Consider the following 61,757-nt stretch of genomic DNA (forward strand, 5'->3'; position numbering starts at 1 on the left):
TGGAGAGGGACATCATGCTTGGGAGGGTGGAGGGACAGCGCAGGAGGGGAAGGCCCTCTATGAGGTGGATTGATTCAGTGACTCAGATAATCGGGATAACAGTGTCAGAGACAGTGCGATTGGCACAGGACAGAGCAGAGTTTAGGGTTGTTGTACATCGGGTCGCTATGACGGCACATAACAACAACAACAGTAGTTGCTTGATGTGACCTTGCTTGTATTTTAAATATGAGTGGCATAACTTCCAACCTCACAGCCTCACACACAATCAACACAATGAAACAGACAGTCATGTAGCAGTAAATGGAAATTAAATACAAAATCTTCTTTCAACTCCAGAGAACTCTCCAGAAAGATAGAAGAAGGAGGAAACTATTTTATTAAGGAATAAACATTAAGCCAGAATATGATGCACTTCTCGGGCAACCTGCTAGAGATTGTAGAAAAGAAACAAATATCCTTTATATAGACAAGCAGATGCAACCCATTTCATGTGCATTTTCAAGATAAACAACTTGTCCTCAAGTAGGAGGATTTGACAGTACCATTTGTGACATGCTGATTATCCTCAATTCACCTGGTAATGGGAGTGACCATCTGTATTAGCTAATTAGCTTTATTCAAAAGAAAAATAATCTTCTCATATTACTTTTACTGTATGAGGTAGGTTTGCAATGGAGTCCACGAGTAGTGCAAATGGTTTTCACATTCCATTGCTAAGCAAAGACTGGAGGTTTTGGGTCTACCCAGAGGTACCTTGTAAGAAAATCTGTAAGTTTACTTTAAAAAAAAATAACAAGATTAAAAACAACAACTGTACAGTAAATTCTCAAAGCACTTTTTCAAAACAAAACAAAAAAAATAACAAGATTAAATCACAGGGAAAAATGTATTACATTTTAACATAAAACTTTTGGAAATGGTTGATGGTGATGATAGCCCAGCAAGATGAATAAAAGGGGGTCAGCCATTAAAAAGCCTGTAGTGCACAGTTGTGCTCTGACATACATTGTGTTACAATTGGTTGGGGTCCACTCTGTAGTAATTGGTTTAGGTTTGCAATTTGGAGTCCAGTTCTCACCATCCCTCAAAGAAAGCTCTTAAACTTTGGGGAAACAGAAATAGATGTGCTATCTTCCTGATTACATGTCTAAGAGATGATAACTGGCTCTACTTTGTGACAAGTCTATCTTGGAGAAAGTGCAACCAGGACTTCACTTAGAGGCGAAGGTGGTGAAACTGCATCTCATATTCTTTGGGCATCTTGTGAGGAAGGGCCAGTCCTTGGGGGGGGGGGGAAGACCCTATGAAAGGTGAAGGACAAAAGATATAAAGAAAGAACCCCAAGAAGATAGACTGACACAGTGACTGTCACAATGGGTGTATCAGAGACCATGTGGATGGTGAGGATAGGTCAAGGTTCAGATCTGTTGTTCATACTGTCACTAGGAGGTAGGTGACTCAGTGACACCTAATAACTACAAATATATAGGGAAATATTATACATAAAAGAGGCAGAAAAAGAACTTAAAATTACAAGTTTTCAAAAGAAAATAGTCTTTTAAATAGAAGGGTGTCTCTTTCCCATTTTGCACCAGGGAAAGTTTTGTGGTGGTTTTTTTTTTTGTTTTTTGGGTTTTTTTCATTTATATTTACCCTTACAGAGCAGAGAATTTCAGTGATCACATTTTCTGGACCACACACTTGGGAGAGCAAGATGGTTCTAAGGATGCGTCAAAGTCCAAGGATGCCCAGGCAGTCAACTGGAATTTACTTCAGTACCTCGAACTTGATTCTGCATCACATAAGCACTTGTAAGCCACCAAGGCAGTGTCAAAGAGAGCAGTCTGAGCACAGCCTGCTGTATTTCCCCCAAATAAACCTAGAAGCCAGATGTCTGACTTCTTGGATGGGATGTGAGCATGGTTATCAGCACAAATTACTCCTATCTTGCCTTTACTGTATGTTAACATTCTTGGGATCTGCTAAGTTAGACTTGTGTGTTACAGCACTCCTGGGCAACCCAATCAAACAGATATCTGCTCTATCTGCTTCCAGCAGAGAGTTAACAAGTCCTTCTCCAGCACAGAGATTGATGCATGCAGACTATCTCCTTGCATCAGTTGTGGAGAGAGATCTGTTGACCATCAGAGACTAACACCTACTGTCAAAGCTGATCTCGCTCTTTTGGGTTTTTTTTTCCCTCTGTAGGAGTGAGGTGTTATTTCACTCAAAGTCCATGCATGAGTTAACATCTTTCTTGGAAATCCTGACACCTGCAACTATAGATTGAGTTTATATAAGACCCAAATAATGAGTGTCACTTATTTGACACTCAGAAAAAGTATGCTATATGACCCAGGGTTATTATTTCAAGAATAAGAAATTCAGATGTTAAACATCTAAAAGTTAGTTCACTTAAGAATATCAAGTCATCTTTCTTTTCATCCACCATCATGTTTGATGCAGCCCTTTTGTCTTCAGTATGTCTTTTCATAAGACTTTAAGGATCAAGAGGTTCCTGGCCAAGAAACAAAATCAGAACTGCCCCATTCCTCAATGGATTCGAATGAAAACTGGCAATAAAGTCAAGTACCACTCCAAAGGAGACATGGGAGAAGAACCAAGCTGGGTCACTAAGGAGTTGCACACATGATGGTGGCACGCACGCTAAACCTAGGTCATTGCACCAGGTCAAGCTAACTGACATGCTACTACATCAAGTTTCAAATTCTTTCACCATCTCATCACTTCCCATGGAAACCAGGTGTTTTTATGCACTCATGTTTTCAGATAAATTAATAAATATGTGAGACTTGTGGTGTAAAGAATGAATTTTTTTAAAAAAATAAAGTCATTGCTTTCCAAGGATGGTCATGCTTCCATCTAATTTTCATCATCTGCAACTTACAGTCCCTGTCTTCTCACCAGTGTTGCAAAGAGCTGATGCAATGGTGCTGAGGTCTACTTACTTACCTGCCTTGCATGTGTCTACTTGAATAAGAGAGGAGAAATGAAGAGCTTTAGCTGGGTGGAAAGGGGCCAGTGTGAGAGGCTCACACTCCCCATTTGGCAATACAAATATGGGCTTGTTACTCAGAGACCAAGTGATCCCATAAAAATAACTTGACCTAAGCCATCTTACTAGAGAAAAGACAATGTAAAATTTCAGAGAATCTATTCTCAGAGAAAAGTCATGGAAAAGTTAGCTACAATATGCATGCCAAAATATAAAACAACATGTTTAAGATGCATTTAATAGTTTTTATTTCTTGTTTTAAGTGATTAGTTACCACTTTTTTTTTAATCACTACTCATCAGGAGGAGCTCTGGTGGTCTAGTGGTAAGGAACTGTGCTGCAATCCCAAAGGCATGCTGTTCAAATCCACCAGCTATTCCATGGGAGAAGATGGGCAATCTCCTCCTGTACAATTAAATTGTGTCTGAAAACCTACTAGAGTGTCAGCTATGAATTGATTCCAACTCAGTGACAAACAACAACATCTCTCAGTATATAGTGGCTTCCATGTTGTCGTGAGGCTATAGGCTAAACCACCAGAATGTCTTATTTCAGCAGAGTTTCCCATGTTGGGCACATTTCAAAGGTAACTAACTATGGACTATGGTGACTAACATGGACTAGGAAGAAATATCTGCCAATTTATTTCAAAAATCTATGAATAGACTAAAACTCAAACCCACTACTGTTAGGTTGATTCTGACCCAGAACCCTATGGAATACTATCAGAAACTTTAAATACCTTTATTCTAGAAATTATAATGTGTATTTTCTCACTTTGGACCCAGCATAAGGAGGAACCTGTCAGGCAAAGGACATCGTGTGTGATAAATAGAGGCCAGAGAAAACTAGAAGAGCCCTCAGTGAGATGCACAGATGCAATGGCTGCAACAATGGACGCAAATAAACCAATGGTCAGGAAGATGCCTCTGGATCAAAGATTCTGGTATACACTGAGTGTACACGTGGCCAAGCTGACTGTGGAAACTAACAGCATCACTCTGAATGACAAATGAAAACTTTAACACGTCTCTATCTCTTCATAACAGAACAAGCAATGTATGTACAAAAAAGTGCCAAACGCACAGACTACACAACTTTGTTAACAAATTTGGCCCAATTATATGGAATACTGCACATGGCGGTGGGAAAATAATCTTTTTAAATATACATGAAACGTTTATTAAAATTATTAATTCACTTCTGCAGGAAGTGTTTCAGGTCATCCTCAGTTTCAGCAAGCAGGGCTATGTCATGGGCCTAACGCAGATTGTTGATGAGTCTACCTCCAATCCTGATATCACACTTCCCCTCATAGAGCCCAGCTTCCTGGATAATCTGTTCTGCATATAGATTGAAAAGATAGGGAGATAGGACACATCCTTGATGCATACCCTTCCCAATTTTGAACCATGCAGTGTTTCCTTGTTCTGTTCTAACAACTGCCTCCTGGTCCAAGTACAGGTTTCACATAAGCACAATCAAGTGTTCTGGGATTCCAATTCTTCTCAATGTCAGCCACTGTTTGTTGTGATCCATACAATCAAATGCCTTTGCATAATCAATGAAACACAGATAGACATTCCTCTGGTACTCTCTGCTTTTAGCCAAGCTCCATCTGACATGGATGCAGAGCAGGTTACCTGAGAGGCTGGGCTCTATGAGGAGAAGTGTGGCATCAGGATTGGTGGAAGATCTATTAATAATTTGCATTATGCAGATGACACAACCCTGCTTGCTGAAACTGAGGAGGACCTCATGCACTTGCTGCAGAGGGTCAAGGACTGCAGCCTTCAGTATGGACTGAGGCTCAATGTCAAGAAAACAAAGATTCTCACCACTGGACCAATTCGTAGCATCAGGATGGATGGCGAAGAGATTGAGATTGTTCACAGCTTCAGTTTGCTTGGCTCCATGCTCAACACTCTTGGCACCAGCAGCCAGGAAATAAAAAAAACGTATCGTGATGGGAAAGTCTGCTGTTAGGGACCTCTCTAAAGTAATCAAGAGCAATGGTGTCTCTCTGGAGACTAAGATGCGCCTGATACAAGTCATGGTCTTTGCAATCACTTGTTATGAATCAGAGAGTTGGGCAATGACTAGGGAGGATAGAAGGAGAATTGACACCTTTGAGCTGTGGTGCTGGAGAAGAGTATTGAATGTACCCTGGGCTGCCAAGAAAACAAACAGATTCATCCTGGAGAGGGTTAAACCAGGCTACTCCTTGGAGGCAAGGATTCTGGGGCTTCGTCTGACATACTTTAGACATGTTGTAAGGAGAGACAGGTCCTTGGAGAGGGACATTATGCCTGGGAGGGTGGAGGGACAGCGCAGGAGGGGAAGACCTTCTATAAGGTGGACTGATTCAGTGACTGGGGTGATCAGGATGGGTGTGTCAGAGGCAATGCAATTGGCATAGGATAGAGCAGGGTTTAGGGCTGTTGTACATAGGGTCACTATGAGTTGCAAACCACTCAACGGCACATAACAACAACAACTATCTGACATTAGCTATATTATCCCTAGTGCCACAGCCTCTTCTAAATCCAGCCTGCTGTGAACTTTCATTATGAGACCCTTGTCTGAGATGTCATTGCCAAACGGTTTTTTCCAATCTGCAGTTTTCTTTACACTCTGCTGAGAAATGTTGAAGCACACAGGGACTTGACTCTTTTTTTTCCTTTTTTTTTACCAGGGGGCTGAGGGCTTGATTTTTAGAAGACCTCATTCGTCAATTTTATCATCTTCAGATTTTACATTTCTGACTATATTCACAAGCTTACTTATACCATATGCTAGGGCTTTTAAGTTTGGTTTAATTTTGTCTCTATAGTTTTGGATTTTCTCCCTAAGTCTCTTATCCACCCTGAGGAGGTGTGTGTGTGTGTGTGTGTGTGTGTGTGTGTGTGTGTGATGTGTGATGTGTGAGATGTGGATCCCATTTCAGTTTTCTGTAGGTAGATGTACAGTTTTGCCAGCATAATTTTTTTAAAGATTGTCATTTCCCTATTTGGCAGGTTTTGATTATTGTAGATGGGTTAATTTCTGACTTCTTGATTCTATTCCATTGGTCTACGTCTCTGTCATTGTACCAATACCATACTGTTTTGGTTACTATGGCTATATGGTAGGTTTTGATGCAAAAGGAATACTATGCCTCCTGCTTCGTTTTTATTTTTCAGAAGAGCTTTGCTTATTCAAGATTTCTTACCATTCAAAATAAACCTGGCAATTACCTTTCTATCTCTTTGAAAAATGTGTTTGGTATCTGTCTTGAGATTGCATTGAACTTATACATTGTGTTTGGTAGGATGGTCATTTTCACTATGTTGAGTCTTCCTATCCATGAACAAAGAATATTTTTCCATGTAGTAAAGTCTTAGGTCTCTTATTCTTTCTTGTAGTTGTGTTTTGTAGTCTTCCTCATAAAGGTTTTTGTATATCTAGTTAAAATTATTCCAAAATATTTCAGCTTACGGTTGACTATTGTAAATGGTATTGGTTTTTTTACTTTCCTTTTCTGTTTTCTTTGTTACTGTAGAGAAACATCACTGATTTATTAAATATTGATTTTGTATACTGCCACTTCACTAAATTGGTCTACTAGCTCTAATAGGTTTTTGTTGGTGTTATTGTGTCTTTGGAGTTTTCTGTGTACACTATCACATCATGTGCATAAAGTGACAGTTTTACCATCTCTTTGCCAATTTGGAGACCTCTTACTTCCTTCTCTTGTCATATTGCCCTGGCAAGTACTTCCAGTGCAATATTGAATAGAAGTGGTAACAGTGGACATCCCTGTTTGGTCCCTGTTCACAAAGGGAATGCCTTTAGTCTTCCTTCACTGAGAATGATGTGGGCTTTTGCTTTGTGTATATACATTTCACTGTATTGAGGAAATTCCTTTCTATTCCTATTTTGTTGAGCATTTCAATCAGGAAGAAGTGTTAGATTTTGTCAAAGGCCTTTTCTACATCAATTGCTAGAATACTGTGGTTCTTGTTCTTTGCTTTGTTAATGTGATGATTTATATTCATTGTTTTTCTTATATTGAGCCATCCTTACATACCTGTTATAAATCCCACTTGGTCATGATGAATTATTTATTTGATTCTATTGTTCAGGATTTTGTTAGGGATTATTGCATCTATGTTCATAAGAAATATTAATCTATAGTTTTCTTTGTTGGAAATGTTTTTGCCTGGTTTTTAGTATTAGGATTATATTTGCTTTGTTAAATAACTATTGGAGTGTTCTTTTTTCTTTTTTTAATAATTCAAGTAGAAATAATGATAATCCTTCTCTGAATATTTGGTAAATTTTATCCATGCAGCTAAGTGAGCTAGGATTTGTGGGGGATGGGACAAGGCAAAGAGGTTTTTTTTATAACCTGCTCAATTTCTGATGGGTCCGTTTGTGTGTTCTAAATCTGTCTGTGTCAATCTGAGTAGGGTTCTAAGAATTTGTTCAATTCCTTTAGGTTTTCAAATTTATCAGAGGGTGGAAGACCCTCGATTGGATGTATTGACTCAGTGACTAGGGTATTGGAAGTAGGTGTGTCAGAGACAATAAGATTGGCATAGGGGAGAGTAGGATTTAGGGCTGTTGTACATAGAGTTGCTATGAGTCACAAGCAACTTGACAGCACATAACAACAACAACAATCTAAAGAATGTAATCAGGGCAAAAAGAACACTCTGTCCTGGAATGTGCAAAATCTTTATTCTCCTGCAAATGCTGCCTTCTGATAAATATGTGATTGTGAAAACAGGGAAAGTCAACAAATAAAAAAAACAATAAAAATCATCTTAGAATTTAGTTAACATATTTTACTGATTATATAACGAGAAACTTCTCAAATAAAAGCTATTAGGATATACAGGCTAGGAGGACATTCAACTATGAGTTCTTCTCCTCTTATTTCTTGAATAACTAAAGTCTTGAGTATTTCATTCCATCATCTGACACTTTCCTGCTGGACAGAGAAGTGTGATAGTCCAACTTCCAGATATATAGAAAATAACTAAAAAGACCATGCTTGGATCAGATGCCTTTAGTCTTTAAATTGAAGTCCTTGCTTTTTAGCACTTTGGAGAGGTCCTTGACAGCAGATTTTTCCAATGCAATATTTTTATTTCTTGACTCCTGTTATCATAAATGTTGACTGTGGATACAAGTAAAATGAAATCATTGGCAGCCTTAATCTTTTCTCCACCTGTCATGATGTTGCCTATCCAGCAGTAGAACTTACGTTTTCTTGATTCTGAGATGTAATCCATATTAAAGACTGTAGTCTTCGGTCTTCTGCAGTAAATGTTTCGTTTTCTCTTCACTTTCATCAAACAAGGCTGTATCATCTGCATAACACAGGTTATTAATGAGCCTTCTCCAATCCTATTGCCACATTGTTCTTCATATGGTCTAGCTTCTTCAATGATTTGTTGAGAATACAAAGTGAATATCTATAGAGAAAAGATACAACCCTGAAGCACAACCTCTTTTTATTTTAATCCTTCCTGTGTTCCCTTGCTCTGTTCAGACAACAGTTTCTTGGTCTAGGTATAAGTTTCCAATGAGCATGATAAATGTTTTGAGATACCATTTTTCTCAATGTTAGCCACAATCTGTTATGATCCACATAGTCAAAAGGCCTTTGTATAGTCAATATAATACAAATAAGTATCTTCTTATTTTCCCTGTTTCCATCCAAGATCTGACATCAGCAATGATATTTCCAGTGGTATTAGAAACACCGCTATACAACTAATAAATAAGGAAGACATTAGCTTCTACATGACAAAGAGCAGTAAAAAGAGTAGCTATGCTTGAAACAGATTAGAAAAAGAAGAAAGGTATCCTTTTCTTAAAGAGGCAAAATAAAGGGGAAACCCATTGACTTCCAGTATGGTATATGAGCCTGCAGAGTCTCATCTTGGTTTCACCCCATCCCTCTGCTTGGGGAGGAATCAGTAAAGTTTGTGGGAGAAACTCAATTGATTCTTCAAAACTGTCCGTTGTCTTGAAAAGTGAAGAGATAAGAGATACAGTTCTGAGTTTGTACAACAGTAAACTTAACATTGGACAAGACTATAAGGAAAAAATGTCTAGGAAAATGGCTTTGACCACAGACCAAGAAAGAACAGAGTGAACCTGAAGTGGATAAAGCACAAAGCATCTCAAGGCTTGTGTGTTGAGGAAAGAGTTGGCCCAGATGTTGTAACAGCCCTTTTCAATCATCCTATTTTCCTGATTAATGCGAGATTACAATGTAGAATTTAGGGTTTTTTAACCTGGTATCACCCCTTTTATTGAGATCAGCTGTTTTGAGCCTACAAGTTTGTCTCTGACCTTCAGCTATATCTGCTTTGTAAAAAATTTTTAACTGGTTTTCATTGTCTCATGTACACTTTGTTTTACATTAATTGCAATTGTACAACACCAATAAATAAATAAATACTGCAAGTGCATTGCTTTAGGGACAGACATTTATTGTCTAATCATTTAGGAGGCTAAGAGTCCATACCCAGACCAACTTGTCTTAGGGAAGGCATCTTTCTTTCTTGGCCCTAGGGGATAATCTCTTTCAGCCTCTGTAGCCTAAGTGTTCCTTGGTTATTTGATAATCATTTCTCTCACCATGTGTTCTCTCTAATCTATATAATATGTGGTTTTAAAAAATATTGTTGAAATAGTGATCATGTTGAAGCTAAACTTTCATCAACATAATAAAGCAAATCTTCTCCCCAAACAGAATTTCAAATACAGTATGGAGATTAGGAACACAGCACACAGTTGGGAGGAAAAATTGAATCTACAATATTTAATGAGATATGATTAAGGTACAGCCTGTGGAGGGACATTCAAATTACTTTACTTTGAGTGGAAGAAGAGGAGGGAGAATAGAGTACTTCTCTCACATTGCCTGCAAGCCCTCGTTCTACACAAGATAAGCAGCCCAGCGGGACCTGCAGCTGCTGAGAGCAGTGTCCTACATTAGTACAGAGCTGTATGGTATAGCAGCATGTCCTTCTAAGAAGACATCCCTCTTCCCAGGTGACCTGTGAATTGCCCATAAAGTCCTTACAGTAATTGGACAGCAGAAAATCAGACCAGAGTCAGCTGAGAGTGGAAAATGACTTCTACAGAGAAAGCATTTTATAGTGTTTTTTGGTAAAGACTAAATTGATTCTGTGACTCATCTAGTGTGCATGGCATATTTTTTTTATTTTCCATGTTAATGCGCACATACACACACATGCATACATTCAAGAGGAAATAAAAATGACAAGTGGAGAATCAACCAATAGATTAGGTCATTTGCCATTTCTTTCTTTGTATTCATTGTGCTCTGGTATTATTTCTAAGATAGAGATCATAAACAAATGATAAGTACTAACACTCATTTGAGCACTTGTTGTGTACCAGGCATTTTGTCAAACATTTCATGCTCATTAATCTCATTGAAGAATATCCAAGTGGGGCAAAATCATGAGCAGAAAGATGAGCATTGCAAAGTAACCCAGAAAATAGGCTGGGTGACCTGCTTCCAATAGGTCATAGCCTTGAAAAAGCCCAACAGAACAATTCTTTTCTGCACACAGAAGACCACCATTAGTCAAAACCACTATGATGACAACCAAAAATTAATCTTACTGAATCCCAAAACAAAATTCTGTTACAAATATATTTCTGTTGTTAGGTGCCATCTGGTCACTGATAACTCACAGCGACCCCATGAACAACAGATCTGAACCTTATTCTATCCTGCGAGATGAATCAGTTCTGTCCTGCTCAAGTCTATTGCATTAGTTACTGTTATTGATCTTCTCAGAATCTTCTTCTCTTTTGTTGACCCTCTGGCATAGATAGGTAGATAGATAGATAGATAGATAGATAGATAGATAGATAGATAATAGATAGATAATAGATAGATAGATAGATAGATAGATATCTCTAAAGGCTGGTGCTTGTTAAAAATATAGCAAAAAATAGTGAGATGAAATTTCACCATCTATGCCTCTAAGGTGCACTCTGGTTCTATTTCCTTCAAGACATATTTGGTTGTTCCTTGGCACTCCATGATATATTCAATACTCATCCCCACCATCACAATTGAAAGTCATCAATTCTTCTTTTGTCATCTTCATTTATGTCCAACTTGTAGATGTGTACAAGGTGATAATCTATCTTGAATTACAATGGTGTGATCAACCAAATACTAGTTATAAAAATACAAGGAAATTCTGTTAATCTAATTATTATTCAATTACAGCATTAGCTGCAAAAGCCAAAGATGAAGAAATTGAGGATTTCTACCAACTTTTGCGGTCCAAAATTGATGGAAGATGCAATCAGGATACATTCATAATTGGTTGTTTGAATGTAAAAGTTGGAAACAAAGAAGAAGGATTGAGTGCTGGAAAATAAAACCTTGGTGACAGAAAAGAGGTTGGAGAAAAAAATGATAAAATGTGGTACAATGTATAATTTATTTATTATAAATACTTTTTTAGGGTTTATATTCATTCATTGTTTCATTTTTCTTCCTGTCCACCCTTCCCCCTCCATTCACTCTTCTCATTGAAAAGTAAAAGAAAAAATCTTTCATTGTTATACAATCCCTCCCCAAGTCCACTCAACTGTGCAGCCTTCATTCTGGATTCCTATCATGACAATAATAATTAATCATATATCCCTTTTAAACAATTTACTCCCTCATCTGTTTCCATGCACTATACATTATTTATCCCATCTTTCTCAGTCATCCCTCATCCCCATATCAGTCCCGTTTTACAACAGTGGCCCTATGCAATATTTGTCCTTTTGTGACTGAGATAGTTCGCTCAGCATAATGTCCTTCAGGTCACCCATCTTGTATAATATTTTATGAGTTCCTTGTTTTTCAAGGCAGCATAGTATTCCATTGTGTGAATATACCACAGCTTCTCTATCCATTTGTTTGTTGATTGGCACTTGTGTTGTTTCCAACTCTTTGCTACTGTGAACAAAGCCACAATAAACATGGGTGTGCATATATCTGCTTGGGTGGTGGTTATGGTCTCTTTGGGGTATATTCCCAGGAGTGGAATTGCTGGGTCAAATGCTATTTCTATCTGCAACTTTTTGAGAAAGCGCCATACAGCCTTCCATAGTGGTTGCACCATTTTACACTTCCAGCAACAGTGAATAAGGGTTCTTCTAGTTTCTCCACAACCTCATTAGCATTTGATGCTTTCTGTTCTGTTAAATTTTGCTATTCTGACCGGGAAGAGATGATATCTCATAGTTGTTTTGTATTTATTATAAAGACTTTAAAATAAATAACTGGCAACTGTATACATGTATTTCCACCTAACGGACTTCACAGAAATCAGATTGACTACATCCATAGAAAGAAATGTTGTTGTTGTTGTTGTTGTTGTTGTTGTTGTTGTGTGCCATCGAGTCAACTCCAACTCATAGCAACCCTATGTACATCTCTGAACCTGCTCTACCATCAGCCAATTTCATCATCTCTGATGCACCCCCTCCCATTACCCCAGTCACTGAGTCTATACACCTCATCCAGGCTATTTTTCTCTTGTGCTGTCCCTCCATGCTTCTAACAATGATATCCTTCTCCAAGGGTTCTATGGGTTCATATCCATTGTTATATAAGTTCACTATGAGTCGTACATGATTGCACCTAACAGCACAACAACATAGACAAAATCTCGAATGATTCAGAAAGCATCAAAATTAAACATAAGTACACAAAGTTGTTATACCAAAAATGATTTGGAAAATTCAGAACCAATTCAGCTAGTGACTACTTCCTGCTCAAGAACCAATAGTACTGAAGGAAGAAGTTCAACCTGCACCAAAGGCATTGGGAAAAGATGTGTGTTAGTATTCCAACTTTAGAATTAAATACTCCACGTTTCAAAGAAGTAAAAGTTTTTGCCTGAAATGACTCAAGCAGTAAGTGTCTGAGCTGAGACTCAAACCAGATCTCCCTGATCATTCCTTCAAAAATAGAGATTATCCCTTAAGTAAAGAGCAAGGATGTCGATTCAAAGACCAAGGTATGCCTGATCCAAGCCACGGTCTTTTCATTTGCTTCATATGCTTCTGAAAAGCAATATATAAGGACGACTAAAGAATCTATACCTTGAATTGTTTGGGCGAAGAGCGTTGAGTATCTCACTGACTGTCAAAGGAACGGAGATGTCTGTCCTGGAGGAAGGGCAACCCGAGTGCTTCTTACAGGCAAAGAGGGTGACAGCTTTGCTTACATAGTTTGGACCTGTTTTCAGAATGGACCAATCTTTGCAAAAAAACATCATTCTAAGAAAGACAGAAGGTCAGTGAAAAAAAGGAAGATCCTCAACAAGATGGATTAACATAGTGAAAACCACAATGGGCTTAAGAACGACAGAGATCTGAGGCAGGTGAAGGACTAGGAAAGGTTCAGATCTGTTGATTTTAGGATTACTATGAGTTGTAGTTGACTTCATGACACCTACCAACAATTACAGCCCTTAAATTTACCCCAGCTCTTCGGACATACCATAATATAATGTTATCTTGTTGAATCTAAAACGTCACACCTCAACAAGAAAAAGACAACTTAAAATATGGGCAGAAGATATTAAAAGACTCTTCAAAAATGAAGATGTTCCTATAAACACATAAAGAAATGCTCAGTCACTAGCTATTGTTGTTGTTAAGTGTCATCCAGTCGATGATGATTCATAGTGACCCTATAAACAGCCGTTCTGAATCCCATCCTATCGTGTCATTCTTATCATTTCTGACATATTGGGCCCTTTGCTGTAGTCACTGTGTCAGTCCATCTCATTTAGAGTCTCCATCATTTTCATTGAGCCTCAACCTTTCCCAGCATGATGGCTCTTTCTAAAGATTAGCCCCTCCAAACAACAAGCTCAAAGTATGTGAGGTGAGCCTTCACTATCTTCACCTCTAAGGAGCCCTTGTTTTACATCCTCTAAGACAGACTTCATTGTTCTTTTGTCAGTCCATGGAATAATTCTCTCCTTCAACACCACAACTCCTCAAATGCAACAATTCTTCTGTCATTGTCATTCATTGTCCAGCTCTCAGGTGCATAGTAAGTGATTGAAAAAATCATGTCCTTAATCAAGCACACCTTAATCTTCAAACTAACATTATTATTCCTTAGCACTTCAGAGAGGTCCCTGTGCATTTTCCAGTGAACTATATCTTTTGATTTTTTTACTGCAGTGCAAAGGGTGTTAATTATGAATCCAAATAAAATGAAACTGTAGACAATTTCAATTTTTTCTTCATATATAATGATGGAGATCATCTTTCTCTCTCTCTCTCCTTCTCTCTCTCTCCATCTATCATGACAGTGGGAGACCTGGCGGTCAGGTAACAAGAAGCTGTGCTGCAATGCTGAAAGCACACAGTTCAAATCCACCAGCTGCTCCACAGGACAAGGATGGACAATCTTCTCCCATGGGATTAACTGCCTTTGGAAACCCACCAGAGAGTCAGCTATGGATCAGTACCAACTCAATGGTGCACAACAACATCATAATGACCTTTGGGAGCTCTGGTGGCCTAGTGGCAAGAAGCTGAACTGCAATCCTGAAGGCTAGTGGTTCCACGGGACAAGGATGGGCAATCATTTCCCATTAAGATTAACTGCCTCTGAAAACCTCCTGGAGCGTCAGCTATAATTCGGATCTTACTCTATGGTACACAACAGCATCATGGTGTTGCCTATTGACTCAGTGGTGAGAATTTATATCTACTTGATGTTGAGATGTTTTATATATATATATATATATATATATATATATGAAAGAAAAAGATATATATCTGTAGTCATTGATCTTCTGCAGAAACCATCTCTTTAACCATACTTTCAGCAAACAAATTTGTTTCATCTGCATAATACAAGTTGTTTATGAGTCTTCTTGAGATGCTTATACCACATTCTTCTTTACAGAGTCCAGCTTCTCAAATGATTTGCTTGAAATAGAGGTTGAATAAGTATGGAGAGAGAAAACAGCCTTCACACAAAAAGAGTTTAAACACAGAGATAATCTTCCTGGTAAGGTTGCTCTTAAAGAGGTGAAGGGAAGAAGAGGAGTATAAAATTAATGAATAGATATAGATTTTAAAAATTAATGAATAAATAATAATCACTTATTAAATTGTATTAAAGGAATAACAATATAGGAAATGAATAAACAATCAGACACAGAATATTGTCATTAACACTACAGAACAAAATGCATATGAATGAGTGGTTAAAAATCAATATACTATATAAACTTGCACTCAAATAATAATTTTTTTTTAATTGCAATTTTTTTCAGGTGAAAAAAAATTGTGGCTTGGATAAAGGTAATGACTAACCCAGGATCACATAGCAAGAGATAGAAGCAAGGTTTGGATTTAGCCTCCCATGACAATGTTCCTAAACATTTAGATACACTGTTTGCTTCATTTATAGGATCTCTGCCTCTATCTGAACTTAAATAATATCTTTTCCTTCTCAGTGACTGAGTGAATTTCTCATGATAAAATATTAACCTAAATTACAGTAAAAACAAACCAAAAGTAGACTATCCTTTCTATGTATCTCATCCACACCCATAGCAAATAATAATAATAATAATAATAAGAGTATGAACATGATGCTTGACACTTTTATTATTATTAATTTAAATGAACATCTACAGAGATTTTTTATTTCCATTCATTCATTGTTGCACTTTTCTCTCCACCCACCCCACCCCCACCCCCAGTTCCCTCCTCTTCTTGAAAAGCAAAAGAAAAACCCCTTCACTGGTACACAATCCCCTCGCACACCCCCACCTTCACCCCCACCCCAAGTATACTCCACTCTGCAAACCTCATTCCGGACTCGTATGATAATCATAATGCCCTAAAATATATGACACTCTTTTTTTTAAGGAGTTTTCTTATTACACTATTCTAAAATGTTCGTACGCCAACCAAAAACAGCAAAATATTTCACAGAACTGTCAGAAAATGCATTTGCAAGTAGATATATTTCCTAATCTTGACAAGCTCTGGACTTGGGTAAGAGCCTTGGAATCATGCTTTCTTTATAAGAACCAGGCTTACAGCAGAAGAACAACAGTCACATCCAAGAAAGGGGCTTTTTTTGACTAGTCAAGATCAAGTTCATCAACTATTTCTCTGGCCTCCTATTGGCTCTGGCCATCACTGTTAGCAACAAATAACTAAGAAATCAGGAGAAAAGACATTACCCTGGATAAGATCCATCACATGCCAGGGGGTTGTGCCAAGCAGTTTATACAGTCAAAGGATACACAGCATATAACTTAAGTACGTCTTCCCTACAAGCTCGAGTCTCTTGAAACCTCTATGTGCTTCAATTTCTTCTACTGTAAAATAAGAACTATAACAGAGCCTGTCCCATTGAAATGTTGCAAAATGATCCATGTACAACTTTTAAAACAGTTTGACAAAGGTCTCTCTATATGTATTGGCCATTATTATTAACAACTCAAAAAAAATTTCTCCCCACTCATGACAATCAGTATTATTATTACTGTCTTGACGGTATACCCACTGGTGAGATTCTTTCGAAGTAGCTAAGGAAACTGAGGATGACAGATGGAAAGTGGCTGGAAGAACAGTACTTCAATTAGGCCTCACTCACTGGCAACCTATGATCTCTCCACTGGAATCTCCTGCCTTCAGCTGATGGGTCTTACATTCACATTTTCCTTCAAGATTCATAATCCAGTGGAAGAACATCCTCCACCTAGACGCTCACATGTCTTCTAACCATTAGACATTATTGTTAATCTTCTAACACTTAGACATGTAGGTAGCCTTATCTTGCCTGATTCTACCTCTAACATTGAGTCTCATACAAGATTGTGACCCTGGAATCCATCTATAAACCCATTTGCCCACACAACTATTCATCTTTCTTCCCACTCAACCATCCATCCACTCACCCATCCATCTAGCCACCCGTTCATTCAGAGACCCATTCTCCCCTATATCCATCCATTCACTCGATCATATCCCCTCCCATCTACTAGAAAATATTTACAGACATTATATTCTTTTCCTTCTCTCAGTAAAACTGTCAATATCTTTATAATAATAAAACAAACTTAAATTGGTGTTTGAATTTTGTGTTGAGTACCAACAAAGAAGTACCTGACAGGTCTTAACATGAATGTGCATTCCTTGTCTTTGGCTTTTTTTAGCCAGAACATATTCACCTTCCTTCTATACGTTCCCACACTCACGAGCAAAATAATTACTCACAGGCATTTTTCAAGCAACACCACAACAAATGGACTAGTGATTTGTAGATCTGGCGTGTTCAGTGGCACTAGCTTGAGATACATGTGTCTCTTAATATTCAAGTGATACAACTCTAACTATGCGCACAAGGAAGATCTGTTAATACCACTATAATTCAAATTTATAAATCAACAACCAGAGCCAAAGAGAAGGAAATGGATGATTTCTACCAACTGTTACAGTCAAAAATCAACTGAACATGCAACCAAGATGCAGTAATAATAATGGTTGACCGGAATGCAAAAGGTGGGAACCTGGAAGAAGGATCAGTAGTCAGAAAATATGGACTTGGTGACAAAAATTATGCTAGGGATAGAATGATAGAATTCTCTACAATCTTCTATGTTACATTCATGTATTTCCTGAGTGCTAATTCCAAGGTGGGTGACTTTAATCCGTGGTTGTCAGGCCTGTTTTTAATTATTTTTGGTGAAACATTCTTCTAGGTCATATAGCCCTGGTCTGTCCACTTGCTGTACAAAGGTAACTCGTGGTTGTTGTGAAGCGGAACACTGTTGACACTGTTGTGCCAATTGTGATAATGGTTATCCATGGTGGACAGTGTTTGGTGGAGCTCCCCAATTCAAACAAGCTTGGAAGCAGGAGTAGCATCCACTTGCAAAATAGCTTGCCTCGGAAACCCTATGAACCTGGAGAAAGGATGAAAGTTATATAAGTGTTCAGGTCTTTCATTCATAAGGTCTCTATGAGTCACCTACGACTTGGTGGCACTTAACAACAACAATTCCAAGTAAGAGGGTAGGTAGGAAAACTCTTATAAAAGCCTATGAAACAAAATTTTCTGCTTGGCTCAGTTGTTGGCATAGATGACTAGTTTTATTTAGATTTTGTTTTGTAGAAAAAATACAGTTATTATATCTCCAAGTGACCAATACATCTCTGAGTGAGCCATCTTTACCTAAGACAAGCATCCCCATTGCTTAGCTGCTACAATTTTCTCTAAGTAGAAATCGATAAGGACAAGGGAAAGGAAGCATACATCCCCTCTCCAGAATGTTTCATGCAGCCATGGTTATTGTGCCCAACTTTCCTTAGTGAAGATCTTTGGAGCCTCAAATCTCTCAATAAATCTAGGAGAAGACTGCTGTTGTTAGCTGTTACCAAATTGAGCACAACTCTAACAACCTTATGAACAACAGCCCTGATTCCTGTCCTGCCCTATGCTGTCTTCATCATTTCTGCCATAATAGAGCCCCTTTCTGCTCTCACCATGTCACTCCACCTCCTTGAGGGTCTTCCTTTCTGTTGCCAACCCTCCACTTCTCCAAGCATGATATTGCATTCCAAGGAATAGCCTATCCTAATAGTAACATGCCCAAAGTATGCGAAACAAAGCTTCACCAAATTTTACCCGCTTCCAACATGCACTTTGGCTGCACTTTTTCCAAGGCATATGTGTTCGTTCTTTTGGCAATTTATGAGATATTCCGTACTCTTCTCCAACACAATTCAAAGGCATCAATAATGCTTCTGCCATCCTTTTTTCATTGTCCAACTCTCAATAGCATAGAAAGTGACTGAAAAGATGATGGCCTGCTTCAAGTGCACCTTTTAGTTGAAGGGACAGCAGAAACCCTATTTTTTATAAACCCCCATTAACGCTAGAGGCAGAAGCAGGCCATAAAAATTCTTAGCTTAGGGCAAACACGAGTGCCCCGGGTAAAGCCTGGTCTGTCCTTGAAAAGAAAGGAATTAAATAGTGTCTACGTGACACAAAAGAAGTAAAGGCGGGCAAAGTAGCCAGTCCATCAAAAGTCAACCCACCAACCAAAATCGCAGTCCCCCTGCCCTAAGAGAGGCACTCAAAAGAGCTATAAAAGCAAGTGGGAGGGGAAACTTTTCTTGCTTCACCACCTTCCTGAGGAAGGAGAAAAGTCTCCACGTGTGGAAAATAATATAATAAACACTCTTGAAATTTCGGACGTGTTTTTGGATTTCTTTGAGGGGCATTTCATGGGCAGAACATAGTCATCAGACTGACTTCATTACTCCTCAGTAATTTGGGCAGGTCCTTGACAGTGGTTTCCCAGTGCAATATGTCTTCTGACTACTGGTACCAGGGGTGTTAATTGTGGATCCAAGAATGGCAAAGGAGTTGACAATTTCCATTTTTTCTCTCTCAGGATGTTGCTAATTGGTCCAGTGGTGAGGATTTTGTCTTCTTGATACAAAAATGTAGGTAGGTCATATCACTGACCCAGTGGTGCTTTAGAAAGTCCCATAACTTTTGCTTGACCTACACACACAGCTCTGTCTGGTCTAGAGAAAGATCTTTTTTTCCTCTAGTCCTGTAGGATCTGCTCACCCTCCACCCATAATGATTTATGGCAGGAATGTCTTGTCTCTCACCCTGTGCCTTCCTTACAGACTGATGGCAGCACACTTCCCTATTGGAAAACAAACTTTATACCAAATATTATATTAAAACCCTTGTTCAGGAATTGAAGGAATTACAGGTTTATAAGTTAGGATTTCTCTTGTGGCAGATCCCAGAAAATGAGCTGTTTGTTCCCTGCAGACAGGAGACAGCTAGGGACCCCTTACAGAGGGAGTGTTACTTCCTGAGCTAGAGTTCACCCTGAGGCATCAAGGTTCATAGTTAAGGGTAAACCAAATTCTTGCATTTGTGAACCCCTCCCTCATGAGTCAAGCAGAAGTTTTCAATAGAAAGAGCTTGGCTTCATTTGCATTGAATTCTCTTTGTGATTTACTTCCTGGTAATTTTCAATAAAGACACAGAGAAGCTTGGCTTGGGGTCTTCAGTAGAGAACTGCTGGCCCCCTGTTTCATGCTCTCTGCTCTATCTCATTCCTGGCTGTTTGTCTCATTATTAATAATTATAAAATAATTCCACTCTTTGGGACCCTCAGTCTGCAACACTTCCCTCAATTTGGGCTGCCTGGTCACCCTCCCCTATTTCTTTCCAAATTTGCCATCAGCCTATTTTTTTTCTACAATTCTCCTCTTTTTCTATGGGAAGGAGCATTATATGGTCAAGAGAGTACAGGAGGAAAGTAGAGCATAAAGAATTGTGGGGTTGTTGGGATATTTTAAACATTTGTTCCAGGATAAAATGAGGAAATGAATGCATAAAGTGCCCAGCACAGTGCCCAAAGCCACAACAAACATCAGCTATTTTCTCCCTCCTTCAAACTACTTCATTTCCTTTCAAACTGAAACTTTTCTAATTGTCCTTGACTTAGATTATGACATTCTTTAGCCCATATCCCATTACTAATCCATTTCTGACTAGTTCCGCCTACATTCCCTTTGTTCATGTTAAAGATGACTTTTCTTTTCACCTGTATAAGTCTTGCTGCCTCCCACACTGATTAATTCAGCTAGATTGAAAAAAAGGACTAGCTCTTCCTTCATAGAACCCCAATTAATCAATCATCCTGGAACCTGAGCAACTGGGTACAAGGATATTCTGTGCAAAAAGCCATAGTGTTGCTGTCAGTCCTGGGACATGGCACTTAATATCAGCAAGACCTCAGGCAAGTAATTTTACTTTTGTGAATTTCAATTTACTTATCTGTATTAGTACTCTAATTCATAAGGTGAGTGAAAAGATTGCAAATGACCTAAGGGTGGTCTCTCGTGTAAAACCTAATGAACAGAGGTATGGTAACATGAAATGACTGCACCAGACAGCCTGGCTCAGTTCTCGGTCTATTTCTGCCACTTAGCTTATTGTTCTATGTATTCTGTAGAGAACACATACATTTGTTTCTTAAACAAAGTCAGGAAATAAATCACCACAAGTTATCACAGACCACAATGAAATTAACCTAGAAATCAATAGCAGATATTGTTCCAAATATTTATTAACTGAATATTACTGTGATGGTTAAGGTTGTAAAACAATATGGTTACTGAGGAGTCTTTTGTTTGACTCTTGTGATATATAATCATTCCCTTATTGAGCTCTGAGAGAATCACTTCCAAACAAGATTTCACATAACGTGATTATCTCTATGATGAAATTTTTTATGAGTACCCAATCAATTAAAAGGAAGTTTTATCATGTAACCTTAATCAAACTATATAAAAACTTGGCAAAGCTCACTTAATTTTGCTCAGTCTGTATTCTTGTCACCTCTCATTCTTTGGAATTGAATTAATAGGCTTAACTTCCCTAACAATTTTGGGTTTGTCAACTTTGGGAGCCAAGAGCCTCCCATCTGCTCTGTTGATATTGGTTTGGTCACTTCTTGTTCTTGTATGAATCAGGAGATCCCCCCTAACCTGCCATCTAACCCACAGACTTTGAGCTTGTAAGCCTCGGCTAGCCTGTGAGCAATTTCCTTGAGATATACTCTCTCTCTTTCTCTCTCTCTCTCTCTGAATTCAGACAATAATCAGCAACAGAGACATTTCTAAATAACACATGGTTGAAGAAGAAAATATAAGAAATTTTTTAAAAACCCAAGCCAACTTTGAATGGCATGGAGACAAAAATACCAATATTAAAATTTGTGGGACAAAAGTGAAAGCTTTCAAAGAATATTTATAGCATTAAATGCAAACATTAGAAGAAAAAATAAATCTAAAATCAATAATTTAGGTTTCTACCTTAGGAAACTAGAGAAACAACTTAAGTCAAAAGCAGGCAAAACAATATTACAAGTGAATTTAAAATTAAAGCAGAGATCAGTGAAATTGAAAACAGAAAAATTTTAAATAAAATTCACAAAGCTATAGTTTGGGGTTATTTGTGGTTATTTTTACGAAATTAGTTATTTTACAAAGATGATACTAAGAAACATTTCTTTGCCTTCGAATCAGAACTGATGCATAGCCAGCCTTCTTCTAGGTTTTCAGAGGCTGTGAATTGCACAAGGAGAGATTACCTATTTTTCTCCCTCAAAAACATCTGGTGTATTTGAAGTACCTGTCTTTAGTTTGGCACCACAACTCTTTACCCACATCATTATTGTTATATCCCACTAGGCCAACAGATCACCTTTTAAAAATGATTGAATTATTAAGGCTCCATCCAAGTTATGAAACTGGTGGCTCAGTGATAATGAATTGCTCTGTCAACCCAAAGGCAGATGATGTGAATCCACCAGTTGCTTCATGGGAGAAAGATAAGCAATCTTCTCCAGTGCTGTTTACAGACTGAAAAGCCACTAAAGCATCAGCTATGGGTCGATTCCAACTAAATGGTACATAACAACAACATTCAGGTAGGTTAACCAAAAGAGAGAGAGAGAGAAAAGGCACAAATTAACAACATAAAAAATGACAATTCGTAAGTATTGATCTAATGGACATTAAAAGTATAATAAAGGACTGTTATTATTTGCTTCAGGTCCTCCTCAGTTTCAGCAAGCAAGGTTGTGTCATCTGCATAATGTAGGTTGTTGATGAGTCTTCCTCCCATCCTGATGCCACATTCCTCTAAATAAAGTCCAGCCTCCCAAATTATCTGTTCTGCATATAGATTGAAAAGGTAGGGAGACAGACCACATACCTGACACACTCCTTTCCTGATTTTGAACCATACAGTGTTTCTTTGCTCTCTTCTGAGGACTGCTTCCTAGTCTGAGTATAGTTTTCACATGAGTACAATTAAGTGTCTGGGATTCCCAGTCTCCTCAAAGTCAGCCACAATTCTGTACTTGCTGCAGAGAGTCAAAGACTGTAGTCTTCAATGTGGGTTGAAGTGCAACATCAAGAAAACAAAGATTCACACCACTGGATTAATTGGCAGCATCATGATAGGTGAAGAGATCGAGGCTGTTAACACAGCTTGCTTGGCTCCACAATCAACATTCTTGGCACCAAAAGCCAGGAAATCAAAAGATGAATTGTATGAGAAAATCTGTTGTCAGGGACCTTTCCAGAGTACTGAAAAGCAGCGATGTCAGTCTAGAGACTAAGATGTGCCTGATCCAGGTCATGATGTTTGCAATTACTTGCTATGCATCAGAGTGCTTGATAACGACTAAAGATGACAGAAGAAAAATCGAGACCTTTGAGTTGTGGTGCTTAAATGTACCGTGGACCGCCAAGAAAACAAATGGGTCTGTCTTGGAGAGGGTGAAACCAAGTTGCTCCTTGAAGGCTAAGATTTTGAAGCTCTGTCTCACATACTTTGGGCATGTGGTCAGAAAGGACCGATCCTTGGAGAAGGACATCATGCTTGCTTGGAAGGGTGGAGAGACGATACAGGGGAGGAAGATCCCAGATGAGATGGATTGACACAGTAACTGAGGCAATGGGGGTAGGTATGTTGGAGTCAGTGAGACTGGCTCAGGAAATAGCAAGGTACAAAGCTGTTGTGCATACGGTTGCTACAAGCTGCAGGTGACACAACAGCATATAACAGCAACAAAATAACATTGTTTACTGTCTTGTGTCATCCTCACACTTCCTTGAACATTAGACCCCATTGCAGGAGTCACCACATTAATCCATCTGGTCAAGGGTCTTCCTCTCATTCACTGACCCTCTCTCTACCTTTCTGAGTCTCATGTCCTTTTCTAAGGACTAGCTCCTCCTAGCAACATGCCAAAAATATGTGAGCCAAAGCTTCATAATCCTTGCCTCCAAAACGCACCCTCTTCAAGACATATTTTGTCTGTTCTTTTGGAAGTTCACAAGATGTTTAGCCCTGCCAGCCAGTCATGGGCGACCACGAGCGCAGCAAGAAGCGGCTGCCGGAGCTGCTGAGTGCAGCTGGCACCGGCAATGCTCAGTGTGCAGACTGCGGGGCAACAGACCTTACTGGGCCTCTTACAAGGTGGGAATCCTCGTTTGTCTGAACGTCCCTAGTTTCCACTGTAATTTTCCAGACATCAGCAAAGTCAGATCCCTGAGACTTGACTTCTGGGACGGCAGCGTTGTGAAGTTTGTGACCCACAATGGGAACCTACCTCCGTGTGAAGGCCAAGTACTTGCGAAGCCAGAGTCCCTCCTTTCTATTATGTCCTCCAGGTTGATGACTGCCTGGTCTTAAAGGAACAGTGGATTCGTGCTAAGTATGTGTGAGCAACAGGCGTTTATGGCTGATGGGAAGGTCATGTCATCCCCAGGTAACCATGAGGGATTCCTCTGGAAGCACGGAAGGGGCAATGCACAGTTCCTGAAAAGAAAGTTTGTCCTTCTGGCCAAAGAAGGCCTCTTGAAGTATTTCACTAAAGACAAGGGGAAAGGCCCCAAAGATGTCATCAACACCCAGGACTTGAATGCCACTGTCCAGTTATAGAAGATAGGGAACCCCCATGGGCTGCAGATCACCTATAGGAGAGAGAGAAGCACCAGGAACCTATGTGTGTATCACGAAAGTGGAAAGAAGATAATAGACTGGTTCAATGTTCTTCACACAGCCCGTCTGCAATACCTAAAAATAGCCTTTCCGGACCTTCCAGAATCTGAGCTCATACCCTCATCACCAGGAATTACCTCAAACAGAGCTTCATGAGAAGACGGGTCCAAAGCAGAAAGAGCCTTTCACGAAACGGTGGTTCGCCCTGGCTCCTGAGGAGCTGAGGCTGCTCTACTACAAGAACCCTTTGGACAGTTTTGATCAGGTTCAGGTGTTTATTGAAAGCAGAGATCAAGGCTACGAAGTCTACAAAGACCTGCCCCAGGGCATCCGGGGGAATCACTGGAATGGTGGCCTCACCATGGTCACCCCTCAGTGGAGATTTGTCTTCACCTTCCCCTCAGAGAGAGAGAGAGCAACGTGAATGGATGAAGAGTCTGCAGCATGTCCTGTCCTTCCCCCTCATTCTGCTCAGCCTCCTTGCTATGTCAACAGAGTGGCCGCAGGAGCAGCAGCAGGTGACCCATGGGCCATTGATCTGGCGAGTGACCAGCAGCCCAGGGCTTATGGGGCGAAGGAAAGAAGTTCCCCTTGGCCTTTTTGCCCAGCGCCTGGCGCTCCCTGCAATCAGGAGTAAGTGAATGTGTCAAGCCTGGAGCTGTGGCCTTTACCTAGGCCTGGGCTTTGTCCTGCTGTCAAGCCCTGAGCTCTCCATTGATCTTGTGATGGACACATATACACTCCCCTGTCTCATCTAGATCTGAAATGTCCTCATTGTCTGATCTCAGGACACCCTAACCCAGATTAGAGACAACGCAATGAAAGGGCACTCACCTCATCTCCTTTAAATTGTGAAGAAATGATCAGACAAACCCAAACTGAGAAACACTATGCAAACAGTAGTCCTGCATGCTTCAGAAATGTCATTGTCACACAAAATGAAGTCATCTAGGAACTGATTTAGATGGAGGTAACTAAAGAATATCCCACGGACTACCAAAAGAACAAACAACAGTGTGTTGGAGAAAGTGCACCCAGTGTGCTCCTTAGAGGCAAGGATGGTGAAGCACATATTGAGCATGCTCTTAGGAGGGGCCAGTCCTTGGAAAAAGCCATCATGGTATAAAAGAACAGAGGGACACTGAAAGAAAGGCAGACTCAATAAGATGGATCGGCAGAGATTGTAACAATGGCATGAGGGCAGGGCAGGGTTCAGATCTGCTGTTCATAGGGTTGTTATGAGTTATAGTCGACTCAACAGTACCTGACAACAAGAAGAAAATATGGAACCAACCAGGTAGGTCCTGATTCTTGACCAAATGCCAAATTTAAACAAACAAAATATACATGTATGGTTACTCATGGTGGACAGTGTTTGGTGGAGCTTCCTGATTAAAACAAGCTTGGAAGCAGGAGTAGCATCCACTTCCAAAATGGCTTGCCTCCCGAAACTCTATACACATGAAGAAATGACTAAAGTTATACAGTGTTCAAGTCTTTTGTTCATAGGGTCACTATGAGTCATCTATGACTTAACTGCACTTAACAACAACAACAATGGGGCCATGGAGTCTCCCTCCATTCTGAAAGTTGGCTGACTGGCTGACATCTCACTGGTAATCTCGTCTTGGTAGTAGTCAGGCAAGAGAAATTTCTGGGGTCTTTTTGTTATGTCTTACTGTTCTTTTTCCCCTCAAAAGTGGGTGGCCTTGAGCCATAGACTAAGTAAGGGTGGAGGACTGCTTGAGGGTGTGACTGCCCTCAGGCCAAATTTATTAATTTTACAAGAATAGTCTTCTAAAGACACAGCAATCACTTGTCTATTTGCTGTACTAAACAACTTGGAATTGCTGTGATGCTGAACACTATTCCATAGTCATGTCAAATACTATAATCATTACCCATTATTTACAATGGTTGGTGAGCTTCCAGAATGATTCATGTTGGGAAGCAGGAGTGGCATCCAGTTCCTAAACTAGATGCCTCTGGAAACTCTACAAACTCTCTTATAAATGTACAGAAATGATGTTACTTGTAGAGGAGAGTTCAGGTCTTTTGTGCAAAGCTTATTCTGAGTAATATTCAACTAGACAACAGTTAACCACTGCTAAATGAGACTAATGCTGTTATATCTGGAGGAGCATTCTTCCACTTTGCACATTACTCTTTGTCAGTGTGCTGTATGAGTTAACCTGGATTCGCTATGATGCTGAACCTTGTGCCATGAGGATATCAAATACCAGATGATTTCCCATTGTGGACAGTGCTTGGTGGAGCTTCCAAATGTAAATTAGGTTGGGAAGTAGGAGTGGCATACACTTGCTAAACCACATGCCCTGGAAACTCTATAAACTTGGAGAAACAAGAATAGCTATGGAAAGGCATTAGGCCTTTTGTTTATAGAATCGCTAGGAGTCAACCTCGAATCGATGGCAATCAACAACAACAACAACAATATACATGTATGTATTTAGTATATTTGGATATGTGTTAAATAAAAGTATTGGAAGATTGTGATAATTATACTGTATTAATGTGGATGAATATTTTTGTTTCCAGGAAATAGCTGTTGAAGTATTTGGGGGTAAGGTGTAACCATGTCTACAACTCATTCTTAAATGGTTCAAGAAAAAAGTGTGTATGTGTTTACACACACACACACACACACACACACACACATGAAGAGAGAGAGAGTACATATACACACACATTGAGCCCTGGTGCCTCAATGGTTAAAGTGTTTGATTGCTAATGGGAAGGTCAGTGGGTAGGTTGGTGGTTTGAATCCACAAGCTGCAGTGTGAGGAACATATGTCATAGTCTTTTACATTTACAAGAGTGGAAGACAACAAAATGTAACTATTATTAAATACAAAGTCCTGAAATACGATAACAAACAATATCCATTAGTAGTAGATCCATGGGTAGATGTGCAAGCTGAATTGATATGGGGAGGTACACCCCCAAATATACAAGCTGACAGAAGGTATTTCTACATGAGTATTTCTGTGAGTGCTGCAAATACACTCAAGGATCTAATTACTGTTTTGGGGGGAAATTTAAAAAATTTCTTAATCATAACCAAACACCTTGGGATAAAGAGTCACTGGACTTGGGGACTTAGGACCATTTTGGGAGCACATCTAGGTCAGTTGGCATAATAAAGTCCTCAATACAGTGTCTTGCACCCTGCTCTGAGGAATAGTAACTAGAGTCTTAAAAGTTTCCAGGCAATTGTGACCAGGGATAGGAAGGGAGAGAGAGAAGAGTATGTAATAATAAATCTTTAAATAGATGTTAAGTTCTTCAAAGTGGTCGAGTTCTTGCTATGGTTTTAGAACAGACTTTTAGTTAACCTTCCATCAAGTTTTCAGAGGCTGTAAATTGCATTGTCCTCCCGCAGAGTGCCTGGTGGATTTGAACTGTCTGCCTTTCAGTTGGGTGATAGGAAAGGCAAAACACAATAGACCGTTGATCAGACATTGCAATTAATTAATTATATATTAATCAATTATAATTAATGTTATGATAAAATGTGTATAAATGATTGGGTAAATCACCAATATCATCTGTAAACCTTCAGTGAAAATTTTTTTAAAAGGAAAAAATGTCATAGAATAATTTTTTTAAAAGTTTTCAATAAACCATCAAAGATGCAACTATTGGTCTGTCCTTATCTCGAGCAATGAAGAGTAAAGAAAATCATAGATTTGTGGAAACAATAGTCTCCACTAATTAGCCTGAGTCCAGAAGAACTAAACGGTGCCTTTGCCGACTGCTCTGAGCAACACCGCAACAGTAGGATCTGGATAGAGAGGGAGAGAGGAAAATATTGAATAAAATTTAAAATTGTGAATAAGTCCAGACTTACTGGTTTGAAAGAGACTGGTGGAACCATGAAAACTATAGCCCCAGACATCCTTCAAGCCTGGAATGAACCTACCTCTAGGAATTACCTTTCAGCCAGACAACAGAGACCTTTTTAAAGTGAATGGTAATACTCATAAAGAATGCACTACAGACACCATCAACTTTGAGTGTCCATAAGAGCAGCATTTGCCCTGAAAGTTCCAAAGACAGGAAGGGGCAGATAAAAAGGATTAATGGAAATGGGGACCACAGGGAGGAAGGGGGAAGAGTGCAGGTACATAGAAGAGATTGCAAATGATGCCATGTAAAGGAAAATTTTTATATATTGTTGAATAGAAAATAATAAGCTGTGTAAACTTTTACCCAAACTGTAATAATGTGAAATCAAAGATATCAGCATTTGCCCTGAAAGTTCCAAAGACAGGAAGGGGCAGATAAAAAGGATTAATGGAAATGGGGACCACAGGGAGGAAGGAGGAAGAGTGCAGGTACATAGAAGAGATTGCAAATGATGCCATGTAAAGGAAAATTTTTATATATTGTTGAATAGAAAATAATAAGCTGTGTAAACTTTTACCCAAACTGCAATAATGTGAAATCAAAGATAAAAATATCTTCTTACTATAAAAAAGAATCATCTTATTCACCACTCTTTTCAACATTGTACTGAAAGTCTTACCTAATGTTAAAGCTGTTGCTGTTATTGTTTTTTTGTGATGTTGAGTCACTTGCAGCTTATAACAACCCTATGTACAATAGCCCTAAACCCTACTCTATTCTGTGCCAGCCTTATTATCTCTGACACATCAATCCCCTTACCCCAGTTACTGAATCGATCCATCTCATCAAGGGTCTTCCTCTCTTGCGCTGTCCCTCCACCTTCCCAAACATGATGTCCCTCTTCAAGGACTGGTCCCTCCTCGCAACATGCCCAAAATATATCAGATGAAGCTTCAGAATCCATGCCTCTGAGGAGCAGCCCAGTTTCACCTTCTCCAGGATGAACCTGTTTGTCCTCCTGGCAGTCCATGGTATATTCAACACTTTTCTCCTGCACCACAGCTCAAAGGCATCAATTAATTATGGAGACTATGGCCTGGATCAGGTACACTTAGTCTCCAAACTCAATATACAGAAGTCAACGTATTTCCTATATACCAGCAATGAATTATTGACATAAGAAGCTGCACTGCTGTTTCTCAGGATAAAGATGGGCGGTATCTTATCTTCCTGTGTGATAAACTGCCTCTGAGACTAAGTCTCTGGAGACTAAGTATACCTGATCCAGGCCATAGTCTTCATAATTAATTGCTGTGCATCAGAAAGCTTGATAGAAGGAGAATTGATGCCTTTAAGCTGTGGTGCTGGAGAAGAGTGTTGACTATACCATGGACTGCTAGGAGAACAAACAAGTCCATCTTAGAAAGGGTGAAGGCAGGCTGCTCCTTGGACGCAATGATTCTGAAGCTTTGTCTGACACAATTTGGACATGTTGCGAGGCGGGATCAGTCCTTGAAGAGGGACATCATGCTTGGGAGAGTGGAAGGACAACGCAGGAGAGGAAGACCCTAGATGAGATGGATTGATTCAGTCACCGGGGTAATGGGGATAGGTGTGTCAGAGAAAATGAGATTGGCACAGGATAGAACAGGGTTTAGGGCTGTTGTACATAGGGTTGCTATGAGTTGCAGGCAACTCGACAGCATAGAACAACAACAACAGTATTCCTGGGATTGGGAATGGGACAGGAAATAAATATACACTGTCTTGTCATAGAGAATAAGGAAGTACATAAAAAGAAGGAAGGAAGAGAGGAAATGAGGAGGAAGGGTAGGAGGAAAGAAGGGATAAAAAAATGACAGAGACATGTCAAATACACAAGATCCAACTGAAGTGCTTCGAGCAGCCAAAGTTAGAATAATTTGAGCCACAAAATAAAGTACCAGTGAATAGTAAATCAAGCTAAAAAAATAAATATCTCTAAGTCAATACTTAAATAACTTAAAATGTAAATAAAGATGGGAGAATAGAGAGATCCGTGCAGAAGAATGCCAAAAAAAATATATGTCTTTCGTTTTCTACTCTACGGGCTACACATAGTGACTTCTTCTCAAAGAGTACACTAGAGTAAAGTGAAGTGGATAAGAATGACTTCAGAGTAGAGAAATTTTACAATCTCTATTAGCCAGGTGATCACGGTGGGAAGTCATGTTAACTGAAAGCACCCTTGATATGACGTGATAAAAATCGTATCATACCTCTGTGGTCTTTTACCCAAGAACTTATAACCTTAATCTAATCATGAAAAAAGGAGGTAAATATTAACAGATAGATAGTCTATAAAATACTTACCTAGTATTCCTTGAACATGACAAGTCATTAAAAAAAAGTGGGGGAGAAGTCTGAGAAAAATGGCAATTCAATGCCTTGTTGTTCTCTAGGTGGAATTCTGAAAAAGCAAGGGGACATTGGATAGACAAGCAGGAGCGTTCACTAAAAATTTGGGCCTCAGTTACTAGTGATACATCAATATTCAGTAATTAATTGTGGCAAATGAAACATATCAATATAAGATGTTAGTACTAGCAAAACTGGGGCTCTGTTATGACTTCCCAATTTTTCTATAAATCTAAGACTGTTGTTGTGTATCGTCGAGTTGGAACTGACCCATAGCTGACCTTTCCGTGAGTTTTCAGAGACAGTTAATCACATGGGAGAAGATTGCCCATCCTTCTGCAGCAGAAAAGCTTATAGTTTTGAACCGCGTGCCTTCAGGGTTGAAGCTCAGCTTCTTGTCACTAGGCCACGAGCACTCCCGACTCAAAAGTTAATCTATTATATTTAAAAAGTGAGATGTTAGAAAAAAAAAGAGTGAGATGTCAGTACTTTGCAGATCCGGTTGAAAACCCACCAAGTGGCTGGGGCCATACCGTCTATACGTGCATATCTGGTGCAGATATGTAGGAGCACACTGCTGGGTAAAATCTTGTGCACATTTGAAATGTTGGTTGTTGCTGCCCAATTCCTCTTCCAAAAAAGCACATCAACATAACCTTCTACAAACAGAGCAGGAAAGCACCTGTTCCCACTCCCCTCCCCGAATCTGAGATTTATTCTGCGGTTCTGTGATGCCTTATTCAAGTGCAGTGTTCTATATTGTATGGTCCCCTCAGCAACGAAATAAGCTTTCATTTCAGTATCAGCGCCAATGAATGTTGTCTAAAACTGACAAGAACATTTGCTTTCGCCTTTTCAACAACCCGGAACCTTCATTTTGTTGCCCCTGGCCCTCTCCCTGACAAATGGATTCTCTTTAATTCCCTCCTCCCTCCTAGCCAGAAATATGCTATTTTATAGTGGCCTTGCCATCAAGCTAATAAAAACCCACAGCTGTTTTGGCAAAATTAGCATGGAGCACCTCCCTAAGCCCACCCCGCTTCTCACCCCAGTAACAGCCAACAGCTGTGTGTGTGTGTGTGTGTGTGTGTGTGTGTGTGTGTGTGTAAGCGGTAGCTTTCAAATGGGGCTGGACATTATCTTAATTACAGTCAACATGTTTACAATGCTAAATACATCTGACCTAAAAATTCAGCCTCTAAACACTCCTATGGGGCTAGATAATCTCCAAACACATTTGTGACATTTGGATGACATTTCTTCTCCTTCCTGTGTAAAAGAGTCGATTACTGCCCATGCACATCAGTACAAAAGCAAGCTCTCCACTGCCTTTTAAATGCTGTTTTATTTTCCCACAGTGTGTCAATAGCAGGGAACTCTAACCTAGTACAGAAGACCAGCCCTTATAACGTCAGTGAAGTCAGCTTCACTATAAATATGAATGTGTACATGCAAGCAGCTACTTAAACCCTGAGCAGTGCAAATAGTTAAGCTTTAGCTGTTCACCAACCAATTGTTTGGATGTTTGAGTCCACTCAGAAATACTTCAGAAGAAAGTTCTGGTAATCTATTTCTGAAAAAAAAAATCAATCACTGAAAACCCTAGGGAGCACAGCTCTACTCTGACACCGATGGAGTCACTATGTTGGGTTGTTGTTAGGTGCCATAGAGTCCAGTACAACTCATAGCAACCCTATGAACAAAAGACCAGAACCCTGTCCCTGTCCTGTCCTATGCTGTGCCTTCCTCATCATTTCCAACACGCTTAAGCTCGTTGCTGCAGGCACTGTGTCAATCCATCTTGTCAAGGGTTTTGCTGACCCTCTGCCTTTCCTAGTGACACGTCCAAAATATGTGAGACAAAGTTTCTCATCCTAGCCTTCAAAGAGCACTCTGACTACACTTTTCCCAAGACATATCAGTTTGTTCTTTTGGCAGTCCATGGGATATTCACTGCTCTTCTTCAATACCACAGCTCAAAGGTGTCAAATCTCCTGTCATGCTTACTCATTGTCAGTTCTCAGATGTGTGGCAAGTGATTGAAAAAGTGGTCTGAATCAGGCACACCTTGGTCTTCAAATTGACATCATAGCTCCTTAGTAATTTGAAGAGAACTTGTTAGCAATACATCTCCTGCTCTCCTGATTGATTGTGGATTGTTGATTGTGGATCCAAGTAAGATAAAATTGTTGACAATTTCAATCATTTCTCCATCTAAAACAATTTTACCTATCAGTTCAGTGGTGAGGCTTTTTGTCTTGTTGGTGTTGAGATGCAATCCACACTGATGTCTTTAATCTTTGAATTAGAGCCAACCTGATGGAAAGTTACAACAATAAATAATTTTACAAAGATATTAGTTCACTCATTCATTTAAAAAATAATAATATGCATTCTGATGGCCTAGTTGGTAGAGAGTTGCACTGGCAACCCCAAGGTGAATGGTTCAAACCTGCCAGATGCTTCTAGGGAGAATAGGCAATCTCTTCCCATGTGATTTACAGCCTCTGAAACCCCACCAGAGGCTCACTTATGAGTCAGTTCCTACTCGATTGCAATGAGTTGCACTGAGTTGAATCTGGAAACTTATGATGTGATGGGCTATGCTGGGTGCTGGGAATACACTGCTCATGGAAGAAATAGGAATCACAGAATGGACATACCATGGTGTGCACCCCATCTGTAGCCACCAGCCTGCACACCAGGAAAGGACAGACAAAGGTGCGAGGTAGAGAACAACACTTGAGACGAGTCTTATACAGATGAAGGAAAAAGAAGAAGAGTGTCCCACTGTCTAAACACACAAGAGTATATGTGGGAACAGTAAACAGCTGATATCCCAAGATGAAATAAAAATTTATTGTCTAATTCTTTTGGGGGGTATGTGTTTGGAAATGGATAATTTATGGTCTAACCAGGCACATGGTTATTAGGGACTCAATAAAAGGGAGTTATTGGCACTTAATCCAGGCCTTACTATGTATCAGAAAGATGGATAATGACTAAGGATGACAGAAGAAGAATCAATGCCTTTGAGTTGTGGTGTTGGAGAAGAGTATTGAGCATACCATGGACCAGAAAGAGAACAAACAGGTCCATTCTGGAAAGGGTGAAAGAAAGTTTCTCCTTAGAGGCAAGGATTTTGAAATTCCATCTCACATACTTTGAGCATGTTGCCAGGAGGTACCAGTCAGTCCTTGAAGAAGGACATCATGCTTGGAAGGGTGGAGGGATAGCACAGAAGTGAGAGACTTGGAAGAGAAAGATTGACATAGTAACTGGGGCAATGGGTTTTGGTGTGTCAAAGTTTGTGAGATTGGCTCAGGACAGGGCAGGGTACAGAGCTATTGTACATAGGGTCACACTATCAGTTACAATCAACTCGATGGCACATAACAACATCGTTATTACCTGGACAACACAGTTTCCTTCCTCCTATATTAACATTTATAACATTCTTTGGTGGTGGATTATTTGCAGATCTCTCCCCCTCCTACTTGCATAAAATCTTTTAAACTGGGATAATTTTTTCATTAGTTTCTGTATCCTTCACATCCAGCACCAGGAGTTCTGATGGCATAGTCTAAATAAGTTACACTACTAATCTTAAGGCTGTTCACCTGGCAGTTTGAAACTACCAATGGCTCTGAGGGAGAAAGATGAGCAATTTCCTCCCACTTAGGTTTCTAGACTCCGAAAATCAACAGAAGGTCACTAGGAATAAGAATCTACTTGATGGCAATGGATTTGGGTAAAAATACCCAATGACCTCTCTACTACAAGGTCAGACTTCAGGGACATTCAGGCCCCAGAGACCACCTGGAGACTGACCCCAGAGTTGTTAAGCAAAACCTAACAACTAAAGGGGTGATGGTGGGCAGGGAGGAAATCACAGGGCTGCACAATTTATTGGTGGAGAAATGAGAAAGATCTAGTGGGGATCTGGAAAGACAGGGTAATGATGGGCATGGTTTAGCGGTAATTGATTTTACAACACACAAGGAATGGGAATGATCGTATGAAACACAAAGTGAATGAAGGATACTGTGGAACACCATGTATACAAACTGTTTGCAAACCAAGGCAAAAGTAAAAAGTTTAAAAAGTCCTCATTGCCATCAAGTCAGACCGACTCATAGCTGACCCTCTAGTGAATGAATGTCTGGGTGTCTGGGAGGCTCTAAATTGGGCAAGAACAGCCCCTGATGATGAATTTAAACCACCAGAGAGGTGCCATCTTTGAGTTAGTAGTTCAACCTCCCATAAACTATGCCATAAGAGCAAAAAGAGAGGAACAACAACAACAACAAATAAGCCCACTAGTAGATTCCAACACTTAGTGACCCTATAGCACAAAGTAGAACTGCCCATCCATAGAGGTTCCTAGGCTGTGAATCAGACCAACACATCCTTCTCCCATGGAAAAGGATGCAGCACCACCAACGCTCCTCCTACAGAGAGGGGGGGAGAGAGAGAGAGAGAGAAGGAAAATAACACGACTTTTGACTCCAGTAGGTTCACAGTCTATATGAAGAAACATAAGGGAATAAGGATACTATTTCATTACAGTATGAAAAGTCCTTGGCAGGAAATAAAGGAGGCAGAGGTAGAGAGAAAGTACCAGCAAAACAGTTAGACCTGACCAGATCTTTTCAAAATCAAAGAAACAAAAAAATCTGTGGCTGTTAAGTTAATTCCGACTCATGGTAGCCCCAATGATATAGAGTAGAACTTCCCCATTGTGTTTTCTCTGCAGAAGCAGGCTACCAGGCCTTTCTTTCACTATACATCTGGCTAGGTTTGAACTTCCAACCCTTATACTAGCTGTTGTTGAGTACCATCAAGTCAGAACTAACCCATAACTGACCCTCCAGTGGGTTTTCAGAGGCAGTTAATCCAACAAAAAGAATTGCCTATCTTTTTCCTTCAGAGATGCCAATGGATTCAAACCCTGTCTTCAGGATTGCAGCGCAGCTTCTTGCCACTAGGCCAGAAAGTCTGCGCCCTACAGAGACTTTAAAGAATGCATGTTCTATAACAGTTCATAGCAACTCTTTCAAGACAAAGTAGAACTGCCCTCTAGGTTTCCAAGGCTGTAATCTTTATGGAAGGAGACTGCCATCTCTTTCTCCTGAAAAGTATCTGATCGGTTTAAACTGCCAAGTTAGCAGCCAAGTAATTAATTACTGTGCCACCAGGGCTCCTTAAAAAAGCAACAAAAAAGACCAAAAAAAAAAAACAAGAAAGAAGGACCCACCAAAAAAAAAAAACAGAAGATGTTGTTGTTGCTGTTGTTGTTGCTATGTGTGTCAAGTCACTTGCAATTCTTAGCAACCATATGTACAACAGTTTTAAAACCTGCTCTATCCTGTGCCAACATTATCATCTCTGACACATCTACCCTCACTACCCCAGTCACTGAGTCAATCTATCTCATTAAGGATCTTTCCCTCTTTTACTGTCCCTCCACCCTCCCAAGCATGACATCCCTCTCCAAGATTGGTCCCTCCTTGCAACATGTGTAAAGTATGGCAGATGAAGCTTCAGAATCCTTGCCTGCAAGGAGTAGCCTCTTTTCACCTTCTCCAGGACGAATTTGTTTGTTCTCCTAGCAGTCCATGGTATATTCAATACTCTTCTCCAGCACCATAGATCAAAGGCATCAATTCTTTATCACCCCTAGTCATTGTCCAGCTTTCTGATGCACAACTATAGCCTTGATCAGGTCCATTTAGTCTCCAGACTGACATCATTGCTCTTCAGTACTCTGGAATAGCATATACAAAAGCATAAAGGCAAGAAAGGACTTTGTACATCCCACAAACTGCACCAAGTTCAGAATGCTTGTATGCATGAGTACCAGCCAGCTAACAGCAAAGGATGCGGCTACGGAGAGCATCAGGGCCTAGTCAGGACGGCCTTTGAATGGGCTTGGTCTTTTTACTTTGTCCCTGAAAGTATTAAGGAGCCACTGTAGATACTAAGCATGGGTATCACTCTATTCACTTTCTAGCAGCAAAGAGGAGAAGAAAACCTATCAGAAGAAAACAGTGAGAGTTGTATTCTTTTTCTCAGTGAAGAAAGATTTTTCAAGCCAAAAAACATCCTTGAAATCCTTTCATCCATCACTTCTGTTGTACAGATGGGAGGAAAAAATCTTTTCAACTGATATAAAATAGCTTATCTGAGCTTTTCATCCTTTTTCATAAAAATATTTCAATGAAACAAAACACCTCGGCCTACATTTAATCCTGTTGTCCTCAGTCCCATTGATGTCTGGGAACCATGGCAGTGCAGCAGTGAAACTCTCACCTTCCCCATGAGAGACCTGGGTAAATTTCTGGCCAATACACTTCACACACAGCACTGCCCCTCTATTAGTAATTCTCAATTGCTGTCAGCAGAGCTTTCAGATTAAGTTGGACTTCCAAATATCAGCTAGTAAAAGCCCAATGGATCACAGTGGTCCAACCTGCAACCCAACAAGAAAATGGAGAAGGAGCTGGTCAATATTTCCTTGCACTGTGTTTGAAGTCACCATGAATCAAGAGCAACTTGGGGGCAGTTAAGAGCAACAATAATAGGCCCCCACTATGACTTTGCTTCATTTCTGCCCAAAGAAGCATGGGTCTAACTCAGTGCAGATGGATATAGCTTAATGTAGCTGGACATGTTATTGTTACATGCCTTCAAAATAGCCTGTGACTCATAGCGACCCTATGTACAACAGCCCTAAACCCTGCTCCATCCTGTGCCAATCTGGTTGTCTCTGACACACTTACCCCTATTATCCTAGTCACTGAATCAATCCTTCTCATCAAGGGTCTTCCTCTCTTGTGCTATCCCTTCACCCTCCCAAGCATGACACAGGTCAGTGCTAAGGATATGGGCAAGGCCTCTTCAGTGGCTGAAGACTTTTATCCATCTTAAGAGTTAGTAGAATCTCTATTCTATAAACAAGAGGAAAAAAATTCTAATTGGTTTTATACATCTTCTCATAGTGATTGAAAGTTAAACCCTTTTAAATCGGAGATTATTCTTGAGCTTCTAATACTATTTAAATTACAACTCCCAAATATTGAGGACTGTAATAGACTAAAGTGAAAATGTTTTGTTTTGGTTTTTAACTCTGCATGTTGCATGGAAGTTACCTAACATGACAGAGACAATGAAGATTACCTTGCTTACAAAATCTTCAAGGTGCCCTATGCTCACCACCACTTCCATCCTCCGTAAAATAAATAAGTTGGTTATTGTCATGCTGTCTATGCAGGAAATCTCAGATAAATCTGTAGAGGTGCCTCTAATCTATATAATACTCCAATCACATAATCTGCTGGGTTAGGTCTTTCAAATGACCAGGGTAGCCAGATCATACAGAGTTAGCAAGTCCTAGGTTGAACAGCCTAGAGCTGGCTGGCCATCAACTCATTATTCTTAAAGCAAATACTGCAAGGTAAGAAGATTTTAGGGACTAAAATATTGTGGGCAGACTTGTTGAGCCAGTGCCTAGTGCTAAATTAGGCAATTTTCTCAACTATGTAGATATAAAAAGGCATTTGCTTCTGGGATACCAGGTATCCACAGCAAAACGGAATTGCACCTGGAAGAATTCCAAACTGCATGTGTTCAACAGTCATTTCTATTTGCTTCATGCAAACACTTGAGAAAGGCAGATGCAAAGCAGACCTTTCATCATTAATTCAATGGATTCAGCCATCAACAGTTTCAATATAGCAGATCTGCAATGAAACAGTGAGCCAAACAGCTCTTTATTTTTGCAGATTTAGTTTCATCATACTTTCACCAGAACCTGAGTGCTTATTTCCATGTCACAAATGGGCAAACAGGCTCAGAGAGGTAAAGAGATTTGCTTACTGTCACACAGCTTGAAAGTAGTAGCAGCAATGTTAGTCTGCTCCAACCTAAAACCCAAACATGGACTGTGTGTTGGTAACGAAAAGATCCACGTGAAATGCTAACAAAGTGCAGGCCTGGGAGGAAAAAAAACCCTCAGAAGAGTCGACAAAGTGGGGAATCTTCGGGTGGTCCCTAAATTCAGATAGCACATCCACTGGGTTTCTTGAACGACTCTATCAGTGAAAAGAGGTCGTCCAAAAGCATCCCTCCATGGTGCAAAATAGTAAATGCACTCCACTGCTAATAGAAAGGCTGGTACTTAAAGTTCACCCAGAGGTGCCTTGGAAGAAAGGCCTGGTGACTTATTCTGATAAAACAGCCTCTGAAAACCATACAGCGCACAGTTATACTCTGGTACACACAAGGTCATCACAAGTTGTAAAGTGTTCCACATCTGGTAACTGGTCCACTGACGGTATTAATGTAGAGAATCTGCTTTCGTCAATTTGTGAATCAAAACAACTGAGGCTTGCATCCTCAGAGGAAATCTGTGGCTTTCCTGAATAATTTCTTAAATAATCCCCAAATCTATGGACTTGAAGTCAAATGATCAATTATCCTTCTTCAAGATGCCCTATTGCACAGTCACCACAAAGATACAAATTTCTACTGAATCAAGAAAGACATCTTGTCAGTAGGAGACAGAAAATGGATGTCTCTTTTAAACTGCTTTTAGACGTATGAAGCATTAGCGAGAGATGTCACTGTAATTAAAAATTAAATCATTACATAACTTTGCTTTTCTAATTTCAAATTAGATTCTCTAAAAGTTCCTTTCAGTAAAATTACCATTTCATAAGATGGCCTTTATCAATCCAACATTCCAGTAATCAAAAGTTGAGTCTCCACAGTGTGCTGAACTATATAATTATTTAAAATAATGTCTAGGCAAATAACTTGTTTTCAAGTCCTTGGCCCATGAAATAAACACTGAAGGCTTTGTGCCTTGTTTCACTGGTTGCACAATGACAACCTGAACAACTGAGCTGGGATCGCTAGATGTCAAAATTAAGAGAAAAATTAAACGGCAAAGAATAAAGATATTCAGAAAGTTCTGGAGCATGGGGAGGGAGGAGGGATCTCCTCAGGGATAGGAGTGCTCACGCCAGATATGTTCATTATATGCCAAAGCCCAGGGAAGGCAAACACGGGGTTTAAAAAGGCACCATCTGTTGTGTGATGCTCCAAATGATAAACTTAACCCTTAATTACTACATCACCTGCTGTTCAGTCATGCTCCTTCCTCGGAACGGCGACGAGAGGAAGGCTTAGCACATTAACTGAGAAGGTTTAGTGGGACACATAGAAGAGTGTGTCATCCCAAACTATACATTCTCTCCAGAGAAAACCTGTCAAATTCTACCTTTAAAAGTAACACCCTACCAAAGTGGTTGCCATCTGCTGAAATTCCATAACAACCCCATAGTAAGCCACAACCATTTTATCACTTTTACATTACTCTTAAATATTTCAGAAAAACTTTTGTCATTTCAGAATTTCTAGGCTTCTTGGGGAGGGGGAACAGAGCTTTTATAAAGCTTCCTAATCTGTGTAATGAAGGCAGAGTAATTTCTCACGTGAGAAAAAAAAATTATTCTTTAAAGAGAGAGAATTTAAAGCAGAAGGAAAATAATAATATGGAGCTGGAATCAGAAATCATGTTCGGCTTAAATATCCAAAGGCAATATGTGACATACATCACTTCTATTTTTAAACAAAGTACGATACATTTGAAAATGCCCATGTTGTCTTACTTGTAGAGCTAAAATGTCCTGATTTTTAAATCACACTTAACAAACACAATGCAGTTCGTGTAGGGTTGACTTGAGTTCACAAAATAATTTTATTATATGTATGAAAGCATACAGGCAATAAAATTAAGAAAACATTCACAATACATAAATAACACAGACCTGATGCAGGATATACTTTTCAGTGGATGTTTTTTTCCCCTGTTACCAAAATCATCCAAATGTTAAATAAATTTCTTATCAACAAGAACACATTATAAACGTTTCAAAGAAACGCTCCCGAAATGCCCCATCTGAGTTAGTCTCTGGCAACGGAGGCTTATGACACTTTTTACAGTGGAGGGGATGACATAGGAAGTAGATTCCAAAGCACAAAGGAAGGGTTAGCATTTGTCAGAAGAAATACTGATGGCTTTAGGGTGCTTAACATACCCAAAAGGGAAGGGGCCCCTGCTTTTGTCCACCAACAGAAGCATCTTAGTCAACAATGAGAATGAGGCACTATTCATTAGTCAATATACCAATAGTATTTAAAGACTCTTTAAAAAATTCTAAGTGCAAATTAAAACACTACAAAAAGTAGCCCCATGGAGTAGTGTGGTTCGACCTGGGTAAGATGGACACACAGGGTGTGCACTTGTCCATTGGTGAGGCTGTCTTGACACAAGAGTTAATGAAAACCCACTGCCTTCACTACACACCTCTCACCAGTACAGCCATTTGTTCGGTTCAGAAAAGCTATTCAACACGTGAAATGAGAAAAGATGGAGAGGGCTGATTATGTTACATAAATACAACATGGCATATACTTATTATTACCACAAAGATCTTAAATTAGGAGTTGGATTGTTTTTAAGCTGGCTTTTATTTAAGATATTTACAGAACTGTAAATCCTTTTCCTGGGAAAGTCTATCATTAAAAAAATAAATAAATAAACAACCACAAACCAAACACTTTGAATGCAATAGTAGTTATGCTTTTTCAAATGTGAGGTTTGCTATTGTTTTGGGTTGGGTTTGGTGGGGTTTTTTTCCCCACTCTTTCTAGAAAACAAAAAGAGCATTCACAGTTTTTGTTGAGTCTTGCCTCGTATTTATGCATGTCAATGAATTTTAAGGAATCAGCACACTGACAATGTGACTTTGGCAATGGGCTTGATTTGAGTGTGTCAAGTTCAGCTTCATTTCTCATCAGTCGTTGCTGCATTTTTAAGAAGTTATACCCATAGCCATTTAGACTCTCAGAGGGTCTGTGTGCTTGTTTCAGTGGCTTATAAAGTGGTAGTTAAAGGGGCAAGAAATGGGATTTTAAGGTCTCCAATATCTCATTAGTTTTTCTACTAAATATGATAAGTATATTTAATATAATAAATTAAAATATTCATATAATACAATAAATAAATAAAACCATTATCAACAAAGCATCTCTCAATTCTGGGGGTGGGGAAGAGAAAATGCTTTTCCTATTGTAAGGCTCAATTATGTTTTTTACAAATAATTCATGAAGGCATGCACCTACCTTTATAATCTGAAAACTTTGCTTGGAACAGCGTTAGCACCTGTTTGTACACTGCCAACTCAACCCTTCTCATTTCCTTCCTAGAAAGGTTTGATTTTTAAATGAAGCTGTTCATTGTCAATTTCTTGCCCCTCTTTTTTCCCCCCCTTTCCTTTTGCATTTTCAGTCAAGAGATAAAAATCAGCTTCTAAACATGATTTTTTAAATCAATGACACATCCCTTGTCAGTGTTAGCTTCACATGTGTTCCTGTTTGATTCACTGTGAATGACATGGAGAATAGACTGGGATGTGTTCAACAGAGTTAGTTGTGTGCTGGGGGCAAGCAGCAGAGGAAGGCTTGCCTGAGACCTCTGGGTCTCATCACACTTAAGTAAATTCTTAATCTCAAGCCCCAGGCAAATCTCCTCTAGCTTTCAAGGTGAGTGTGTCTGGCAGGATTTGTCTGAGTTCAGGTAGGGTGCTGTCCATTTTGGGTAATGGGCTGGATCTTCTCAAGGGAGACATCTGTGTCGTAATCTAATATAACAGAGAGAGCTGGGGACAGCTTCTCCAAGGGCCTGGCTATTCCACCTTTCTCCTCCTTCTTCAGGTCCTCGGAGGAGCCCACGGCATGTGGGATTAGGTAGACCAGATTACACTCCTTGGAAATGGAGCCTCGTGGCTCATGGTGGCTGGAAAACACCACAGCCCCATTGTTATTGATGCTAACCGTCTCAATGGCGTTGTTGGTGGTTGGGCAAAGTCGGTAGCATCCTAAGAGGGTTGAAAATGCCTTCCGGAAATCAGCATTGAAGGCATAGATGATGGGGTTCAAGGAAGAATTAGCCCATCCAAACCACACAAACACGTCAAAGGTAATAGAGTCGATGCAGAAGGGCTTGGTTTCCCCAGACCCACAAAAGGGCACCATGCAGTTCAAGATGAAGAAAGGCAGCCAGCAGCACACAAACACCCCCATGATCACAGACAGGGTCTTCAGAACTTTAGTCTCTCTTTTGAAGGACATCTTAAAGGAGCTTTCTGGTTGAGAGGATTCAGTGGGGTTTCCATTGCCTGTGGTGGTCTGGCAATTTTTGGCATGGACTGCTGCCCTCTCTAAGGCCGAGATACGCCGTATTTGTTTCTGGGCGATTCTGTAGATCCGGGTGTAGGTGACAATCATAATGGCCACAGGGATATAAAAGCTTATGAGGGAGGATGAGATGGCATATGTCCGGCTCAAGCTGGAGTCACAGTTGTCTGTGGTCTCATCCAGGGCAGTGCCATTTCCATCTGAGGGGCTTGTAGACTTAGCCTTGTGCCAGCTCAGCTGCACAGGGATGAAGGAGATGAGCAGAGACAAAGTCCAGGCCACACTGATGAGGATAAAGGCAGCCCTGGGGGTCATCTTCCTTTCATACCGGAAGGGGCTGGAGATAGCCCAGTATCTATCCACGCTGATCACACAGAGATTGAGGATGGAGGCCGTGGAGCACATGATGTCAAAGGCTACCCAGATGTTGCAGAAGGACCCAAAGGGCCAGAAGCCTGCAATCTCTGCCACTGCTTTCCAGGGCATGACCAAGACAGCCACCAAGAGGTCCGACACTGCCAAAGAGATGACGAAGAAGTTGGTCACCTTGGACCGCAGGTGTCGGAACCGGATCACAGCAGCACAGACCAACGTGTTCCCCAGGAGTGTGGACAAGATGAGCAGGGACAGGAAGCAGGCAGTGAGAATGCGGAAGGAGAAGGTCCTTTCCACCACCAGCCCAGAGCCATTCATCGCAGAAGCGTTGAGAGTCCTCATGTTGCTGAGAGAAAGCTGTGTGGGCTCTGAGACACCCCCCCCCCCTTATGTTCACTCCTGCTAAGCAGAGATCACAGGTCAGTTAACCTCCAGAGTCTTTGTACACCAGGAAGGCCCTTGAGCATCAGCCTGGTGTTTCCCCCTTTCCCGGGGTGAAGGATCTCACCAGCATTCCATTAGAGTACAGCAATGACCAGCGGCAAGAGCCTTCCCTTGATGATCCCAATCAGCCCCGTGGAAGATCCCTCTTGCTTTCTAAGACTGTCTTCTGACAGTCACTGTCACAGGGACCAGCTGGCCCCTCACTCTTTGGCATATTCCACGCTATCAATCCAGAGACTTCCAAGCCTCTGCTGAGCTAGTCAACTGAGTCACATTTCAGGGCTGTTGCCTCTGCCTGATGGGGACAGACAATTCTCTCCTGAGGCGCAGCTGAAAATATGTGCTTTGCTCCTTCAAAGTCCTAGTTCCTCAGCAGCTCTCCAAACACCCTAAAATGCAAAGGAAAAGACACACTGCTGTTTGCCAAGACTTAACTAGATCAAATCATATCAGTCCCTACTAAACCATGCACTGGCAAGCCCTCCGGGCCACTTACCTTACCCTGCCTGGGTTCTCTTCTTCAAAACCCTTGGCGCTCGGAAAGTGAACTTGGCAAGGCACCACAGCTCCCAGAGGCGCGCAGTGGTCATGCCAGCAGCTGCACTCATGTCAGGCTCATCTCCTGAAGCTCAAAAATATCCAGGTTTGTGGAAAGAATTTCTGGCCAAGGCGCCAAAGAGCCCGCGCTGCTCAGCTGTCTCCAATTGCCCCACAGCAGGCGTGATCCAGGAGCTCAGCTCGCCAGGCGTTTAAGTGGACGAGGGCACCCCCTGGAATGATCACTTAGGCGGCTTTTCATTGCTTCCTTCCTCCTGCAGCTGAACTCAGCCTGGAACGCCTCAGGCGGCGCCGGGCCTCGGGGCAGGGCCCCCGCACCTCCCTGCTGCACTGCCTCGACCTCCAGGAACCTGGGGAACGCGAGGCGCTGGCACCGCGGGGTGCGCGGCCGGCTGGGTTCCCGCAGGGCACAGCCCACTCGCCCCCGCACCCTCACCCCTCCCCAGCCCTGGGGGCGGGCTGAGCTTGACAGAAAGAGTTCCAGAACAGCTGCACGTGGATCCCCTAGAAGATTCTGCGGGCGCAGGGGGTGCGAGGCGTCCAGGTGAACGCCCTGGGTTAACCTGCCAACCAGCAACCCCGTCCTCAGTTCTCTCCTCTGCAGGACCCGCAAAGACAAACCTTAAGTGTTGAGTTCGTGCGCATAAATCCACCCTGACATCCAGACCCTCTTGACATCGACTCCAAACCACCACCTCCCCGCACAAAGCATTACAAGAACAAACCCTTCCCACCTAGTGATGCACTCTAGACCCTAGAACGGCGAGTCCTTGTCCCATTGCGCTGCCTACAAGTACCGCACCCCCACCCCCACCCCAAGTGAGACGGGTCCTGTGAGCGCCTGTACTCACCGCTTGCGCGGAGACTTCGGAGAACAGCACGTGCGGTCCTTGCGCCCCCGTTGCGCCCTGAGGGCGCTCACTTCGCGCTCCGCCAGGCTGGCGGGCGCGTCCCGGCGACGGTCAACCCTGGATTGTCGGCTGCAACCCCGCGCCCCGTGAGCGCTCAAGCCTGAGCTCCACGAGCTCGTGGGCCCGGAGCGCCCTCTACTGGCGGCTGTGGCGGGGACCAATTCTGCTCCAGGTTCAGCGCCCTGGCGGGAGGGCGCCCAGTCCTGCTCTTGCCTGTCACAGGTTGCCAGAATCTGGGAAAGAGGAGACAGAAAGTTCCTTATTCAGAATACTTGTGCCTGAAATACCTTGGCGAGGATGAAAGATCCCTTTTGTAGACACTATTTATTGCATGCCAAGTACTGGAGTGACAAAGATTGGTCGAAATCTGAGAGAATTGGCACTTTTTGTCACACAAACCTGACATTGTCCATCATTTAAAATGGTTCCTGATTTATATGCTCAGAATGTGTAGGGCCTGCTCACAGTTATGGGCTGTTGAGGATACCTGTGGCTGCCTGGCTCCCAACCATGTATTCTCTCTCCCGTCACGTCGCTGTGTGTGAGAGCTACAAACGACACACCAATTAAAATAAAAAGGAGTGCAATATGGAGAAAGTGAGCTTGATGGGGGAGCTTCCATCTGAGTGGCTCCTTCAGGGCCTCTGGGGTCAGTATCTGAATTCCCTGTGCCCAAAGGCATGTCACTGGGCCTTCCAAACATGGGAGTATCTGAGAGGCTCTGGAGTCAGAACGCGCTGCTTATCTGCAGCCTCTCTCCTATCTGCACCCTCTTCCCTGTCTGCACTGGGTTTCTTCCTTTGCAAACTGGTGATAGTATTAACAGGGATGATTCCAAACACGAATATGGTGTTGCAGAAAGAAAGTTTGCTGCTGAGTCTAAAACCTAGTAAGTCTTGCATGGGCAAAACCCCCCAGGATTCATAGAGAACTGATGAAATTACCTTTTTTAACTGCACACCACATTAGACGCCAGAATTTTTTAAGTTAAAAAAACCTGAATCTAAATATTAATCCCATAAAATTAATCCATGCAAACGAACAACTCCGTTTTAAAGGAAAGGACGTCATTGCTCACACAGGTTGCCCTGTGCTTGTCCTGGAAGCTTTTCCCTCACCGTCTGCCTCCCTACCACCGCCAACATTGTCCCGTGGATTTATGGTCAGCAATACAATTTGCATCTCACACGTGCTCACGGAGCCACATTCTTGGAGCACCTTAAGCTATGCTTCACGTATTGCCACATGATTTGACTTTATTTCATCTTTTTTTCACGGTATAGGCAAATATCTGTTTGCAGATAGTCTTGTGAGCTGTGTCTTCCCATCTTCTGTGTACACCCCAGCTTCAAATATTTTCTCAATAAAAAGGGGAGAAAAGTTTTCAGCATCAATTCTTGAAGGGGGGGTGGTCAGATGCTGGAGATGGGGAGATATTGAATCTGATCCATCTAAACATAGTTTAGAAAGAGACATCTACCCAGCTCCAGGGAGCACAGGTATAGAGGATCATAGAGAAATTTTACAAATCTCTTGTTTTCCTGGTGGCTGGAAATGAAATTGCCTTCTCAAGAAATTACAGGTTCTTCCTTCTTCTCTCCCTGTTCAGTAAGACTTTGCTCTTTGCTGGCTAAATTTCTGGGCCTTTTCTTGTACGTTGTGGATAACAAGATTTGATGTTCGGACATTTTTAAATGGCAGAAATTTACTCAAGGAAAATAAATAATTCTACTTAACCACAACAAAAGTGATATATGCCAATTTGATCACCTGGATTTATAGACAAAAAAGGATCAAAAGAGAAAGATAGGAGTTAGCACTAGCTAATTGGGAGAGATTTTTGGAGCAGCTGCAAGTTTGGCAGAATCCAAGATATTAAGAAGTATATTATAAATTTCCTATAAGTTTACTTGTATAGCTAAAATTCCTTATCAAACATGTATTTTATCAAACTAAAAAATTAAGAACAAACTAACAAAAATATCAAACTCACTGTCAGTGTTCGTTCCAGTGCCAAATTCTTAGCAAACTATGAGCCATTTCTCAGATTCATCAGAATTCTTCTACTTACGTATCTGGTCCACTTGCATCTGCGGGTGTCTTACATCTACCTCTCTTTGAGCTTCTATTTTGACTGGGCCAATGTGTTCTTGAGAGACCTGGGACACTTCTTCCCAGAGCTAGCACAGCTCTGGAGTGCCAAGCTGCAAAAACAAGCTAAACTCTATTTCCAGAAGTGAGAAAGCTGTCCCAGGATGAGCAGAGATGCCCTAACCCTGGAGAAGAACTGAACCAAGCCCTTCTGGATCTGCACCCCATGGATTTCACCCACACAGACTCTGCGACTTTCTGGAGAACCACTTACAAGATGAGGAAGTGATACTCCTCAAAAAGAACCTGCCCAGACTGGCTGGCTTCCAGCCTCTCAAGCACAACTAAGTTGTACGCATTCCTCTGCCAATTACAGCTTTCTTTTTCCTGCTACCAGACTGCATCTCATTCACCCTTCAGTCCTTCTCCCAAGCCTTGGGCCAAACAGTAAAGTTTCTTTGTACAGGAAAAAATAAAAAGACATCTGAGATCTCTTTTAGCAGACTTTTCATTGCTGTTGAATTGGTTTCAACTTTTAGGGACCTTACAGAACCGTGTAGAACTTCCTCATAAGCTTTCCAAGGCTGCAGTCCACTGCCACATTGGTCTCCCAAGTTGGTGCATTCGAACCACTGACCTTTTTGATTAGCAGTCAAGCCCTTTACCACTTTTAAAGAACATCACTAAGGGAACAAGAAGTAGAATACTGCAGCTTTAATCCCAGGATTGCTTTGCACTTTGCAGAGAGCGTGATTGTCAGAGGAATTTACAGGTTAGCTGGAGATTTGGGGATTTTTCCAAGTTTGAATCTCTCTCTCTCTCTCCCCTACCCACCCAAAGCCAAGATGAAACAAAGCCTTCCATTTTGTTCTATAAAAATCTCCCCCACAAACATCAAGAACACAGATATAAAAGCTAGCAGGTATTAGCATTAGATCATGCTGGGATTGTAAACGCAAACACAAAAGCACCTCTGTTCTCAAATTGGCATGTCTTTTGAGCTCTACCATGATTTATGCGCTACAAGGGGAGGAGGGTAAAGGGATGCTTTTTAGCAATTTTTATTTGGAGGTTGTAAAAGTAAGTGAATACAGAAGGCACACAGTCAAATGGGGAGCTTAATCTCATAAAAGAATAAATAAAGCAAATAACTGTCAAGCAAAACAAATGATATATTTAGCAGCATTTAGAATTATTACAGCTGATGCTTATGTCCAAAAGGAGTGTTCTTAATGTCAAGTGAAAAAAAGACAGAGCTTAGCTGACCTAGAATGCTGAAATGCTTATTTTACACAGTAAGTATCATATCTTGTAAATTCGTTATTATCTGTTGTAATTGCCTCTCCTTTAGTTACTATACGCCCTGGTAGAATAATCCATAGAGAGTTATGCTACTAATCCAAAAATCTTACCTCTTTGGCACTTCAAATCCCCCAGTGGCTCCACAAACAAAGATGAGCGATCTCCTTCCCTATGACTTATAGCCTCAGAAACCTAATTGTGGGTCAGTTATTAGTTCAAACTTGACAGTAATGAGTTTCAGTTATTATAGAGTTCAAAAACCAGTATTGTCAAAAGTTTAAAGACCAACATACATCAATCACATTTGGGAGTGGTTGAGAGGTTATAGCTGTGTATAATTTGTGTTCTATTGGTTGCATAGGGTCGCTATGAGTCACAGGCGACTCGATGGCACATAACAATAACATTGGTTGCATCTGATCTTTGTCCCCTTTTTCCTTTCCCTCTTATTCTATCTTCTCTAGGTTTAATCTGACAACTTTTTTTTGAGCTTAAGTTTTAATTTTATTAATATGAATACTTAAAAGTGTGATTGCTAGATCAAAACTCTTTCTACTTGATTCACATCAGATTGCAGACAACACGTTAATAAACAAATTAATTCTTTCTTGGGATTGACTGAGGTTCCAATTTTAGAGATGTTAAAATGGCCTTTCTGATGATCCTCAGACAGAAAAGAACTTTTTTTTGTAGTTTTATTACCTTGGTAGACTTCTTCTGATAATTATTTTTAGTTTGGGAATTTTTTTTCTTATTTTGTTGTTATTAGTACCATATAATGAGGGAGTTCTAATGGGTTAGTGGTAAGGAGCTGCACTGCAATCCCAGCAGCACATGGTTCAAATTTACCAGCTGCTCCAGGGAAGAAGGATGGACAATCACCTCCTGTGCACTTTACTGTCTCTAAAAACCCACTGGAGGTCAGCCATGGGTCAGTTCTGACTAATGCACACAACAACAACAACCATCAAGTCAGTCCTCAAGTAAGGCAACTTCTTACACAAGGGAAAAAAACACTGTCCAATCCGACACTATCCTATCATCAATTACAAATCAGATTATTTGAAATAGTCATTGGCATTGGCTGGGTTTTGGATCAACCAGTCTTTTTTTCCTAGTTTATCTTAGCTGAAACATGTTCATTGCCACGCCAACATAAAAGCTTCTGATAAACAGGTGTTGGTTATGAATGATATTGCTTTAGAAATTGTGTTATGCATTTAGTGTATTATACATCTCCTTCACAGTCTGTCTTACAGTGGAGAAGTATTCTTCTATTTCTCCCCTCCCAGTCTCTGAACCACTTTATCATGTTTTTACATTTATCTATGAGGCTGTTATTGGACAATGACTAGGGATGATAGAAGGAGAGTTGACACATTTGAGCTGTGGTGCTGGAGAAGAGTATTGAATATACCATGGGCTGCTAGGAGAACAAACAAGTTCATCCTGAAGAGGGTGAAGCCAAACTGCTCCTTGGAGGCAAGGATTCTGAAGTTTTGTCTGACATTCTTTGCACATGTTGCAAGGAGGGATCAACCCTTGGAGAGGGACGTCATGCTTGGGAGGGTGGAGGGACAGCACAGGAGAGGAAGATCCTCGATGAGATGAATTGATTTAGTCACTGGGGTAATGGGGATAGGTGTGTTGGAGTGTAGGGCTATTGTACATAGTGTCACTATGAGTCGCAGGTGACTCAACAGCACATAACAACAACAACAATGAGGTTGTTAGCAGTTATAGCTTGCTCGTCTCCACAATCAGCACTCAACACCAGCAGTCAGGAAATCAAAAGATGAACTGCATTGGGAAAATCTGCTGTTAAGGACTTCTCCAGAGTACTTAAGAGCAGTGATGTCAGTCTAGAGAATAAGATGTGCCTAATTGAGACCATGATCTTCGAAATTACTTGTTATCCTTCAGAGAGCTGGACAATGACTAAGGATAACAAAAGAATCAATGCCTTTAAGTTGTGGTGCTGGAGAAGAGTCTTGAGCACACCCTCTCCTCTTGGAGAGGGTGAAACCAAATCTCTCCTTGGAGGCTAGGATTTTCAAGCTCCATCTCACATACTTTGGGCACATGGCCAGGAAAGACTGGTCTTTGGAAAAGGACATCATGCTCAGAAGGGCACAGGTGAAGACAACCCCGGATGAGATGGATTGATACAGTAACTGGGGCAATGGGGGATTGGCGTGTTGGAATTAGTGAGACTGGCTCAGGACAGAAAAGGGTTCAGAGCTGTTCTGCATAGGGTTGCTATAGGCCACAGATGTCTCAAAGGCACATAACAACAACAACAACATATTGGTTCTTTTTACTTAAGCCTCTTGTTTAGAGTCAACAAGACCTTGTGGAGGGCCTTTGTATTTAAAAGTCTATTGTTATTTTATTTTTGGGGAACTTTCTTCTCAGTGGTATAGCACTCTTCTGTCAATTTGCTGTACTGATAATCCAGGGTTGCTGTGATGCTGAACCTTGAGATATTGGGGTGTCAAATGTCTTAATGGTTACCCATGGTGGACAGTGTTTGGTGGATCTCCCAGTTTAAGACAGGTTTGGAAGCAGGATTGGCATCCACTTTCTAAACAACATGCCTCTTGGAACTCTATGAACTTGGAGAAATGATGATAGTTACAGAAAGGCTTCAGGTCTTTTGTTCATAGTGTCGCTATGAGTCATGCTCAACTTGACAGCAATCAACAATAACATGTTATAAATCAATTCTTTCTATAGCTCTTCTTTTCAGAGATTTAAAAATAAAAAGACATTTATTTACCCATGTAGTTACCATTTCTGATGATTTCACTCCTTTGTATAGCTCCATTGTTCTTTCTGATATTAACTTTCTGCCTGAAGGACTATCTTTAACATTTCTACTGGTGACAAATTTTTTTCAGATGTTATATGTTTAAAAAGTTGGAATATTCCCTTTACTTTTGAAAGGTATGTTCTATTGGATATAGCTGTCTAGCTTGACAGAACTTCTTTCCTTTTAATGTTTTAAAATTTTGTCCACCGTCTTACTTGAATTACCTAAAATGCAAAGTCAGCTGTCCTCCTAACATTAGTCTCTGTGAATACAATGTGCCATTTATTTCTTCTCTTTTTCTTTTAAAATATTTCTCTTCATCACTGGTTTTGAAAAATTTCATCTAGGGTTTCTTTACTTCTTAACTATTTTTATGATTTTATTAAAACTTTATTACTAATAATTTTTAATCAGTCATTCAATACACATTTTGTTCTATAACATTAATTTCAAAAGCCACAATGTAATCATACTTTTCCCACTTCCTCTCTACAATTCTATTTCTATTAATCTGTCCTTACCTTTCTGTGTCTTTCCTTTAGTTAGTGATATTGTACTGTTCATCTTTTATTATATATTGTCTTTCCTCTTGCTCTTGAAGATGTACTTCATAGTTTTGTGTTTTGAGTTTTCGCACCAGAAAATTCTTACTGTGCTTGAGAATTATTGAGTATCTTCAAACTGGGGCTTATATTTTTTTTTCTTCATACTTGGAAAACTTTGGGCCTTATTTCTTCAAATATTTTTTCCTGTCTCTCATTTTATCTCCTTCAGTGATCTTGCGTACAAACAGATGAAATTGCTTCCTCTCATTGATATTCATATTCTTTTCTACAGTCTCTTTTCTTTCCCTAGTTTAGATAGCTTTTTATTACTCTGTCTTCAAATTCACTAATCTTGTTCTTTTACATTGTCTAATCTGTTGTTAATCTCATCCATCATACCTTTCTTCATTTTTATAGTTATTTGAGTGAAAGTTTATAGAGCAACATCTTGTGTTTCATGACATTAGTTACTATCCTTACATAACAGTCCTCTTCCCACTTTCTTCATATGCTTCCCATTACCCAGCGTAGCTGTCTTCTCACAGTTTTCACCCCTCCAATTTCAATCTGTGTTTTTTACATCTTTCTTGACCCTAAATATATATCATTTTAATAGTTCTTTCAATGTCTTTCTCTGTTAAATCTAACCTCTGTGTCAGTTCAGTTTTATTATTTTTCTTGCTATTATAGATCCTCTTTTTATAATTATTTGTATGTTTAGTAATTTTTTTTAATTGACTGTCACACATTAGGAATTCTATCTTATTTGTTGCTAGGGTTTTTTATGTTCCTACAAATATACTTGAGCTTTGTTCTGGAATATAGTAAACTTCCTTGGAAACAATTTGATCCACTCTCTTAAGATTGATTAGGTAGAATTTGAATATTATTTAGTCAAGAGCTAACTATTTTCCCTACTAGGTAAACCTTTGCTATTTCCCTTTAAACACCCTACCAGTGTCCCATAAATTATGAAGTTTTCCAGTTGGCTGGTGGAAGTTGGCACTATTCCTTGCTCTCTGTGAAAATCAATTGTTGTTGTTGCTAAGTGCTGTCAAGTTGTAGATGACTCATGTTGTTGTTGTTATGTGCCGTCGAGTCATTTGCGACTCATAGTGACCCTGTGTACAACAGCCCTAAACCCTGCTCTATCCTGTGCCAATCACATTGCCTCTGACACACCCATCCCGATTACCCCAGTCACTGAATCAATCCACCTCATAGAGAGGGTCTTCCCCTCCTGCGCTGTCCCTCCACCCTACCAAGCATGATGTCCCTCTCCAAGGACCTGTCTCTCCTTACAACATGTCCAAAGTATGTCAGACGAAGCCCCAGAATCCTTGACTCCAAGGAGTAGCCTTTTTTAACCCTATCCAGGATGAATCTGTTTGTTTTCTTGCCAGTCTATGATACATTCAATACTCTTCTTCAGCACCACAGCTCAAAGGCATCAATTCTCCTTCTAGCCTCCCTAGTCATTGTCCAACTCTTAGGCATAACAAGTGATTGCAAAGACCATGACCTGTATCAGGCGCACCTTACTCTCCAGAGAGACACCGTTGCTCTTGAGTACTTTGGAGAGGTCCCTAACAGCAGACTTTCCCATCACAATACGTTTTTTTATTTCCTGGCTGCTGGTGCCAAGATTGTTGACCGTGGAGCCAAGCAAACTGAAGCTGTGAACAATCTCAATCTCTTCGCCATCCATCCTGATACTACCAATTGGTCCAGTGGTGAGAATCTTTGTCTTCTTGACATTGAGCCTTAGTCCATACTGAAGGCTGCAGTCCTTGACCCTCTACAATAAGTGCATGAGGTCCTCCTCAGTTTCAGCAAGCAGGGTTGTGTCATCTGCATAACTCAGATTGTTGATAGATCTTCCACCAATCCTGACGCCACACTTCTCCTCATAGAGCCCAGCCTCTCGGATAAACTGCTCTGCATACATGTTCAAAAGGTATGGAGATAGGACACATCCCTGGCGTACACCCTTCCCAATTTTGAACCATGCGGTGTTACCCTGCTCTGTACTGACAACTGCCTCTTGGTCCAAGTATAGGTTTTGCATTAGCACGATTAAATGTTCTGGGATTCCCATTCTTCTCAGAGTCAGCCACAGTTTGTTATGATCCACACAGTCAAACGCCTTTGCATAATCAATGAAACACAGATAGACCTTCCTCTGGACTCATAGAGACCCTATAAACAAAAGACTTGAGCACTGTTCATAGAGTTTCCAGAGGCAAGCCATTTCGGAAGTGAATACCACGCCTGCTTCCAAGCTTGTTTTTAATCGGGAAGCTCTACCAAACACTGTCCACAATGGGTAACCATTATTGCATTTGGTACCATTTTAAAGTTCCACCAAAAACAGTTTAGCATCACAGCAACCATGAGTTACCTCTGTATAGCAGTGCACAGACCAGTGCTATACCACCTAGAAGAATGTTTAACTGAAAATCAATTACTCTTCTCTTTAAACTTTTTGGGAAGTTTTCCCGCCCTGTGGCCTCAGCTAATTTCTTTATACTTGAGGACAGATCAGTTCTCTGTTGAAATCTCAAAAGAGACTCTGCAAATCCCCAGTGTTCTTTCTGTGCATCTTTCCCCTCTCTAGTACTCATATCTATCTGTCTATCATCTATCTATCTATCTATCTATCTATTTTATTTTTTTATTTTCTCTTATATTGGATTACTTATAAAATTTTTATATATTGTGTTTCACACTATCCTTCAGTCACTGTGTTTCATACAATCATTCCTATTCATGACATGTTATTAAATTTATCAATATTGAGTTTTGTCCACCATTACCCCATCTTTCCAGATCCCCATCAGATCTTTACTATTTCCTTTACCCACTCCTCTCCTCACCTATCAAATTGTGCAATTCTGTGACTTCCTTCCTGCTCATCCTCTCTCCTCTACTCCGAACCTCCCCCTCTTGCATCTTTATACACATTTTACTAGTTATATTTCTATTTAGACAATAATGGTCTTATATAGTATTTGTCTTTATGAGACTGAGTTAGTTCACTCAGCATAAGGCTCCAGTCTCTCCCAAAATATGTAATAATTTTCAAAATTGTTGCTCCCAAGTGCTGTCCAGTGTTCTATCATGTGAATATACCACAATTTTAAATCTATTTGATTGTGGTTGGTCATTCGGCTGTTTATTCTTGTGATGGTGAATAATGCTGCTATGAACATTGGTGTACAAATCTCCATTTGTGTCTCAGTTCTAATTTTCTTGTGTTATATTCCAGATGGTAGAATAGCTGGGTCATATGAAATGCTTATGTTCAGCTTTTTTGAGGAAATGCCAAATTACCTTCCAAAGTAGTTGTACCATTTTAAAGTTCCTCCAACAACAGTGTTTGAGAGTTGCTGTCTCTCCACATCCTCTCCGACATTTATGCTTGCTGTCCTGTTAAACTTTACCACTGCTACTGTAGGTGTTATTCCTTGGAGAAAGGCATGATGCTGGGAAGGGTAGAGGGCCAGCAAAGGAGAAGTCAACCTTGGACTGACATGGTGACTGCTGCAATGGGCTCTTGTGTGTCAGGAAAAGTGAGGATGGTTCAGGATAGAACAGGGTCCAGAGCTTTTTTCATAGGGTCTCTATAAGTCATGCTTATCACCTAACAGCAACTGGAGTAAGATGGTATCTCATTATGGTCTTGAATTGCATTTCTCTAATTGCCTGTGATTTTGAGCATTTCTTCATGTGTCTGTTGGCCATCTGAATATCTTCCAAGGTAAAAAGTCTTTCCCTGTCTTGTGCCTATTTTGTAATTGGGTTATCAGACTTTTTTTGTGGAGGCCCTGTAGTGTGCTGTAATCTTTTGTTATGAGATCCTTATCTGAGATGGTATTGCTAAATGGGTGGGTTTGGTTTTATTTTTCCCCAGCCAGTACTGTTTTGTGAATGCTCCAGTTGCTTTGGTCTTCTTGGATTCTGTCTTCTCAACTCAGAGAGGTTCGCAGACATCTCCTGTGTGCCCCTTCCTTGCATCACAGTATGGAAGTTCTTTTTAGTAGTGAAGTGGAAATTACCCCATTCATTTCTTATTTTTTAGGTATCAGTGTCTTTCATTGTTTGTCTTTAGTACCTTCAATATCATTGTTTCACATGTTTCCAATTTGTGGATTGTTCATTAGGAGACTAAATCCAGTCCCCGTGGTTTTATTTTTCATATCTTGAGGTAGTGGTCTTGACTTTTTAGATTTAAAATCTAAAAGTAAACAGAGGGCAATGAATTTATGTTAATGAAGAGGAGCAACTCAGAAAAAGATGAGAATAGATACAACTTGACTGTCATCAGTGCCCCTTAATTGTATGTGTAGAAGCTGTTGACTTTATGTATGTTTCACTCTATATAATTTTTAAAAATCAAATCAGAAAAACAAATCCAGATATGGAGACTGTTTCAATTAGACTGATTTTCTTCAGTGTAGTTTTCCTTCCGATTGGCATAGGACAGAGCAGAGTTTAGGGCTGTTGTACATAGGGTTGTTATGAGTCGCAAACGACTCAACGGCACATAACAACAACAACATAGTTTTCCAGTATAGTATTTTCTTCAGTTTGTTTTGTTTTAACCTATCATATAACCTATCATTTCAAACTTATATATGTGTTTTGTTCACACACACACACACACACACACACAAACACACACAAATACTATGTAAAAAGAGAATTTACTTATGTTACTTTAGGGAATCATCATTAGGCTAACTACAGAAAACATGAAGCCCAAGGGAGAATATTCATGAAGAAAATGCCAAAACAGGCTCTATAGGCTGAAAATCATTTAGAGAAATCAAAACTGCTAAGTTTCTTTTTGAGCCATGAGGGAACATATGGTGAAACTCATATTCAATATTCTTCAGCTCACAGAAGGCTTCGTGAACCAAGGTCTTTTCCCATGGATTTGTTCTGACATTGTTAAGTCACTTTACCTTTCTAAAAAATGATGACTGTTTACTTTTAACACTCCCTGCACTGGTTTCATGTGTTTTATTTCTGTGAGAAGGTAGCATTGAGAGGTATTGGGAAAAAACCTAAATTGGACAGATCTAGGCTGGACTTTTGGCTCTGTTCATAATCCAGCTGGGAGTTCCTGAGTGGTGCAAATAGTTAACATACTCAGCTGCTAACCAAAAGATTGGAGGTTTATGTCTACAGAGAGGGAGGTCCTGTCTATCAATTTTTGAAAATTCAGCCATTGAAAACCCTGTAGGGCACAGATTTTCTTCTGATGAAAATGAGATCACTAGAAGGTGAAGTCTACTCTACAGCAACTAATTCACTATCCGAGTGTATGAACTTGGTAGAATTTTCTCTCTATCCCCACCCCCAAATTTTTTTATCATATTCTGTTACCTACATACCTTAAAAGATTATTGAGAAGATTAAATGAGATAGACATGCGGAAGTCAGGAAATGCCACTTCCCTTTATACATTGTCACCTTAGCAAAGGCTGCTTGTCAAGTGGATATTGTTGAGTTTTGCCAGCCCAACTCACATTTCACCTGTATGCAAGGAAGGGGCGGGGGGGGGGTGGTAAATTGTCAGCAAGTCAATTTTTACTCATTCACAGTAGAGCTTCTCCACAGGATTTTTAATAGCTGTAATCTTACAGAAGTGGGTCCCTAGACTTTTCTTCCAAGTCACTTCTGCATGGATTGGAACCAATCTTTCAAACAGCCTTTCCTCTAGCTGTTGAACTCAAATTGTGTGCACCACTCAGATAAAAGGAATCCTACATTTTCTCAGGGCAATTATCTCTTCTTTATTAACTTTGTGGTCCATTAAGGTAGTTCATCTCTTTTTCATCAAGTTGACATATGACCTGATGTACATTGACTTTGTTTCCTCCAAGAATTATTTCAATTCATTTGCTATTAAAATTCACTTAAGCAGAAAGGTGAGAATAGTTGGCAGTAATTCATCCCATCCACATCAGCCTGATTGAGACTATTTCTGCTATGAAACTATTCACATCACTCTTGCTTCAACAGCTCCTGGTGTTTTGTTCTCCCATCTTTTCCAAGTTTGGTTCTACAAATTCCCACTCTTTCAATGTTATTATTATGGTGATGTGTTTTTTTTGTTTTGGGGGGTTTTTTGCATAGATTAGACATGGTAAATTAGAATCAGGAAATATGTGCATTAAGGTTTAGCATTTTATCATATGTAGTCAATCTAGACAATGAGCAAATAATCCAAGAATGTAGATGTCCCAAAGTGTCTTAGGTGCTTCATTTGAGAAGGGAACTTTGAAAGAGGCTCAGAAATTATTAACAAACTTTTAGAAAAAATTCTTGGAATTTTGTAACAAATTTCACTCTCCACAGGCCCATCATCATCTTGGACCCAATCTCCAGCCCCCATGCACTCTTGAACTCTTGTCCTTAACTAGCTATGTAACATCTCTCCAGGATTCTCCTCGTCATCTTTTATTAAACTATTATCTTACTTAAAATCTTGCTGCTCTTCTTATTTTTCCTTTATGGAAGAAAGATTATTTTACTCCTCAGGACACAAAAATTGTGGCAAAATAATAGGTCAAGTGTTAGTGTGCTAACACAGTAGTTTGAACCCATGAGCCATTCCACAGGAGAAAGATAATGCAGTTTCTTTTCATTAAGATTTACAATCCTGACAATCTGATGAAGGATCACTATGAGTGGAAATTTTTTTTTAAATGGCAAAAGTTTGGTTTGGTCTGAGTTTAGAATTACCTAAAACATTGGTAGTTCAGTGGTAGAATTCTCACTTTCATACAGGAGGCTCAGGTTCAATTCCCAGACAATAAATGGCATCTTAGCCACTACCCATCTCTCAGTGGAGGTTTGCATCTCAGTGATGCTTGCAGACTAAAATGGAATAAAAATAAAACTTTGATGATGTACTTCCAAAAATTAGTCAATGAAAACTCTATAGATCGCCATTATCCATTGTATCTTGAGGATAATGCAGGACCAGGCAACATTTTATTCCATTATACATGGGATTGCAATATGTCAGTGGTCAACTCAACAGCAGCTGACAACAAAGCATGTCTTTTCCTTTTTCCCTACTACTTTTGATTTTATCGTTAGAAATATTTGACAGTAATGGATTTTAAAGCAAAGTAGGAGGGGGGGAAATTACATATTTCATCACCATTATAAGATTCCAATGAACTAGAGCACCTTCTTTTTTCTTTGAAGGAAAAATTCATTATCATATAATCTTTTTGGAAAGAGAAAAGCAACTCTAGACTTTCAAAATTGGGAAGGGATAAGAAATCCATTACTCACAGCTCTTCTGTGCATCTCCTTAGTTGGCTGATCTGGGTTAAATTTATTATTTACAACCATGAAACATTATATATAGCAGTAGACCAAGCACTGGTACAAAATGTTCTCTATTCATGAAGTCTCTTTTTAATTTTCTAAATGCTCTATCTCGGTCTTTGCCATGGAAAAGGTGGGACCTCATCACCCCTCTGTTCACTGACAATAAACTGACTGAACAGAGATGGTTTTTCAGACCCTGGGGTGAGGCTAGTGTCTTTTTTTTTTTTACTGTTATTGTGTGGAGGTGTTTGGTGGGGTTGTTTTAATTGTGACTTGAGTGATAGTTTACAAAGCATACTGTGAGGTTTTTTTAATCCATCACTCAAACATATATTGTTATATAACAACAATTATAATATTCATAATCTCTTTATCCATTCACTAAATATTGAGAAACAATTTCTCTAATACACAAAATATTTGATGACAATAAAGTTATTTTACAAGTCTCATGATCATTATTCTGTTACCACAACAGCTTTCTTGTACAGTTGTTGTTAAGTGCCATCAAGTCACAGGCTATGAAGGAGAGTCCTCGACGCTTGGGTGCCTTTCATCCTCTCTCCAGGTTCATAGGATTTCCCGAGGCAAACTATTATGGAAGTGGATACCACTCCTCCTTCCAAGCTTGTTTTAATCGGGGAGCTCCACCCCACTCTCTTCTTATACAGTACACATTTAAATTTAAGAGTACTTCTGTTCCTCACTATTGTTGAAAGATATGTACATATACAGAGAAATCTCAATGCAAATCCCAGTAGTATTCTTCAATGAACCGGGGAAAAAAATCTTATCAGTTTTGTACAGAAAGGAAAGTGGTTATAAATACCTAAAATAGTCTTGAAGAAGCAGAACAGATACTCCATTAACTTGGAGTCTCCTAATCTCCTTATGCCACTGGCCCACACCAAGACCTCCTCCCTGACATCGTCGGCCCATGCCAAGACCGCCTCTCCGGAAACCACTGGCCCATGTTAGGACCTCCTCTCCTTATGCCAACACTCCATGCAGAGGCCTCCTGATTCAATGCCCCACACCAGGAGCTGAAACAATGTGCATGCTAGAAGCGATGCTGGAACTTGAGCGAAGTACATTGTAGGGGGTCACTGCTGTTTGGCAGTATCACGTGAGGCCCCTTAAGCTCAACCAGAAAGGATAGAGACAGTTGGAACTCATTCTTAAAGAAAAACCAAGGCTTCCTGGTTTTTCAATCAGGTCTCCACACTCTGCCTTGCATCTCCTAACGTCCAGTCCATCAACGGCCTTTAGCCCAGAGCACCATGGGCTATCCTAGCTGTCGAAGTTGTCTGACAAAGGAGTCTGTGTTCAGAGACCTTTTCTCTACTGAACTGAAATAGACCCTCTCCTGGGTCAGAAGACAGAGAGAAACTCAGGCAGGTAGCTGCCCCATCCTCTTCCGGAGCAGTGACTTCAGATCAAGAACCTACTATCTTCTCTTTGTCACAACAGAGAAAGCAATTGATTTTTGTATGTTAATCTTGTATCCTGCCACTTTGCTGAATTGGTCAACTATGTCCAGTAGTTTTCTTGCTGAGTCTTGAGGGTTTTCCAAGTATACTATCATGTCGTCTGCCTAGAGAGATAATTTTACCTCCTCTTTGCCAATTTGGATACCTCTTATTTCCTTCTCTTGTCTTATTGCTATCATTAATACTTCCAATACAATATTGAATAGGAGAGGTGATAGTGGACATCCTTGCCAAGTTCCTGTTCTCAAGGGGAATGCCTTTAATCTCTCTCCATTGAGAACAATGTTGGCTCTCTGGTTTGTATATATACTTTTTACTATGTTGAAGAAATTCCCCTCTAATCTGATTTTGTTGAGTGTTTTAATCAGGAAAGGGTGTTGGATTTTGTCAAAGGACTTTTCTGCATCACTTGATAGAATCATGTGGTTCTTGTTCTTTGCTTTGTTAATGTGATGAATTACCTTGATTGTTTCTCTTATGTTGAACCATCCTTGCATAGCTGTTATGAATCCCACTTGGTCATGGTGAATTATATTGTTTTAGGTATCATTGAATTCTATTCAGAACTGGAGCTGAGAAAAACAATACCCTTCATAATAGCTACTCACAAGATTAAATACTTAGGAGTAAACCTAACCAGAAGTACAAAGAATCTATTCAAAGAAAATTACAAAACATTA

The 61,757-nt window shown here is 40.2% G+C and overlaps 1 protein-coding gene and 1 pseudogene across 1 annotated transcript; one reads left to right on the forward strand and one right to left on the reverse strand.

The window, feature by feature from the left end:
• The first annotated feature begins 24,024 nt into the window (after positions 1-24,024).
• On the forward strand, positions 24,025-25,306 carry LOC102847284 (annotated as a pseudogene).
• A 17,266-nt stretch (positions 25,307-42,572) lies between these two features.
• DRD1 (dopamine receptor D1) lies at positions 42,573-43,914 on the reverse strand. Its single transcript, XM_006884367.1, has one exon. The coding sequence runs from the start codon at positions 43,911-43,913 to the stop codon at positions 42,573-42,575; it is 1,341 nt and encodes a 446-aa protein (XP_006884429.1). The 5' UTR covers position 43,914.
• Positions 43,915-61,757: the final 17,843 nt, after the last annotated feature.

Source organism: Elephantulus edwardii, unplaced genomic scaffold (assembly GCF_000299155.1).
Source record: "Elephantulus edwardii isolate Elephantulus edwardi_28Jun2011 unplaced genomic scaffold, EleEdw1.0 scaffold00033, whole genome shotgun sequence".
Taxonomy (NCBI): Eukaryota; Metazoa; Chordata; class Mammalia; order Macroscelidea; family Macroscelididae; genus Elephantulus; species Elephantulus edwardii.

What these genes read in the sequence shown, in the direction of transcription:
- DRD1 (XM_006884367.1), bottom strand. Translation starts at nt 43,913, where the DNA reads ATGAGGACTCTCAACGCTTCTGCGATGAATGGCTCTGGGCTGGTGGTG.